General features: G+C 42.8%; 1 long non-coding RNA gene across 2 annotated transcripts; it reads left to right on the forward strand.

Moving 5' to 3' along the window:
* The first annotated feature begins 19,366 nt into the window (after positions 1 to 19,366).
* On the forward strand, positions 19,367 to 56,608 carry LOC138923799 (uncharacterized). Of its 2 annotated transcripts, none has more exons than XR_011437928.1 (3): positions 19,367 to 19,778; positions 53,245 to 53,434; positions 54,817 to 56,608. It is a non-coding gene; the product is annotated as an uncharacterized lncRNA (long non-coding RNA). The 2 variants fall into 2 exon arrangements; XR_011437927.1 differs by lacking the exon at positions 19,367 to 19,778 and adding an exon at positions 51,596 to 52,389.
* Positions 56,609 to 72,089: the final 15,481 nt, after the last annotated feature.

Genomic DNA, 72,089 nt, shown 5'->3' on the forward strand with positions numbered 1-72,089 from the left:
GTCGGGGGATAGAGAAGGAATAAACAAATATTTATGGAGCACCCATTGTGTGCCGTGATCTGGGCTAGGAACTTTCACTATGTTCTCTCACTTAATACTTGCGACTGGTTGAGATAAATATTATCTCTGTTTGTGTCAGATGGAAAATGAAGGCTCAAAGAGATGGTATAAGGGGCCAGTCCAGTGGCATAGTGGTTAAGTTCACGTGCACTGCTTTGGCAGCCCGAGGTTCAGATCCCAGGTGCAGACTTACACACCGCTCATCGAGCCATGCTGTGGCAGTGTCCCATATACAAAATAGAGGAAGATTGGCACAGATGTTAGTTCAGGGACAATCTTCCTCAAGCAAAAAGAGGAGGATTGGCAACAGATGTTAGCTCAGGGCCAATCTTCCTCACCAAAAAAAAAACAAAAGAAAGAAAGAGAAAGAGAGATTGTACAAGATGACAAACATGACACAGCTTGTAACTGGCAAAATGGGAATTCAAGCCCAGGTTATTTCTCTCCTACATTCTTGGCAACCCCATAAGCTTTCATTGAGAAAATCCAGACAACACCCTCCCCAGCCCCATGGGGAAGACCCTTCTCCAGACCTGCCCCCTCTTTAGCCTGGGCTCACTTACCAACACCTTAAATCTGGCCTGAGTTTCTAATCGTAGCCATCATCCTTGTACCCACAGCAAGCTGAACCTTCCTGAGAATGTCCCCACGAAACGTCAGCAACTGTGGTCTGGGTACAAAAGTAGACAAAACCCACTTCCACTCTCTGAGAGCTTCATCCCAATGGTGAACTTTGTAGTATTTGTCCTCAAGCTTGTCACCTTAAAATATCAATAGTGATACTTGCCCTTAAGGACTATTGCATGGATTAAAGTAGTGTCAAGTGTCTGACACTGGGCCTGGCTTAAAAGAGGAAATGAAAATATATTAGTTCTCTTCCTACTGCTACCTCCAGTTTTTGGCAAGAGGCGGTTGAGAAAGTTTCTTAGAAACGTTAAAAGGCGAGATGGAATTGGATGGCAGACGCAGTTGGGGTTTCGTTCCACCAGATGCTGCTGAAATCTTGGTGTACTCACATAAGCGTACACACACACACACACAGACCTTTTAAAATTGAAATCTGAATGCAATACAGCTTCTAAGCATCACAGTAATTTAAAGACAGCTTTGTGGTGGGATTTCATGACTGCAGGAAGAGGCCTGAGTGGAAATGGCTTCTTTGCCACACTTTGACTGCGATGCCACTTGGGGTCGCTGTCTCTACCTCTCTGTCAGAAATGGGTCGATCCAAATCAGAGCAGGAAAGGGGAAACACTTTCCTCATTCTAACATTCAACCCTGCTGCTGGTCTAAGGAAACCCGTTTTGAGGAGCCAGCTTTTCAGAATGAAATGGAAGCCTGTATTGTTAGAGGCAGAATAAAGATTCGTCATTGCAGGTGTTGAAGGTCCCCTTTCATAGGCCCAACAAGTGGATAAAAGACAAGCAAACTAGAGAAAGTGTGAGAGAGCGCGGGTGTGTGTGAAGATGAAGAAGCTCAGCATTCTGGGCTCACAGGGCACAGTGATGGCCCAGGGCCGAGCGGTACCCATGGTCTCAAGCCCGAGAGCTCTGATCACTCAGCTGCTCTGCTTTCTAAATTATTCAGAATACTTTAACCCACGTCTTCTCTTGTTGCCTTGTGAGGCAAGTACAAGGAAGGATGAAGGAAAAATACCTTCTTACGTGGAATTTCTAGGCTGTGTTGGGCACTGGGCTCAGTACTTTCACGTGCCCTTATTTCATCTGGTCTCCAGGCTGCTCTAGGAAACACAGGGGATTCTTCTTCCCATTTTGCTGGTCAGGACACTGAGCTTCCAGTGGACATGGGCTTTTTGTCTTTTTAGGCGTTTCTGCTTGTGAATGTTTATGGTATGATGAGGAGAGTTAGACATAAAAGAGATCAGGCAAAATTGTCCGTTTGGAGACCACGCGCAGATATTGGAGAAAAGCAAAGCAAAACCTTAGAATACGTAAAGGAAATATCATTTGGCATTGTGGGTGAGGGATACCTACTGTTTATGCCTAAGCCCCACACCCCGAAGAATGCGTCCCTTAGTCCAGTCCCTAATTCTGAATTACTGCTTGTCGGGTATGTAATGGTCATTTGCCTGTATCATGGGCTCATTACTTTGCAATTTAGAAAATGATAGGCAGCTATAGTAATGATCCAAGTCCATTTAGGTTTGGCAAATCAACAAGCCTTTCAAGCCCATTGAAAACAAATTCAAACAAAATGCACGGTGCTTGAAAATGGTCAGTACGATTTGGAAATGGAGGGAGGGTTTTAAACAGGCTCTTTCCATCACAAGAACTCAGTGTCCTGGATTCCAGTTGTCTTTAGCTTGCTTATCTTAAAGATGATGGAACATCTTCTTGCCACTCTAGGCTTACTGGCAAAGTGATTTGCCAACTGTGTTCCTTGGAGTCCAGAGGTTTCTTGGAGGATCTCCCAGGGGGATCCCCTAGGGGGAAGGCTATGGTCAATGTGGAGGGGCTCTCTGCATCTCCCCATCACACATCTCTTCCTTCCCCTCACTTGGCCTTCACTTTAATCAGAACCACTCAGCTTTTATGTATTGGCCTTCCCCACTTAGTTTCGTTCGGAAAAGCTACATTGCAACTAACAACAATTTCAAAATCAAGGCTTTAGGAATGGTAGCTCTTGGAATGGTATACAAAAAGCCCTCCTCCAAGGAGATTTACCTTAAGGTTAATGACTTGAAGAGTTTCACCTGAGGGAGTAGGGGCCAGAATTTAGGGAAGCACGTTGCATTTTCCAAAATCATGTCAGCTCTCAGGACTGCAAAAGAACAAAACCATTGTGAATATAGAACACATGAGAAAAAGAACAAAGTGTGGCAACACCACCAGTGAGATCAGGCTGCCTTTAGCTCACAGACTTACTGATTGGAGTTTTCTGATGAGGCAGACAGACTCGTGGAGGGCTGCCAGGAAATTCTGGACATCAAATTGCTTTTGCTAAGCCAGCCCAGCGGTGTAGTAAAGAGCTAAGGAGTCCCAGGAGAGGGGTGGGAAAGGATTGGTCTCTGTTTCTCTACCCCTGATGTGGGCCTTTTTCGATTAGGAAGTGAAGTGTGAAGGAAGTTATCGGGGGTGAAATCAACTCAGCAAGAAACCTTTTTAGACCAAAGCCCAAGGAAAGCTAATAAAACCAGTTGGGCTGCTTCATGCTTATCATATGTGTGCGTGTAGATCAGCTCGCTTTACAGCAAAGACCGACACCACCAAAACAAAACACTCAGTTCTACAAAAGGATTTCCAAGCCCCCAAAGGATGGCCTGGTTCTTTCAAGGGGCTTTTGCTACATGAAACTCTAGTACAAGCAAAGATCTGACACTATTTCTAAATTAATGATTGAAATGAAACATCGCCTATTGTATAGATTAGGGATTATATTCGGCTGGGAGAAACAAAGCTCTCAAAAGCAGAGCCTTAAACAAATTACCGATTCTATTTTTCTTAGATAATGAGCAGTCTGGAGGCACTCAGCTGCTGAGCATGGAACTGTGGCTCAAGGATATCAGGATCCGGGTTCTTGGCCATTTCTTGGCCTGATTGACTGCAGACCAATGGTTGCTTCCACTTCTCTGGCATGAAGGGGGAAGACAAAGGGTGAAACAGCAGGAGACAGCTGAATCTGTGCCCCTCCTTCTCCTCCTCCTCCCACACCCACATTTTAAGGAGCTTTTCTGGAAACTTCATTCAACAACTTTAGTTTACATAATTTAACTACAACTATGCCACACGCCATTCTATCTACAAAGGAGGTTTGGAAATATAGTCTTTTAGCTGGGCATGTTGTTGTCCTCACCAAAATTGGGGCTCATTTCTAGAGAGGAAGGGGGGAGGGCATACTTTTCTGACAACTAGTAGTGTCTATGAGACCTATCAGAGGATTCCCTCCTCCTCACGCTTCAGGACACATCGTAACACCTCCTGCCCTGCTCTACTCCACCTTTTTAAGTACTTCAGTCTTGCTGTGGTTTTCTATCTCTTTTTGTAATAGAGTCTCCTTTTCTTCATGACCTTGGGCCCCTAGTAGAATATAACATGATATGGGTTTAGGTAGAAGGCATGTCTCTTCTCTGGCTAAAGATGCTGGGTCACATCCCAGTGCGTGAGGAATGTTGAATTCAATCCTTTGCAAATGAAGCAACTGGTGCCAGGCTTGGGAGAACTGCTTGGTGACTCCAGAGGTTCTTTAAGGTTTTGCCGTCATGAGGTCAAAGGCGCACCAATGCTGAGTTCATATGTTTGTTCAAGTGTAGTATTGTCGCATGGACACAGGTGAGGATTGACATGTCCCTAGCCTCAGTTGTGCTAGAAACCGCTGTTGTTTGATTTCTTATGAGTTCTCTGGCTTAATCCCTACAGCAGATGTTTCAAATTTCCTATATCTTCTCAAAACTCTGACTGTATTTTTGTCCCCTCCTTAGTATTCAGTGACCTCGAATTCTGCTTTGCCAAAAAAAGATGAGGTCATTTGACTTGCGTTGTGTCCTTTGTACCTCAGAAATGACTGTATTTTCACCATTCCTCTTTGTTTTACTTTGATTTTGAGGAATCCAGCCCCTTCTTTGTCCCAACGCTGGACTCCTCCTCGTGGTCTTGCCTTCCTCCCTCTCACCTCCTCCAGTGCCTTGTTTTACTATCTGCTCCCCTTGTATTTTCACTTCTGCATCTCAGTTAGCTCCTTCTTATTTGTGTACAAATGATCATGGCTACTCTGGTCTAGAGAAAGCTTCCCTCTGTTCTGCTGCTCCATTAAGCTTCTACTCTTTCTCCTACTCCCTTTTCCAGCAGGCTGGCTTCCTCCCTCCACCGGAGGTCCCATCTCCTGATCTCTAGTTGGGTGACCCTCTCCTTGCAGCTCTCTCTTTGGGTTCTGGTACCCACTCTCTCTCCTTCACTCTCAGGAGTGGTAAGTGCTCAGGCAAGGAAAAAGAAAAAGGGAAATCTGAAAGTTAACAACTGTTTGCTCTGGACTGGGAAATTATTGGTGATTTCTTTTTTAAGGAATCTGTTTCTTTATTCATGCATATACTTTCTAATTTTTTTACATCAAGTATATTTCTAATCAGCACAATAGCTTAAATTTGGATAAATGTCTGTCTACCTAGAAAAGCACGTAGATAAGAGCAAGAGAGAGAGACTAGAAGTCAAGAGGAGTGGACTCAAACCTTATTCTTTTATAATTCACCAAATATCACTGACTTGCTTTCCTCTTTTGTAAAATCCATAAAATGGCAACCATAATGCCTACTGTCCACACCTTCCAGGGCTCTTGTGAGGATTAAATAAATTAGTGTTTATTAGAGCAATTCTTCTTAAAGCATCTGTGGTAAGGACAAGTTTACTTCTTTTTCTTTTTTTAAAATAAATTAACTAAAGTCCATGGTTATTTGGATTTTCTTAGTTTTTACCTAATGTCCCTTATGTGTTCCAGTATTGCCTCCAGGAGACCACATTACATTTAATTGGCATGTCTCATTGGCTCCTCTTGGCTATGACAGTTTTTCAAACTTGCCTTCTTTTTGATGACCTGGACAGTTTTGAGGAGTATTGGTCAAGTATTTTTTAGAATGTCCCATTATTGGAATTTGTCTCACATTTTTATCATGATAAGGCTGGGTTATAGCAATTAGGGGGAAGACCACAGAGGTAAAATGTCTTTCTCATCATAGGTACCAGCTATCAACATGGTTTATGACTACAGATGCTGACCTGGATCACCTGGCTGGAGTATTCATTTCTTTCTTATTTCCATTCCATTTCATATTTGGTCCTATTGCATATAACTAGGACACAGTTCATGCCATGTGCAACTCATCCTGCAAGCTCAACCAAATGAGGCCACTGGTCACATGCTTGGAGGTTGTGGCCATGTCAAATTGCCAGAAAGTTCCTGATGCTTACTCTCAACTTGCCTACTTATTTCATTACAGACCAGTACCAATTTGCAGACCAGCCTGCGTCCATGACCACACTTAGAGTAGCATTGTGCTAACACATACAACACATGAGGTTTCAATAAATAATTTGAAATCAAACTGAGTTATGATTCAGAAACAAACAAGTAAATTTGAATTGAAATCTTGAAACCATTGTAGTGAGAATGGGAAGGGATCTTGGTGGGAATCTTTTCAATTCCCTTATCCTACAGATGTGGAATGTGAGTCTCAGGCGATATGAGAGTTTGGCTCCATGTGGGGATGGGAATGGCAAGCCGACTCTAAGCCCACATCTCCTGTCCCTAACCAGGGCTCTTCCCACCATCTGAGTTAGATCCAAATCATTTCAGGTCCCCCACGTGGAAAGGCAGGGAAGAAAAGAGAGGTGGAGGGGAGAGGGGCTCAGATCTACAGCAAAGCTAAATTTCTCCCTGACTTTCTGACCTTCTACTACCCCATTAAAACTTAAATGAGCAGCTGAGAAAACCAAAATGTTTAAGGAGAGGCAGAGGTGCTTACTTGGATATAAGTGGTATTTTGATAATTGGAGGTAATTTATGCTTTCAAGATAAATAATGGGACCTTGGCATGGTCCCATCTGTCCTGTCTTACTGCAGGTCAGAGAGAAAGAAATCCAGGGCTGAGGATGGAAAACAAATCAGTAAGTGGGGGAGCCCCCTCCTCCTCTCCCCTGTCCACTTTTACTTCCCCTGCAAAAAAAAAAAAAAAAAAAAAAAGATGGAACGGAGATGTGGATGAAGGGCTAGGGAAACAAGAAATCAGGGATACAGGAGAGGTTTACTCATTTGACTCCTTTTTCTGTGGAAATGTATTTAGGATTAAATTAGACATGACAGTTAGTAGACTCCCAGTGGGAAAATATTTCCTTCTACCTGAAGGCGCTCCGGGAGGAAGGAAGAACCTGGCACAGGCTTGCCCGGCCAGGGTATGGTGGGGAGATTAGTCCCTGCAGGACGGTGTAATACGCTGCACAGGATCTGCAGTGCAATGGATGAGGGGATTCTGGGGCCGTCTGCTTCTTAGCTATCCCTCATTTGCTTTTCTCAAATTTTGAAAGTTTCAAATTTGGAAGGGAAATGCGGTATAAGAAATGGCTGTTATCCGACTGAGGATCCCCCCAGCTTCGCTACTTTCCACTACTGCCCATCACCTGCAACGATGTCCCCACTCCTCAGCATAGCATACAAGGCATTCCACAACCTGGGCCCACCTGCCTCTGTGGCCTCTCCTCCCTCTCCTGCCTCCACAGATCCTCTGTGTCACTTGTCACCTTCACCCTTTCACACATGCTCTTTCTTCATCCTGGAAAGCCCCCCCTCATCATCAGTTATTGAAATTCCATTCAATCTTGAAGCTCTAGTTCAAATATTACCTCCTATGAGAAGCCTAATCCAACTTCCCAGGCTCAATTAATAGTCCCATCCCCACCCCTGCTGTCTGTTGAATGTGTCTACAATCCAGCACTTAGAACATTGTCTTCAACATTCATTTACATGCAAAGTATCTACAGAGTGCTACTGTGTGCCAGGGGCAGTGTTAAGGGCTCTACCTATTTCTTTAAATCTAATCCCAACAGGATCTATCAAAAAGGAACTAGGATCACCCTCCATCTACAGATGGGAGGTAGAGCCTCTGAGAGGCCAGGTAATTTACTCAGAGTGAGGTCTATATAAGAGGGATTTAAACCCAGGACTTTCTCCAACTGAGCCCTCTCCCTTTGCCTGGCTAAACTGCCTTACCCATCGGATTCAACCCTGTGTTGGTTATCCACCAACCTAATTCCATCTGCAGGCTCCACCCTCAGCGGCAGCCCGCTTGGGAGCAGAAATCCCATCAGATGCTCTCTGGGTTCCTCTTGACTCTGGCCCATAGAAGGAGCCAGGGACAATTTGTTGGCTAACGTAAACTTGCTTGCTTGAGCTCTCTCACAAAATCTTATCGCAGTAAAGGCTTTGACTCAAAAGGCTGTAGCCGATGCTACTTGTGTATGAGAGAGCTTGGCAGTCAGGAAAATCCATAGTTGAGTCTTAATGGCTGGCACATGATTTCCTGGATACTCAGGGCTTTCATGGTTAAAAACAGAAGGCTTTTGAATGTCAGTGAAGCCTTTTTCTTAAGGAACAAATTAACTAACCTCAGCTCTGTCCATCTCAGATTTGCTGCAAAACTTGGAACTTTTCACATCACTCTCCCCCGGCCTGGGCAGGGTCTGTTTCGAGTCTAAATCACCATCAAGCAACCGACGGCTTCTGCACCAGCAGGGGCGTATTTAGGAGCCACTGGGTTGCCTCTTTTTGCTTTCTCTTGCCCAGGGACAAATCCCAACTTCCAGACTCTTGAAGTAGCTCAAAGAACGGAAAGGCATGCCTAAAAAAGGAAATTTAAACAAACACCCTCACACACACGAAAAGACTTTTATTTGTGTGTGGGTGGAGATGCATTTATGTCATCAGCTTTTATTGTGTCTCTATACAGAGTTCCTTGGCGTGCCCTTGTGAGGAAGCAGAAGCAGCGGAGGTCTTTGAGGCAACGATTCACGGCATCCTTGGGGCCAGAAGGGCCTTTGCCATCAGGCTCCAAGTGTGCTTCCATTACCTTGGAAAAGTATTTCTTGGCTATTCCCACACGTTTCTTCTCCCTCATGATGTTACCAAGCTTTCCCCACCCAAAAACCCCGCTGGGATTTTAAGTGCGATTGCGTGACATTCATAATTTAATTTGGAGGACTGACCTCTTCACCATGCGGATTCTTCCCACGGAGGAGTCTTTCCATTTATCCATGTCACTCAATCAGATTTTACGTTTGTCTCCATGTAGGACTTGTGCATTTAACTGTATTTCTCAAAGTTTTGTATTGTTGTGGCCGTAGCTGGGATTTAGGGTTGAATATATGCTCTTTCCAACTGTTTTTTAAAAGATGATGTCTTGAAATTAGGGAAGTGGGCTAGATTCCTTTATAGAGTCTCAGTCTGCATCACTTTGTGGGCAACTGCTGGGGCCCGGTACATTGCAGGAATTCGGGATCATGAGAGTGATGGGTAGGGACAGAGGTAAGGAACTCTCATAAAGTAAAGGTAGGTCTGTATCAGTTACTTCCCCAATTCAGGGGCTTCAACGATCATTTTTTGTTGCTCACACATCTGCAGGTTGGCTGTGGTTCAGCTCACCTAGTCAGGGCTTGGCTGGGGTCCTCTGTTTCAGGCTGTGGCTGCTGGGGTTGCATCAAGCTCGCTCTGCCATCTCTTCAGTTCTGCACAAGATGGTACAAATGGTCAGGCAGAACTTATGGTCTCTTAAAGTCCTGGACATTGAACTGGTATGCTGTCACTTCTGCCCACATGTCATTGGCCAAGGCAAGTCACATGGCTGAACTCAAAGTCAGGGGCAGTGTGTTGGCTTAAGTAAGCTGGAGCTGTGTTTCTCAAAACGCCCCTCCCTGCACAGTTCTGGAGGTAGGGTTGGCTACAAGGGAAATTTGCACATGATTTGGAAGGTGGAAGTGAAGCCGTAGTCATGTCTATGACAGTTCCAGATCAGTGATGGGGACCTGCTGACTCACCTTGTTGGTGTGGGGCAGCAGCCAGCCTGCTGCTCCTTTAGCTCCCACCAGATCTCCTTCAGCTACTCCGAATCATGGGCCAGGTGGATAGCTCCATGGAAGAAGAGATATACCAGCTCTTCTGCAGATCTGCATGAATGTTGGGGGCTTGGAGGCAATGAGACTCCCATGTGGGAACTAGCTCATCCTTATGGGCTCCAGTCTTTCATTGATCTTCCCCGCTTTGCATGTAGCTTGCCTTCCCATGTGCTGGCCTCTGGCCTAGCCCCAGATGCAAGGACCACACCCTTAAACGGACTGCTTCTCCCGTTCCCAGGATCGCGCTAGGTCTAATGCTGATAATAAATCCAGTATATCTCACATCGAGATTCTGCTTCTCTGATCAAACCCTTACTGATGCAGGTAGAGAAGTGTTCTTTGCCCGTTACGAGGCTGGGGCAAGGGAGAGTGAAGAACTGAGGCCAGTAATTCATTTTCCCACGGTCATGCTATAGTCCTTACAAAGACAGGAGCGTGCATGCAAACCCTTTCTGAATATTTTTGTCTAAGGGTTAAGGCAAGTGGCATTCCAGTTAACTTTCAGAATACGACAACTTTAATAATCAGTGTCTCCCATATTGCTTAACTACAGATTTAGCTCTGCTGCACTGGCCATTTTAAATGATCTGAGAGATTTCCAGACAGTGACTCCTCAAGAGAAGCTACCAATGCTTCATTTCAAAGGGATTTTTAAAAAGTAGGCTCTCTTTTCAATCAAAGCTGAGGGTCAAATCGCATTCTAACACATGCTCCTCCAAAAAAATGATGTATAATAATTAAATTTCTAAGGTCTAAATCCTGACCCACTTCCTTGAAGGAATATTTGATAAGGTAATAGGGTGGAAGAATTAAACAACCCTGGTCTCTTTAGAGTTCTTTTTAACAGGATTTCATCTTTAGTATAAATAATTTCTTCTTTTATTTGCCTGCTGCTATCCTGGATTCCCCATTTCTTACTGGTCGAAGCTGTGGGCTTAAGTATCACTTAAAATGTGAATTTCCTAAGAAGCCTTTTGTGCCTTTATTTTTTCTTAAAACAATTTTGGCTTGCCTGGCCTGGGACAGTGGCTTTGGGGCTTTTGGGGAGATAAGACACTTCAATGTTTTCCTGACAGCTGAACTAAAGAAAACCTCTCACACACACGTCATCTGATTGGCTTCATGTCATTTTGATCGCCCCTTCTGACAGTTCCGATCTAATTTTTCTTTCAAAAAAGGGTATCAATTTCAAGGTTTAGAGTTCTTAGGATTTAGAATCTTTGATTAAAAAAGTGAAATTTAATCTTGATTCAAGGGTAGGGAATGTGAGCAAGGTTAACAGGCTTCCCTTCCATAGAAGACTCTTGTGACCACTATTTATTATGGTAATGCTTTGCTATTATAAACCTCCTATGAATAATATTTTGGGGAACTACCACACAACAAGGCGTACATTATAAGACGCGAGTCGGCAGGGGGGGGTGACATCAACGAACTGAGAAGCACAATTATCTCATGGTTATGCATCCCTATGAAGTGTGTTATTACTTTTGTTTTTTACAACTTGTAGAATATTTTCATTGTAGGTGAAGCATCAGACACATTTTTATTCAAAGGAAGAGAAACAAAATGAAGGTTGTGTCTGCTGTGTGTTCTGAACAGAACCCTGGTGGCTCCAATCCTCTCGTTGAGGCTAATTTATAACTGAGTGTCTCGCGGGTGCCAGGACCTTCTGCTTTATTGTCTGTGTCTTGGTCTTCTGATATCCATGACACAAAAGGAGTCATTATGTGGAAACAGTGATTAGTCAGTTTGAACAGGAGGGTATGCTGGTGGCCCTGCAGGAGGTATCGCTTTAGGAAAAAAATTCTGTAAAGCTCGGTGTTTGTTTGTTTGGTGTCCTAGAAAACAAATAACCATGCAGCTGGCATTTACTTTTTTGCCAGAGGTTTTAATGCCATATAGACAGGGCTCTAGGGTAAAAATAAGGCAATACTGTGGAAAGAAAGTGAATTAGCTAATTCGTTAACGAACTGCTGAATTAAGTACCATGTGGTTTGCTTAAGGTATCACTTTTAGTCCTCTCAACAACCTACAAGGTAGGTGTTACTGTCCATTTTTGCAGAGGTGGGGAAACAGGTTCGGAGAATTCAAATGAGTTGCCTACATTTCTGGAACATGGTGGAGCTGATATTCTAACCAGGATCTGCTTGATTCTGCAAATTAAAGACTCTTCCATTAAACTAGCATTTCCTGAAGTGTACTTAGAATGGGAGTACTGTGGATGAGTCACGGAAAAGAGACATAGGGAGGGATGGGCCATGATCAAATGCATTTTGGGAATGTTCGATCAAAGACACTTATATGCTTTTTTTAAACTGCAGGACTTCTCAGAGCTTTTAATATACTACTATGCACCATTTCTCAAATTACGTGACTTGCAAATGCCTTTTTTTCCAAAACGAGATAATAATATTAGGGACCTCACAATGCCATTTGTCCCTCAGATGCTTTTCAACGGAGCATTGGGTGGCATTAATGTTCTAAGGAACACGCGTGCTCTGCTGCTGCTAGCCTGATGTTCTCCTGCATCTGCCTGAAACTCCCTCAGCAGATGTGCTTGATTGGAATCCAGAAAGAGGGTTTCTTTTCATTTTTTGCCATTTAGGTATGATTGCATGAACGTTTTTCTCTGAGAAGTGAGCAAAGGAGCCAGAATCTGTATCCAAGGCAGGTGAGCGTGTGAACCCACTCCTTTGCTTGTCTTTTCATTTTGAGTGTGAGCACTCTGGCCACCCACGTGTGAATAGCATGCCTCTCTCTCAGCCTTCTGTCACTTGTGCATGCTTCGTTCTCAGGCTTTCGTCCCCAGCTGGCATGGGAGACGGATGAAAACATGGATAACGATGCTCTGATATGACGTTGGGTGATGGTGGAGAGATGCCCAGAGGACAAGGGGAGCACAGAGGAACAGTGAGTATACTGGAGAGGGGATGGAGGAGCAGGATGGGATGCCTGGGTCTTAAAGATGGAGCAGATTTAGTCAAGTGTATAAGAGAAAAAGGGCAGTTCACATCGAGGGAACAGTACCAGCAAAGGTCTGGAGCATGAGACAGCATGATCTATGTAAGGAAACAGAAGCAGTTCCAGCAGGGGCTGGAACATAAACTAGTGGGTGGGGAAGGGTAAGACATGGGGATGCCGAGAGGAATGGCGGCCAGGCTATCCATGGAAGACTTTGTATGCCATTTAAGAAACGAGATTCATCATGGAATATATGAGGAGACATTGTGGGGTCTGAAAGAAGCAAGTGATGGGGTCAGGTCTAGTGCACTCTGTGAACAGGCACAAACCCAGAGATGAGGAGGCTGGTTATGAAGCAGTCAAGGTGAGAGCAGGTGTCACCTGCACTATGGCAGTGTGAACGGTGATGGAAGGAAGAAACGGATTTGCTCCATATTTAGGCAAGCAAATGACGACTGGGGGTTGATTGGAATTAAGGACTGAGAAAAGGGAGAACAACTGCTTTAGCTAGAGCATGGGTTGGGAATGAGGGGCATGCCCACTTACTTTGATCTTTTACATCAAAGGGTGTGAACTAATTTCAAATGCCGAAGCCCTGTTGCTAATACTGGCATGTTCTTCTTGTTCATTTGTTTCCTGCAGAGGCCTGGAGAAAACTGCTAGGGCAGCCTGGGAGGAGGTCTTTACCTGGATTTGCATGCTAAGTAGTCGTCAGCTCAACTTGGAATGTGGAAAAGTCACAGGGTATGAGGTAGGACCTGGTCCCAATTTCCATATGTACCATGTCCTGGCTCTGCTTCCTTGGACTAGCTCTGCAAATTCTAATATCCTCATCTGCAGAATTGGAGACAGCCTCAGCTCTGGGGCATAGGTGTGAGCGTGATCTACCTGCAGTGTTTCTCTCTCTGTGTTGGCCAGGATTGATGCAATCCAGCTGGCTGGTTAGTTAGGCAGCCCCTTCCTTCCTTACCCGAAGCTCTGCTTGGTCAAACAGATTAGTCTCCTTCTCAAATAGAAAAAGCCCATCCTTTTGACTTGGGTGTGTGGGAAAGTGTGCTCCTCTATCCGTCCTTCCAAAGGAGCCCTCAAGGTCCAAAAAGAAACTTGCAGGGTGTTTGTGAGGGTTAGATGACATCACAGATATGAAACACTTTGTAAACCCTAACGGTTCCTTCCATTTGGTTGTTATTATCTTAGACGTAGAGTCTGTTCTGCTCAGTCATAAAACTTATCTGGAGAGAATGCCCTGGTAGTTTTTCCTTTCTGTTCTCTTTGCCTTATACTGATGTTCCATAATTGCTGTGGCTATTGTAGTTTGCTGCGTTGCCTGATGATGGTGAGTTACACCAGGACTCTGGCTCATTTGATTCCGTATCAAACGAAGGAAGCACTGGGCCTCTGAAGCAGTCCCCTCAATTCCCCAGAGGCACTCAGGATCAAGTCCTAGGGCCCAAGAGTACCTTCAATGACACCCTTCCTATCTGGGACCACAGATGCCCTGTATTAGTTTTCTTTTACTTTGTAAGAAATGACCACCCAAAATTCAGCAGCTTAACATAATGAACAATTATTATCTCACAGTTTCTGTAGGGCAGGTGTGGCTTAGCTGGGTGCCTCTGCCTCAAGGTCTTTCACAAGGTTGCAACATGGTGTCAGCTGGGGCTGTGGTCTCATCTGAAGGCTGAGGGAGGACCCACTCCCAAGCTCACTCATGTGGTTGTTGACAGAATTCAGTTTCTCCAAGACTATTGAACTGTTCTTTGCTTTCTGTCAGTTGCAGACCTCCCTCATTCCTTGCCATGTGGGCCCCCGCCATGGGCTCATGACATGGCAGCTGAATTCCATCAGAGTGAGCAAATGAGAGAGCAAGCAGGGAATGCAAGACAGAAGCCACATCTTGTGATGGCAAAGACTCTCCTAGAGTCCTGCTGAGTCAGTTTAGCCAGAACCCCCTGCCCTTGGTATCTGACCACCCTCGATATCTGACCAAATTCCTCATACCCAACCCTCCATATCTTATCACACTGATCTTCAGCAAGAATCCTGCTGGGTCAGGTTAGCCAGATCCTCCTTATCCCTCATGTTTCTTTAGTCATTTTCTCCACTGACCCCCATGCTGATCCTTGGCTATCAATCCCCACTTGTCTTCTTTGTATTCAGAATCGAGCTCAGCTCTAACCTGAGGTCTCTCTTCCCTTATTGCAATAGTTTCTGAATAAAATTTTCCTTCACCACTCTAACTTCTCTCTGGTTCTGGTTTTCTTTAACAGTAACCTCATGTGGGAAATAGCATACCATCATTTTTGCCACATTCTATTGGTTAGAATGGAAGACAGTCACTAGATCCAGTCATTCTCATGGGGATGGGATTGCACAAGGCTGTAATACCAAGAGGCAGGGATTATTGGGGGCCATTTTAGAGGCTGCGTATGATGCGGGGTTGGTGAGCCGAGGAGTCGAAAGAAAGATTTCTTAGACTCTCAAGATCTGGCAGTAGTGCTCTTTTATTTAGAGAATAGTGTGGAATAGCATGGGGACAGGACCCATGGGCAGGCAGAGCTCCTGCTGCTGCCCCCGTTGGCATGGGGACAGGACCCATGGGCAGGCAGAGCTCCTGCTGCTGCCCTGAGTTGAGGGTTAGGGCTAATTTTATAAGGCATGGGTACGTGACTTATTTTGACTGGGAAAAAAAAAAAAGAAAAAGAAAAAGATGATGTAAAAAGTCATTAAATGATTTCAGTGCAGATGGGGTCTGGTTATTGTGTGGTCATATAACTTTAGATACGAATCTGGCCATATAGATCGGCATGCAGGTGAGGATGCCCCGGGCTTCTCTCCCTGGGGCAGTCCTAATTCATACCATAAAAAAAGTCCACTGGGTCATATAGTTTGGCATGTAGGCCAGGTCACCTTGGGCTTCTCTAGCTGGGGCAGCCTTAATCCACATCACGTACACATCTCATAAATAGTGGTCACAGGACTTCTTCTCAAGGGCCATCTCACAGTCTCCAAGCCACTGTGGTGCCTCCAGTGGTCCCTCTCTGCCTGGACCCAGTTGGGTTGATGGTCCAGGCTTTGATTTTGGTGATATTCCTACAAAGTTCTCCCAGGACCTCTGGCTTCCACCATGCAGCACACACTTGGCCCCAGGCTCCTGCCAGGTTACTCGTCTCTGTGGACCAGAGCTCCTGGCTCTTGCTTATTGGGGAGAGGGATCAAAGAGGAGCCAAACTCAGGGCAGCACCCTGAAGAGTCACATTTGGGTTTCCCGAGCTTGGAAGACTATTGGTTCACAATCAATCCAGACTTTCTTGAAAACAAAGGCCTCTTTGCCCCCAAACAGAAATCATTAACAGGTTGTGGCAGGTGTTCTCTCTCACGGCGTGATAGTTCTATTATGCCGAATTTGTATCCACCATCTCCTAGGAGAGGTTGTGGGCTGAACGACTGGGGCCTGTGATCTCAGTAAATTCCTAAATGAATCTTCAATGCCTTGAGAACCTGGAGTGACCTGTTGTTTCCACAATGTGTAAGCAATCCTCTCTAACGAAGTTAAACGTTTCCCTTTTGGGCTTGCTAAATTGTGGAAAATAAATATGAAAGAGCTTTTAAGATGCCTCCTAATCCCAGGGTGAGCACAATTGCCCTTTGGTTTACCTTAATGTAATAGGATCATTATCTAGGTGCCCCATTTGGATGAAGCCTTGAAAACATATTAACCTGTTGACTCTGTTAATAGTAATTTAGGAAAACCTCTCAGGCTCCAAGCCCAGCTTTTTAGAGCCAAGTGTAAAGTGGTCTTTCCTTGTTTTCCATGTTGACTTTCATTAAAGATTTGCGTAAACATAGCTCAACAGTGACTATGTTGCTTTTTGGTGCCAGCCAATTATGTAAATTGGCTTTAGCTGGCGGAGGGTGTTTTTGATCTGCAGAGTCTGTAAAAGGTGGAGTCTTTGGGTGTTGGTTGACCTTGACCTGAAAAAGGAGAGGTCTATATCTCATGGTCCAGTAACAGAGACTGCAGTGCTAAATGCGAGGGAGTCAGTGGCTTTCCATCTCAACTGTGACAGAGAGTCTGTTTCCCCAGAACTAGCCCAACCGCCAAAAGGGGGTTTTGTGGCCCTCTTCTCACTGATCCACTGCCTGTCTCCATCTGCCCAATTAAAGCAACTGAGGCCGTGACCCACCTACTGCTTTCCTGGTTTCACTCAGCCGACCCACCCTCTTTGCCTCTGGAAGGCATGATGGATTGGTTTGAAACGAAACCATCTCGTTCCCAAACTGAAAGGTTCCTTTTTACGTTTGGGAACAACTTGAAACCACTGGAGAAAATCATGTGCCAATTATGTATAAACTCCTTTACCACAAGGTATAAAGGAAGCCATGATTTGGGGGCGGGGCTTATGTTTGATTGAATTCATCTGTTTCCATTTTGTAAATAGAGAGAAGGCAGAATCCATAGTGGTGGACAGTGATATAATGCAGCTTCTATTCCTGGGCGAAAGAAGGGGTGGCCCTGTCGCTTCACTCCCTCAGAGCCAGGCTTCTTAGGTGTAAAGAATCAAGAAACTCCTACGCTGGAAGGGAGGTCAGCTTTATTCAAGGCAGCACCAGACTCTCCTAGAACCATACACCGAGAAGGGAAGGCACCGTGTTTTGTCAATCACCCAGCCAAGAACAACAATCTTTAACTGGGGAAATACCCCCGCCCCCCATCTGGAATGAGATTTACACTGATGGGTCTGTGTTTGCCAGCAGCTGACAAGTCAGACTTCACCCTTAACATCCCTAAGTATGTTGGTACTAATTAGGTGAAAAATGAGATGCATTGTTAAAACTGGCTTTCCTTTCCTGCTTGGCAGCTTGACATTATGGGACATTGAAACCTCAGATTGCCTTGCAGAAACACGCCCAAGGGTAACTGCGTTCCGAGGGTAGAGAGGACCCAGTAAGGGAAAGAATAAAGCTCCCTTCACCATCAGTCTTGTCTGTCATTAAGGAAAGACTGGCTTGTTAATGGGCATAGTAGATTAATTGATATCTCTTTCCAGGTGTGTGGCTGGTGACCTCTGATGCTTGGATGCACTGTTTGGCAGTCAGACAAATTTGGCTTTTCCACTTAACTGGTGGCATGACTTTTGGCCCCTCCCTGAGCCTCAGTCTCCTCATCTGTAAAATGGAGACACTTACTTCATTGGCCTGTTATGATTTAAACAATATTTGAGAATCACGTAACATCATAAAAATGAATCCTTGGCCCTTCCCTTTCCATTCTAAGCCTCTTATTTTCTGGGAAGGCGGCTCTTGTATCCTCTATTTTAAATTCCCTATGATGGACCAAGAGGATTCCTTGCCATATAGCAGAGAATGGCCACACTCAGAGGCTGCAAATAAGCCTTTTCTAGATCTTTCTGCATTCTCCCCAGACCACTTTGGGTCATTTGCCTTTACGGATTGCTACCCACCTTAAACCGTCTTCTCTTGTTAATTTTTAAAATATAAAAATATTTTTCCCCAAATGAAAATGGATTGCTGTCAGATTGTTGTTGCTGCTTTTATTAGGTCAACTCTCGATTATCCAAGGACTAGGGGTTTCAGGCTTATGTTTCAAGATTATACAGACCCTTGTTCTTTCTTTGCCTTCTTCTCATCTCCAGTCCCTTCTTCACTCAATTCTGCAAATATTTGACCATAACTAAGTGGTTTACATGGATGACCTCATTTAAGCTTCTTGACCGCTTTATTTTTGTTCCTGTTTTATTGAGAAGAGAAGGGGAGACAGAGTCATTAAGCAGCTTCCCTGAGATTATCCGACTAGTAAGTGGTGGTGGGGGGGATTTGAACCCAGGCAGTCTGACCCCAGAATCTGATCATTAAGTACCCTGCCTTCACCCACCAGGCGCTCCTTCACTCCATTAGGAGAGATTGCACAAACGAGGGCCCAAACTGTGAGCACAATCAGGTAAATCAAAAGACTCACTTGTGAACAGCGAGGGCAGAAGAAGAAATGGAACATGAGGTTCAGACACAGCTGGGGGACTTATACCAACAGGTGGTCCTCCACGCTGGTTCCCTCCTTATTCTCATGGTCAACAGAAGTCTGGAGTGTGCTCTGCTCTCAGAAGGAATCGCCTCCCAATTTCTCTAAGACAAATTCTACTTTATTTTATTTTTAAAGATTGTCACCTGAGCTAACAACTATTGCCAATCTTTTTTTTCCCCTGCTTTTTCTCTCCACATCCCCCCAGTACATAGTTGTATATTTTAGTTGTGGGTCCTTCTAGTTGTGGCATGTGGGACGCCGCCTCAGCGTGGCCTGATGAGCAGTGCCAGGTCTGCGCCCAGGATCTGAACCGGTGAAACCCTGGGCCACCGAAGCGGAGTGCGTGAACTTAACCACTCAGCCATAGGGCCGGCCCCTCTAATTTATTTTAAATGGAAGAAAAAAAAAAAAGGAACACACCATAGCTTCCCAGGGCAAGTCACTCCTGACATCCTAAAATAAACTTGGTTACACACTGCCTCCCTCTCGGCAGTGAAAATTGTATCCAATAGTTATCAAGATTTGTACTCCAGTGCCTGTTCCTCCCGCTCCTCTGGAGTCTTATAATTGTGTTTTTGTTCATGATTTATGCCACAACCACACATCTGACATATTTTTCCTGTTATTTGTTTCAGGCAACAGAATTCCTCAGCCTGCCCTAGGCCTGAGACATAATGGCCCTATTTTGCTTTTAGGATTTTCCTCCCTTGAGGCATTCAGACCTTCCAGGATTTGCTTGGGGATTCGAATGTAACTTTTCTCATGAGGCAACATCTATGACTTTCTGGGTAGCCCTTTCTCTTCCACCCATTTTATGAGCAGAGGTAGCTTGTGCTTGGTGGGACGGACCTAGACTTTTCGGAAGATCAATCGTATCAACATTTCCTGAGTCATTTGTCTTTGTGGGATGGGTAATGAAGGGGTCTTGGAGACTGAGCGGCCCAGTAATTTGTTCCTTCCCAGATAAGGATGGTCTGATCAGGGGTTGACTATCCACGCTGCTGAGACCCAGACTGTGGAGCTCCGACAATATTTGCTTTTGAAAGGCTTGAAGTCCGCGGACCCCGGCACTCTGGCAGCTGACCTAATCTTACCCTGATGTAAGCAATTTTAATTTATCAAGATTCTGTCTAATGATTCTGGTGATTTACATTGTTGTCATTCTTGAGTGTTATTATGTTTTCAAAGAAAAGGATCAGGCCTGTGGAGACAGTTTCCTCTAAATGCCTCCTTTGAAGGATGCTGCTCACCATGTAAGGGAGAGAAATGAAACAAAAGAGGGTCTTCTGTAAGACAGCCAGGGTCTCTCCTAAGAGCTCTAGGAAGAATAGCATCTATTGTATTCAAGTGGCGTTTTAGATATCTGTCATCCCGTATCTCTTGTGCTGAATCCTCAGAGAAATGCTTGGGTCTGTGGGAGTTTTTAGGGTTCTCCTGTGCTCAGGTTTGCATTGATCCAGTGTTATTCTCCAAAGCAGGGTCCCCTTGATTCTATGGAGCGGGGGGTTCCTTCCATCCCAGAGATGGAGCAGGCACTCTGCAAAGCACTTAGAGAGGATCTTATGAAGGGAAACTCAATAATCCTAGTGGTTATTTGAAGACTTGGGGTAAAATTAGAGCAAGGAATAGGAAGACAGAGACTGTAACTATTACTTGAGAACAGTCTTCAAAACACTGGCAGCTGCTGACCGAGGGAGATTTGTCTGGCTGATGGTTAAAAACTATGATGAGTGGATCGTATAAGGTCTTTTTGTGTCCTTTCTTCAGCTCTGATTGTATGCCTACTCTACCAGCCACTGTTAGGGGCTTGGGTTAACAAGCCCCCATCATCTGCCACTTAAATTATTGTAAGCACCGCCCCCCGCCCCCAACTGGTCGTCTTGCTTCCACCCTTTCTCCACACTCAATAATCTGTTACCAACAGAACAGCCTGTGTGATCCCATGAAAATGTATGTCCAGATCATATCACCCCTCTCCCCAAAGCCCTCCAAAGGCTTTCCACGTCTTTCACAGTGAAAGCCTGTATAGCGGTCGACAAGGCTGCACAAAGACTTCTCCCAACAACCCTGTCCCCCACCTCAGCACTTCTAAAGTCTCATGTAGCCACTGAGACCCAGCTTACATGCCACCTCCTCCTGGAGAGGCCCTCGGACCTCTGTGCACCCCTTAGCCCTTTGCTGGCACCTCACTTTTAGCACTTACTATACTGTCACCTAATTTCTCTTTTATCTTTCCACTCCCCCACTGGTCTCTAAGGTTCTTGCAAGAAGAACTGGGTTTTGCTTCTTTCAAAGTCATCCTCAGACCAAGTGCTCAGGAAGTTATTGTTGAATGAATGAATGAACAAATGAGTGACTGAGTGACTCTTCTTCATGGGTGTGCATAGGGCTCCAGTTGTTGTGTTATGTGGAACCAGCAGATAGAATCCACAAATGGGCTGTGGATTCTCTCTGCTAATGGTTCATGCCACACCTGTGTGCTGTGATGCTCAATGGCTGCACCCAGTAGCAGAAGCACTTCATTTTCCTGCCCCAAGAGACACCTGGGGTCTGACCATGGTTCCGTTGCTGGCTCCTGGAGAAATGAAGCATGGCCGGAAGATTCTTCCTTGCTTCGTCAGTCCCTGGCTGGGCCCCAGGAGATGGAGGGCGGGATGAGGGAAACACCTGTGGAGTCAGCCCTGTGCCCTGCCTGCCCTGCTGGGGGCAGCCCCCTGCCCCCGACACTCTTGTTGAGCGGGGCTTTGTAGCCTGGCCCCCCATGCTCTGCGGCTCCGTCGGTGTAAATATTGTTCTTTGAGGCACTCCACTGTGGTGGGACAGGGAAGGAAAAGCCATCACCGAGGGACACATGTGTCTGCTGTGCCTTTTCCAGAAGATAAAACTCAGTCTGGACAGAGCCAACTCTGTAGGCAGGCTGCTGTACCCTGCTCCAGGGGAGAAAACCCTGCAGGAGGCTCTGAGGGTCGCCCACCCCACCCCCCACCGCCCTCATGCACTGGTGGCACCTACTGTGGGCCAGGCCTTCCTTGGGGTAGGCACATGGTGGCTTCCTGGCACCAAAAAGTTTTGGAAAAATTATAGGGGGAAAAGCCATTTGCTCATGGCACACTGCCCAGGCGGGTTAATCCGATCCCTCTGAGAGAGCTCTTCCTGAACAACTTGTAATTAATCTGGAGAGCTCACTGCCACAGGAGGTTATAAGGCCAAGTTACTCTGTAGGTTTCAAAAAGGGAGTTCTGGTCCATGTGTAAGAGTTGCATCTTTCCTTAGACAAGCTGGCAGTGACTTTGCAAGGGCTGTCAATGGGTCTGTCTGAGTCAGAGAGGAAATGCAAAGGCCTGTGATGGAGTAAAGGTAGTGATAATGTTAATCATCACAGTGGTTAACTTTTAGTGAGCAATTGTCATGTGCTTGACTTCCTGAGCTAGCACTTTATTTGCATCTGCTCCTGTAATTCTCATGAACAGTGAACACTGTTGTCATTCCCATTTGACAAATGAGGGCAAAGGAGCCCAGAGACATTGAGTAACTTGTCCATGGCCACACAGTGAGGGTGTGCCAAGCTAAAATCTAAGCTAAGGTGCAGAGTCTCTAGATCAGCTCTTAATGACTGGGTGTTAGTTCCTGCACTGCCATGGGTTGGAGTGGCCCTGGCCAGGCCACACAGATCTTCTCCCTGTGACTTAGTGCTGTGTGTTAGAGACAGCATCGGATCTGGAAAATACATTTGGTCCTTAACAGCATGACCCTCCAGCAAGTCATTTAATCTTTGAGTTAGTGTCATCATCTGATAAAGCAGACATAATAATACCTCTCTGTCCTGTTTCTGGTGGTTAAATGTAATGGTGTATTGAAATACAAGATAAACACAAAAGTGCTATTCAACTGTCAGGCTTTGTTGTGAAATCATCTACAGTCAGGATAAAATGAGAGCATTAGACCCGGGCTGTCTGATAGGTCTTCCTGAAATGATGGAAATGCTCTTTATCTGTGCTGTCCAATATGGTAGCCACTGGCCGCATGTGGCTATCAAAGCCCTTGAAATGTGACTAGCGAGATGGAGGAACTACATTTTAAATTTCAATTAATTAATTTAAATTTAAACAGCCACGTGTGACTAGTTGCTCCTACAGTAGGCAGCCCAGGAGATGGTTTCAGCTGGAAAGACCCTTGGAGGCCACTTAGTCCAACCCCTTTGTTTCACGGATGAGGAGCCTGAGAGTCATAGTGGGGCAGGAACTTGCCCAAAGTCATATAGTAAGTTAGCAGCGAGCATGTCCAGAACCAGGTCTTCTAACGCCCTGATATTCTCCACTTTAAAAATTCTGAATATCCCTGATGTAAAGCAAGAGATTAGAAAAGAGGATAGAGCTCTATCAACCTAAAGCCCATATGAAAAAGGCAGCTAAGTGAAATACCTGGAAGACTCCTGTTTTGAGGGTTCCCTGAGGCTAGAGGGGGCGCTAAGGCAAGGGTGCCCACACTTGCGCCTCTCTCCGCTGGAAGCCTCAGTTGGTGCTACTGAGGAGGTAGGGTTCTTCTTCCTTAGAGTCAACAGATAGGAAACGCTCTTTTCACTTGAAAGTCATCCTGACGGTGACGAAGATACCTCTGGCAAGGTCCATCTCTCCGAGGAACGGCCTTGCTGGCGATGGAGGGCTTGGGCTGCGTGGGCTGTAACGGTATACCTGTGGAAAGAAAGAAAAGGCCTGTGGTGAGGCTGTAACGTTGGTGCCGAATCTCCACGTGTAATTGGGCCTGATTTCTTCCATATGTATCAACAAAAACAGCCTGGCTTTCATGGGAGATGAAAGCGGCCCCTTTCTTTGGTCATATTTCCGTTTCGTGTATAGTTCCCAGGTCTCCACTGGGTTCATCATTCTCTGTTTAAAACAAACCTAAAAGGGGGAAAAAAAATCAGAAATTGGGGATATGGAAGGACTTATGGAGAAAACATCTTTCTTTATGTTTTCCATGGCAGAGAGACATGCTGTTTTGCTGTTTTCTAACCAAAATAAAATTAAATTAATTTCAGAGTTTGGATCAAATCATTCTCTTGGAGTAGTGAAAGCAAATCAGTGCTTAAAAGCAGTAGATTAATGTATATGTGTGACCCGTCTTTCCTAAAGGACACTCACTCATTCATTCATTCAACACTCCTCTTGTATTTGTCTGCTCGGGTTATCATAACAAAATACCACAGACTGCAAAGCTTAAGCAACCAAAATTTATTTTCTCGCAGTTCTGGAGGCTGGCAGTCCAAGATCAAGGTGCCAGCAAGTTTGGTTTCTCCTGATGGCTCTCTCCTTGGCTTGCAGATGGCTAGCTTCTGGCTGTGTCCTCATGTAGCCTTTCCTCCTGGGTATTGTCCATAGTGTCTATTCCTCCTCTTATAAGGACCGCAGTCCTATTGAGTTAGGCCTCACCCTTATGACCTCATTTAACCTTAGTTACCCCTTTAAAGGCCCTATCTCCAAGTACAGAAGCATTGGGGGTTAGGGCTGCAACATATGAACTTTGAGGGGACACCGTTCAGTCCTGAACACATTTATTGAGCACTTTAAATGTGCTGGGCACTGGAGATACAGGAAAAATGATATAATAACCTGGCCTGCGGGAAGCTGGGAGTTTTACAGATGTGTAAGAAAATGCAGCAGGATGTGCAGTTTATATACACAGAGGGCATCCAGGGAGAGAATCTGCTTTGTTTTGGGCAATGGGAGAGGAAGAATTCAGAGAAGACTTCAAAGGCAAGGAGCTGAGTGACTTGAATTTTGAAAGAAAGCCTGGCATGGGCAGGAGGGCAGGAAAAAGAATAAAGAATATAGGGGCTGGCCCTGTGGCCTAGTGGTTAAGTTCAGCATGCTCTGCTTTGGTTGCCTGGGTTCAGTTCCCGGGCGTGGACCTGTACCTCTTATTGGTGGTCATGCTGTGGTGGTGACTCACATACAAAATAGAGGAAATTGGCACAGTTGTGAGCTTAGGGCAAATCTTCTTCAAGCAAAAAGAGGAAGATTGGCACAGATGTTAGCTCAGGATGAATCTTTCTCAGCAAAAAAACAAAAAAGAAAAAAGAATATAGATGAAATAAGCCAAGTCTCTCTCCTGGCTTCTGAAAAGTTCTAAAAATACTCTCCCCAACTTCAAAGGCCCAAACTTCTACAACTAGAGATGATTTCTTTCATTAAGCCATTGTTTCCTAAGAAACAGAAACAAAACCAAAAAACTATATTGATTGGAATGGTGTTGGTTACAAACATTATAAAACCATGATACAAGCTGGTTTGAACAATAGGGGGGCATGAGTGATTTTGCCATGACCCCAAGATCAGTGGTGGAGTGGATTCCAGGCACAGTTTGATCATTAACTGCGTGATGGCATCAAAGACTCAGGATTTTACTGTCTCTCCATTTTGCCTTCCTTACCTTTGGATCTTCTCCTGGTTATAATGGCTGCCAGTGGAAATCAGGCCTGTGTGCTTCCTAATTCACACCCTGCAAAAGAGAAAGAGAAGGCCTCTCTTCCAGTCATTCGTGCTTTGGGGATCAGACTGTCAAACTGTCAAGAATTTTACAAGTTGGGAAACAGCTGTTATTAAAAATTAAATTATATAAACTTAAAAAATGCATTACATTAAAAACAAAGATAATAAATACTCAAAACTCATCACTCTCTAATTATGTTACTAGTTTTACTGTGATCTCTACCCTTGGCATGATTTCCATCTCCTGCATCTGCGTGGTGGTGACGCTATACAATGGTGTGCCGTGCACCTCCGTCTCCACCTCCACAATGATGGCTTGAAATCAGCCGCAACTGGAGTACTTACAGCACAGAAACGGGCAAATGCTGTAAATCAAGTCGTGATTATTGTTTTTTGATTTTCTAGACTTAAGAAAGTGATGAGGAAATGTAAATAACGCAGATCAAGCTTTAAAAAGTGTTGTTCCAAAACTGTTACACAGTGGCCTAGTGGTTGAGTTCACTGTGCTCCACCGCTTCCGCGGCCCAGGTTTGGTTCCCAGGCGTGGACCTACGCTGCTCTGTTTGCGGCCATGCTGTGCTGGCAGCCCACGTACTGAACACCAGAGGAAGACTGGCATGAATGTTAGCTCAGGGAGAATCTTTCTCAAAAAAAAAAATAAATAAAAATAAATAAATAAAACTGTTACATTGTGAATAGTACAAAAACTTGAGGAGATATTCTTCCAGTATTATCTGCTTCATCAAAGAAGTCACTGACATCATTGACAAAAGAGTGAGGTTCTGACCATATGTCTTCACTGTTTTACTCATTAACTTAGGCAAAGCAGCCAACATTCCTGTCAGTATTACACTCACCTGTCAACTGCAACCATAGGTTGGCTATAGATGCAAGAATGGCAAAAGCCAATAAAAGTATTCTGTGAAAATCAATTGGCTGTGTGAAAGTTACAATAAAGAACATTACATGTTTTATTTTATTTGTATATTGGGTTCTACACATCCATTAGATCAGTAAAAATGTATAATAAATGTATGTATGTATACATACATAAATATAAATATATACATAGATATAGGTAACTATATGTATATATGAATATATTTTTCCCTGGATAGCTCGTTGTTAAACATTTAATTAGCACCACTCTCCCAATCCTTTAGCTTGATTGGGCCAATCCAGTTTACATGTCCACCCTTAAGCCTGCAATGCCATGCATTAATTACCCTTTGTGGCTGGAGATGGGTGGTTTCTTGAACTAAATAGAGGGTTTGTTAGGAAAAAGGAAGTGGGGGAGGGATTTTGGATAGACAACCAAAAGCACCTAGGACCATAAAGGTCACCCACACCCACCAGCAAAAATGACATATTAATACAATATCAGTCTTTATATTTTAGTTTGAATTAATGTATGACACATTTTCCCAGAGAGCAGGTGGCTCAGAGCACGTTGGATAGAACTATTGACAATTTGGGATGGATAATTCTTTGCTGTAAGGGGCTGTTCTTTATATTGTAGGATGTTTAGCAGCATCCCTGACCTCTACCCACCAGATGCCAGTAGCAACCTCCAGGTGTGACAACCAAAAATGTCTCCAGATATTCTCAAATGTCCCCTGGGGAGCAGAATAGACCCCCAGGTCTATTATATAGTATCTATATAGAGAGATAGTATAGGTCGATATACAGTATCTGGAGTCTTTGGCCTCCCCAGTGGAACATCCCTCTCTCCTAAACCCAGAAGGTTTGCGCCCAGGCTCACCATTATAGGGCCCAGGGTGCCAGCCCTCAGGAATGTGCCTCTTCCTCTGGTGTTGCCTTTGAACCATCAATTTAGCATTCAACTGCAGGCAGCTTTACCTTAGAGGGAGTGGATAGAAACTAAAAACTTCCAGGTCCAGAATCATAAGTCTTGGGTTTAAACTAACAGTTCTCAATGATCTTGCAGATTTTACCATGGTTTTTTCCAGTTTTGGAACTCAAAGGATATGAAGCTCTGACATGAAGCTCTCTATATGAAGATCTTAAAAAGGCTTTGGGTCCTTTTAGAAAACTTAAGAAGATTTTTAGGCTAAGTTGGAAGGAGCATTTCATTTAGCTTGTGCTTGGGTTCCAGAAGCATCAACCTTTCAGACCATAGCAGTGATGTATGTTCCAAAGGAAGCAAACAAAGGCATCTGAGCAATTTGTAAACTGCCCAAACTCTGGGAAATGTCCTCATGCCAGAGTCTATTGACGTTTGTGTAACATAAGCTTACCCAAGTTCTCCTTTCCTCGGGAAAGCTGTCCTTAGACCTGCTCCCCCTTCCAGCTTCCAGCTGGTCTTCATCTTTTCTCAATAGCTGAAGATCTCAAAGGATTAGTCTTCATTTGCTGTCACAATTTGTTCTCCTTCTGTTCATTTCTTGGATTCGGTCCCCAAATACCAACGATGATGTTCTGATGTGTGCAGTCACCTCCTCCAAAACATCCTCATTCTGTTTGACCCTAAGGACAGCTTTTGACTCTGCTGGCCATCCTCTTTCCCTTATTTTGTTTGCCTCCTGTTAGTTCTGTAATGCCGTGGCATTCCTTGTAACTTTCTGTTGAATTCTTCACTGGTTCTCTTTTCTCTGTGTGCTGCTGAAACAGACACGTCCTCTGGGGTTTCAGCCTATTCCTGTTCTCTCCTTTCCTCTCTCTCTGGGCCATCTTCTTCTCATCACCTGTCAACTCTAGGCACATAGCTCCCAAGTCTACATCTCCAGTCCCGACCTCTCTCCTTGGCTCCAGAGACAAGTACATGCATCTTCACGTGGGTGTGCCGAAGGTCCCTCAAACACAACACCTCTGACATGTAACTCCTTCTCTTTTTGCCTAGCCTATCTTCTTTTCAAATTTATCCCAGTTTCAGTTAATGAAATTACTTTCCTTTATGTTTCCCAGGCTATAGATCCTAAAGACGTCTTGAATTAAACCTCCCGTGTAAATCAACACTTTTGTGCCATCTGTCTCTGAATCCTGTGGATTTCACTGCCATCATTTCCCTAGTGTGCATCCCACCCTTTCCACTCCCGTCAGTCTAGTTTAGACACAAGTAGGCAAACTTTTTCTTGAAAGGATCAGATACTAAATATTTTAGGCTTTGCGAGTCATGCTGTCTTTGTTGCAACAATTCAACTCTACCCCTGTAGCATGAAAGTAGCCATAGACAATATGTGAGGGAGTAGACATGACTGTGTTCCAATAAAACTTCATTTACAGAAACAGACTTCTGGTCTGATGTAGCCCATGGGACATAGTTTGCCACTTTCTTGTTTGGAGGATTGTTATCTTTCATTTGGATTATCTCATCATTCCAGGAGCTGATCTCCCCACTCTAGTCTTAACTTTACTCTAACCAATTGTTTTTATCTTACTGTCCAAAGTAAATATTTGTTGATGAATGCATCTTCCTAAAATGCAGGCCTAATTAGACACAACAGACAGTGAGGTTGTAGATAACTTAGGTTTCTTTGAACGTGCCATCACTCAAGCTCTATAATTTTCCCTTAACTACGTTTTCCAGCCTGGAATGCTCTTCCCTGTTTCCAAATCCTTATATGTGCCAATCTGTAAGACCCATCTTACACCCCGTCTCTTCTAGAGGCCCTCTATACCTCCATTCCCAGCTGAGAACTCTTCTTTCTCTAATACTTTCTTAAATAAGATTATACCTTTCTCATAATGTCATCTCATAATGAGTCTGCTGCATAATGAAGTTACTTCTACTTATGTTTATCTACCTCCCTCAATTAAAAGCTCCCCAGAGGGCAGAAAGTGTCTTAAAAATTTTTTTTTTGTTCCCAAACATACTACTCTGTTCAAGTAGAGGAGTTTTTCTATTTACAGTATCTCCAACGTCAGAAATAATGCATTTCTAATGTATAGATGCAAAAAAGTTACAGTCCAGAGTTCAAACAAGTCTGCTCCACCAAAGGGCAGTGGGATTGGTCACTTCAGTCTCAACCACTTCTTGTTCACCAGTCTATAACGTGCTTACTGAGTCTGTGGTTAGTTTTAGGTTTTTTTAAGTAAAAAGAAAAGCATCGAATTGTCTTGCAAAAATGGATAGGATGTTGAAAGGTCTAGGGAGATGAGACTATGATAGAAATAAAAGAAAAATTCATTTTAAAAAATGAAAATGGCAGGAAAATGGAGTATGCATGAGTTGAATCATTTGTCTATAAACATGACTTTAAAGGACCAAGAATGAAGCAGACAATGTGTGAAGAGTGCAATGTCAATGTGATACGAATTCAATCAACCATAAGCAGTAAGAGGGGAAGGTATATACTGAAGCAATGGAAACGTATTTAGAGAGTTTATCTAGAGCCGGCACTATTCAATATGGCGATTACTAACTACATGTGGCTATTTAAGTTTAAATAATTGAAATTAAATAAAATTTAACATTCGGTTCCTCAGTTTGACTAGCCACACATTAGTGGCTGGTGACCACGATCTTGGACAGTGACAACAGAGCTTTTCTGTCCCCACAAAAAGTTCCATTGTAGAGTGTTGATCTCGGATCAGCAAAGACAAGTGCCTCTTAGCAGAAAGTTAAGTCAAAAAAGGGTGAGGATTTGTTTGACAAGGTAAAGGCCAAACACGGCAAACATGCTGGTGATGAAGGTTTGGTCAAAAGCAGCAGATGGTTCCACAGAGCTGAGGCCCACTGGAGTCTATTCCACATCCATGTGGAATAGGAGCTAGTTGGCCCTGAAGAGATTACCTCAGAGACTCAGTAGCTCCATGTACTTGTCAAGGGTGTCAAGAATTACCAACGGTATTGCTTTTTTCAAAGTAGATTTAAACGTGTGTTTTAAGGAAGGGCTGCTCTACACTAGTGCTTGTCAAACTGTGGGTCAAAGTCAATCAGTGGGTCATGAATCATTTAGAAGGACAAAAGCAGAACTTTGACAAAAGCAGAACTTTGGCAAAGAAATAGAACAGACTGGGAAATATCGGGCTGTGTGGCACGTTGTAAGGGCAAATCACTGTTTTGTGAAACTTTTGTTTCAGTGATATTTGTGTGTATTTCTTACTGTGAGTCAGGTCCTGGAAGTTTGAAAGCAACTGCTTTTTGGAACATAGATGAGCAAGGAAAGAAAAAGTATGTTTAGTTTTTAAAATACAAAAAGACAGACCCCCACGTCTCTGTGTTGGAGCTGCATGTGGAGAATACAAGCTTGAATCCCTCTCAGTCACTTGGGCTTAGGAAAAAATCAAACTTACAAATAACCACGCAGAATCTAACCTGTCTGTTCCTTACTCTCACTTCCTGTAAATGTGTGGATTGTTACCAAGTCCTGGATGGTCTGTATCCTAGAAGAATTTTTTCCCCTGCCATAGGAGGCACCAGAAAGTGCCTCAGCTTGCCTGCCAGAGGGGACTGACTTCACGCATGAGTTGGGGTTAGCCACTTAGAGAGTGGGTGTGGCCCCAGTTTGCATGAGTGAGGCAAGACCAGAAAATCTGTGATGTGTTCCCCAGCCCACAGCCTAACAGTCACCTTCCTACTTGGCAAAAACAAAAGCTCTATTAAATTTTGAAAGAAGAGAATAATGCTTGTCTTATTCACATATTAATATGATTTATTTAAAAACCCTGATCCCGTTGCCTCAGAACGACGTATAATGCTCTGTTTATCTCTTGGAACGTTGACAATGAGAGTTCGGATTTCTCCCTCTAGCCTTCTAAATGATGTTTTTTGGAGCTGGTGGGAGCCCAGCGTATTTGCTACCCTATACATTACATAGTAACGTGGAAACTTTGATTGCTGACTTAGGCCAATTTAATTAAAAATTAAAAGAAAAAAGCCCTGGTTTAATGAAAATTCCTCTGGCTGGCCACCCAAATTTGCAGAAACCCTGAAAACTTGATTAGTCACTTAAAAAATAGCATTGATTACTTATAATTGTCGCTAAAAATTCAGTTTCAAAATTCTTTCCTCAGGTTAAGTATCAATCAGTTCTGACTGAAATATGTACATCTGCTTGTCCTAAATTATCAACATTTCCATAGGCAAGAACTTTCACTTTGATGGGGTAGATATTAACGGAAATTTTGGAAGTAATGTTCTCAGTGCATTTGGTTGGATGAGATATTCCCAAATTCTTTACCTCTGAGCTTTTATTATATGGATATATATTATAAAATGTGGTGACTAACAATGTTTACTTCAGAATGTTTCTATATATTTGCATTTATCCCTTCGGTTTTCTCTATTAGACACTGTATCAACAGAGCTCAGCTGCATGAATTATATGCATTACTTGCAAACTATATTGATCCCAAATTTATAACAGCTAATGAATTTAGACTCCTGGGCCCTATATTCCCGGGACGTCGCCACCTGAATCTCCATGGGCATCTCAAATGCAACATGTTCAAATCTGAGCTCATCTTCCTGCCTTGACTGTCTTCATCCTCCAGCTACCATCCTTGCTTTAGGAATGGTGTAAGCCTTTACTCATTTCTTAAACTAGCAGCCTTAAAGTGGTCTTGAAGGGTTCTCCTGTCAGCAGCCCTCCTTTAATTAAAAATATTAATGTTTTAAATGATAAAACATTGGGGTTTTATCTGTTCTTCCTCAGAAATGACTCTTCAGTCTCAGACTCAGCAGCGCCTGAGGCGAGGCTCCCTATCTCTCACCTGGATTTCAGCACATCTCCCTAACTAGCGCCCTCTTCATCCCTGTTCTTCATCCCTGCTTCCTGTGTCTTATCATCCTTCAAGGCAAACAAACACTCTCCTGACATTCCACTGTACGACTCTCCCCTGTAGGACAATCCCTGTTATCTCCTGTTGTCTGTAGGGTGAAACCAAACTCCCGGGAAACGCAGAAGCCCTTTACAATTGGCCCCTTGCCCTCTGCCGCCTCTCGTCTCTACCCCTCCCAGATCGTCGCTTTAGCCACCTGAATTTCCCTCCACTCCCTTTGAATGAAAGGTGTTTTCCTGTTCTCTGCCTTTGCAAAGCTCTTTCTCCTAGAATGCTCATGTCCTTGCTCTACAGAAAAACTCCTTTTCATTCTTCCCTAATTCTCTTACAATAAACTCAAATGCCACTTCCCATGGGAAGCTTTTGTAATTACTTCATGATGTTTGTTGGTTTATTACTACCTCTTTTTTTCATTTCTCTATTATAACACTTTTCACACTGTATCACAATTATCTACTAACATGTGCGTGTTATTCATCAGGGCTATTCTTCAAATGTTTCTAGGTCTTCCCCCATCTCATTGTAAGGTAGAATTGCCCTTCTTGGTTTCCTTCTGGTTAGGTGGGACCAGTGACTTTCTGGACAATGGATTGAGAGCAGAAGAGATGAACATTTAATCACTGGTGCAAGACTCTTCAGACATCTTTTTTCTTTTAGCATGGTAACTGGCAATGTTAAAGATGGTGACTGCTCCATCAACCTAGGCTCCTACTGATCCACAATGGACATGTAGCATGAGCAACGACCTGTGCTAATTTTGACCAATGAGATGTTGGGGTTGTTTGTTACTGCGGCATAACTTAGCTAATCCTTCCCAAAACAATATGTCATCCCCATGGGGCAGTGAACTTCTCAACAGGCCTCAGTGTACTATCTTGGCATCCCTATTATCTTGCAAGAGCATGGTGAGTGTTCAATGAAATGTTTGTTGAATGAAGGCATACATAAATAAGGTATTTAAATCCCAGAGGGATAAATAGAATCCATTAATAAAAATATAGTTTCCATGCCTGTTAAAAAATAATGGCCACTTGAGAAACGTACTTAAATACAATTCAAAACTGCTCTCTTTGATAACAGTTTTCATTAGGTTTTCAGGGCAGTTTGTATTCTGACTCTGGAACTTGCATTGCAATGAGGGGAATGTTTGTTAAAGAAATGGTACAGGAATAATGGCCCTGTGTGTTGGGATGATTGGTCCTAACGGACTGTCAGTGCTTTTTAGAAAACAGCACTCAACAGTGTACACATTGCCTTGATTAGGCGAGTTCCGAGATTGACCCAAATGCTATGGAGACCCAGTAACTGGCTTCAGATGTCTGCCTACTTATCCCCAGAGAAGTTAAGGGACTAGCTGTTTTGAAGCAACTAGTTACTGAGACTTCCATTTTTTCAGCGATGGAAAATGACAAGGAGCTGCTCTTGAACCAGCTGTATGTTTGCCTTTGTAAGTGACCAAAAATCTGTGTCAAAGCCCCACACACAAGCTAATCACTTGCATTTGGAGCTGCTTCCACTGTCTTCCTGGAAGAGACTCAACATTAGGAAATTGTGACTAATGGCAAGGAGAAAGAACCTTGGGAAGCTTATCCAACTGGGGAAGCCTTCAAGGGGATCTTTGTAGGAGCCAGAGAAAAGTAAAATATAGCTCAATTAACCAAGATAAGATAGGAATAAGCAAAGTGGACAATCTTTTGAAAGGGGACAAGCACAAACACAAGGGACTCCCAAAAGGAGTCATGGTTATTATTAGTGTCATGGCTATTGTTTTATTGCATTGGAGCATGCACAGCTTGTGCTTCTCAAAACCTGTAATCCAGGCAAGGGTTCCAAAGCCTTTGCAAGCTCTGAAAGTTCTCTCAGTACAACCTCTTTCCATAGAGTAAGAAGGGGTGAGGGAGGAGTGCACTGAGTAGAAGGGGATTCTGCCTTGGAAGCAGACCCGTCTAGCTGGCAGTCAAATCCCAGAGCAACTGCCTACTAGCTGTGTGACCTTAGGCAAGGTGCCTCACCTCACTGTGCCTCAATTCTTCATCTATCAAACGTTGTGCTTATTACACTGGCGTATTGTGAAGATTGAATGAGGTGATGTATGCGAAACTCTTACTCTTCTTATTAAGCACATACTCAATGTTCCAATAAGTGTTAGTGGTTATCCAGTTCTGAAATATGCATTAGGAAGTCCATTACTTACAAATCATGGTCTGCTCCTTAAAATGAATCAGAATGGTGAGGTTTATGTGGTGGGGACAAAGGACACAGAGGTGGGGCATAGGAGGTGAAAAACCATTTTTGTGGCAACTTGTGTTTCTAGTTCCCTACATGGAAACTGTGTTATAAGATACACTTTTGGGTCCTGTTGTCTCTGCAGCAGCAGCAGCAGCAGCAGCAGCAGCAGCAGCAGCTTGGAATTGCAAGCCTCCTGCTGATGGTAATAGCCTGGTAATCGAACAAAGCCCACAGTCTTTGCCTTCACTAAGCAGAGGCCCAGGAGTCGCTGTTTTCTCAAAGGCTGTGTTTGAACTTTGTCAGCTGGCTGGGCTGAAGTTTATCCTGTGTCCACTTCCCTTATCAGCCGCCCATGGCAGGCACACGTTTCTTTGCTCAGTGAATGGCAAGACTTTAGGACTCCCTGTTGACAGAGCTAATCCATCTTTCTGCTGTTGCCATCTTGAAATAACTTTGGAGCAGCTTGTTGGGGGGAAATGGAAGCACCCATGACGACTGGGAAGTTTTCTCAGGGAGGGAGGAGCACGTACTTCTAACAGCTTTTTTCCTTATGGAGACTCTGATGAAGATATATTAAGGAGGTGGTCCCAAAACTTCTGGGCTCATTTCTTGGGGGAGTGAGAGGCCTTCTCACAAGACAGCCCAAAGTACCCCACTCATAAACCCTCTTAACACAGTGTCTTTAAAGGAGATTTAATGAACAAGAGAGCCCCTGACAAAATCAAGACCTCCTGATTGTCGCTGAGCCTCTTGGAGCTACCTATTACCCAGATCACCCACTGTCACTACAGCAGAGTTGGGGTTACTTCCTGAACCTAGAATGGGCTTCTGGCATTGCCTCACCTCAGAGCTCCTGTGGCTCCAACTGCTAGGCGGTTTGCAAGTGCTCTGCTATCGGGTCATTCCCAGGCGATTGGTCCTAGGTTTTGGGAACTGTTTTCCTTTGACATCAGAAAGCAAGGGGATGGAGACACGCCTTCTCACCTTCAGTTATCCCTCCCCTCGAGACGGACTATCCTCTATATTCATGAGAAACCAAGTTGTCCTAAAGGCTGATTAGAATGAAAACCACATTCCTGCTTTCCCCCACAAAGTCAGAAGTCAGGTTAGGGGACTCCCTTGTAGAAAACAGTACATCTAGTTTGACCAGAGGAAAGGTTGGGAGGTGGAAGCTTAACCTGGTCAAAGTGGGTGTGCAGGAAGTTCCAAGCTGGTTCTAAAGTCCAATCTGGGCAGGCTCATTTCATTACACAACTCCAGGGGGCAGCATTCACATCATAGACTACGTGACTGGCGCCCTCTGGAGTCGTGTAGTTCACAACCTGCACAGCAAGATGCAGCAGCCTGCACTTGAACCTCAGTTCCCACAAGACCATGACTCTCAAACTCATGTTATGTTCAGTGTACTGCTGTGTCAATACACTAGTCGGTGGTTGCTAGTCTCTCGTATCTCATAATAAAGTACAAACATTTTCAAATATGTTTCTTCTTTATTATGAGTTAAAGAATGCCAAGATCATCATCGCTAGGTCATCCTTACTGTGAGTGAGATATGCTGGCTTTGCCTTTCTTATTTAAACATCAGATAACTATGAGAAAGAGAGAAAGAGGGATGGAGGTATAGCTTCAGAATTCAAAATTCGAATTAGGTATAACTGAGAATTGTGATCATTTATCTTAGTGTGCCAAGGATATGAAAGTCATTAGTCATGTGTATGATGATAGAAATAGAATCAAAGATCTTTGGACAAGACCAGAGCTCTTAGGGCAAGGACTATATCTTGGCTATCTTTCTTCCTAAAGTTTAGCATGCTGCCTGGCACAGATTAAATGGTCCATCAACACTGAATTTAAATTTTTACCACCAATACTCCTGGCATCACCCTGCCTTTGGGGGCTAGTGAGACTTTAACTCCCACACTTCAGGGGAGGAAAGAAGACAGAGATTGTGAGGCATCTGATCCATTCCTTAGCCCTTGCCTTGTATTCAATGTCTCTTCTTGGTACACAGAGACCAGGATTTTTAAAAGAATACTTTCGAAGAGGAATGATAACCTTGTTAAATTTGGCAAAACCGTTTATTCCCTGCTTTTTCTTGTGGCATGATCACCAATCTTCATTTTTTGTTTAGTTATAAATGTGTCTCTCAGGAATGTGGGATGCAATTGGAGAACAGCAAGTGGTGGGCTTGGTACAGGTCCATTTCTGAAACTGGAATATCAAGGCATGAACTTTCTCCTCCTAAGCTGTTTTGTGAAACCAGCCTCATCTTGGCTTAAAAGTTACGTAAGCCTCTGGCAGTGCTTGAGTTCACAGGGTCCTCAGAGATCACCTAATATACAGCGAAGGTCCTCAGAGGGCAGGCGAATTTGAGGCTTGAGGAAAAGTGATTTAGGCAATCATTATCTGCCTTCTGCTACATGGAGTAGAAGAAATGTGGCTGGACCTGGGGTTGGACAACTTGGCATTCACCTATTGGCTCTTCTACTTGCTGTTTGATTTCTGGCAAGTTGCTGAACTCCATTCTCCTTGTATATTAAGTAGAGGTACAGCCTTTCCCTGCCTGGGGGTTGTAAGGAGAATTAGAGGAAAGAATGTCTTTCACTGTGCCAGCCACATGGTAAAGTCACTTTATCATCATTAAAAAGTGCTTCCTCCTCAGTATCTCCAAGGCTATTCCTTGCCCCCGATTAAATCAAAAACTCTAAATTCTCTGTAAAAACTATCTTTCCTAAACAGTCAAAAATTGGCAAAGCTTTTTCCCACCACTGCTACTATGTGCTTCTAGAAAAATTTTCTGGCCTCATTTAGGGACTGACTGCGTAAAAGTATGGGGTACCTCAGTGGTTCTTCAGGCATGCCCTAGGGAGTTTTAAGGCCATTTGTAAATGAAGGGACGACTCCTTTCTCCCGTGTAACATCCAGGTTCAGCATGACCCTCTACATTGCCATTTGGGGTTGTTGAAATCTTGCAGAGTGGCATGGCATAGTCTCGTTTTTCTTTATGCTCCTCCAAAAAGGCAGACAACTGTAGATTCCCATTTAAGTGAGCTTCCATAGCTTACCCAAGGCCACTCATCAAGTTTGCAGCAGAGCTAGAAACCTAGGATACAAAACACTAGACCATGTTCCTTCCCTTCCTACCACACAGACTAAGAAAGGTTTGTGGAGCAGATTGCTAATGACAATTGACTCTCATGCGATTTGAGGCTGTAGCAGGCAAACAAGATGCTCAAGTGTGGGAGGTCGTCTTTCCCTGGGCCTCCCTGGAGCTCTCCCTGTGTTCTTTCTTCTACTATAACTTGAGTCTGGACTTGAGGTTGGGATTCCAATTTTAAGGTTTATGATGCAGCATTTGGGTGGTTGCTTAATTGGCCAATAAGGATATAGAAAACTAAAAGACTTAGGAGAGCCTTCAAATTCTACTCCTCAGCCACCTCTCATGTTCTATCTTGTATTATAGCTCCTTTGGGTGTGACTGTTGGCTGTACTGGAGCTGTGAGACCAAGAATGATGTCTTATTCTTCGCAACTTTGTGTCTCTGACTTACTTCTGAAATCAGCATACCTGGTACCATTAACTAATTGCATAGCCTTGGAACTCTGATTTCCTCCCTCAAATCACTTTTCCTGCAATCTTTCCTGTCTCAGGAAATGGCATCACCACCCAATTGCCCAAGCCAACACCTTTGGTTCATATTCTCCTTCCTTTTTCTGCCCACCACCTCGCCACATCTAATCCGTCAGCAAATCGTGTTAGGTCTTCTCAGAGTTGGCATTGGCTGATTTGGCTACACAGATTAACATGTTGAAATCCTTCCAGACTGATTGGTAATTCATCTCTTTCAGGAGCCCCATGAGGGCCTCCATCCCACAATCTCAGCACCCTAGTCCCATCCATTGCAACCCCCTACCTCTCACCCTCCTCCATGGTCTAACAAGCAAATAGTTAATGCCTAGCCCAGGAAGAACCTAACATTTTTGAGCTTCACCATCCTTGTCCACTGTAGATGAGGACAATAATGCCACTTTTAGCCTTATTGTGAGGATTAAATGGGAGAATGTGTTTAAGATTGTGAGCACATAAGACCTGGTCTGCCCCAGATGGACACTCCATAAATATGAGTTCCCTTTTCCTTCTTCTTTGATTAGTATGATATAATAGTGGGAAGAGCATGGACTTTAGACAAAGATAGACATGGGTACAAAGCCAGGCCTCACCTCTTGACCTGTGTGACCTGGAAAATTAACCAACATCTCTGAACTTCTGTTTTCGTGGCTGTAAGATAGGAATAAGGAGTGTCTAGTGCTGTTCCTGGGCATGCAGTGTATCCATCTTCATTAAATATCAACTTCCCTTAGTTAACTGAGTTTGCATTAGTGGGTGGCTTGAAATGAAAATGTAATGCATACTAAAAAAAAAAGCAAATCTAAAAACAACAATGAGATAATACCACATGCCTGTTAGAATGGCCTAAATACAAAACACTGGCAATGCCAAATGCTGGTGAGTATGTGGAGCAACAGGAGCTCTCATTCGTTGCCGGTGGGAATGTGAAATGGTACAGCCACTATGGTAGAGAGTTGGCAGTTTATTACAAAGTTAATCATATTCTTAGCCATACAATCCAGCAATTTTGCACCTTGACATTTACCCAAATGAACTGATAATTTATGTCCACACAGAAACTTGCACACAGATGTTTATAAGAGCTTTATTCATAATTGCTAAAACTTGAGAGCAACCAAGATGTCCTTCAGTAGGTGAATGAATAAATAAACTGTGATCAGATAATGGAGACAGCCAGACAATGGAGTATTATTCAGCGCTAAAAAGAAATGAGCTATCAAGCCATGGAAAGACGTGGAGGAAACTTAAATGCATATTACTTAGTGAAAGAAGCCGATCTGAAAAAGCTGCATGCTGGATGATTTGACCATATGACATTCTGGAAAAGGCAAAACTATGGAGACAGTAAAAAGATCAGTGGTTGCCAGGGGTTATGGGGAGGGAGGGATGAATAGTTGGAGCACAGAGGAGTTTTAGGGCAGTGAAATTATGATGTATGACACTGTAATGGTGGATATATGTCATTATGCATTTGTCAAAACCCGTAGAATGTACAACACCAAGAGTGAACCATAATGGTAAACTATAGACTTTGGGTGATTATGACGTGTCAATGTAGGTTCATTAATTGAACAAATATATAACTTTGGAGGAGGATATTGATAATGGAGGAGGCTGTGTGGGGGACGGGGGACAGGAGGTACATGGAAATCCTGTACTTTCTGCTCAATTTTACTGTGAACTTCAAATTGCTCTAAAAAATAAAGTCTATTTTTTAAAGTTTGAAATTCAGACTTTTCTCTAATTCAGATTGGCCTCTCTGCTAAGAATTGCCTTAGAGATTTGTTGCTTTTTGATAAGAAATGGGTGGGTGCCATATGTCCCTTGTTAGTAATTCCCTCCTCTCATGCCCATGGTACCATAGCTCATTCCCCTTTGGTGAGTCCTGAATGAACTTGCAGATATCTTGTAGATAATAAGGCAGATATCACAGCAAATGAAAACAAGCACCAGTCTATATTAGATACCGTTGTTTGTACTAGGGCAGAAATGCCAAAAAAGAATATTCTTAACCACTAGAGCATTTTCTACTGGGAGACTTGCACCTAGATGGCGCCTGTTGACATGGTGGTGGTGATTGCTTCCCTAATTTTGTCCCATGTTTTCTAAATCCTCTATTTGAGTCAAGACAATAACCATTATGAAGAGCTTCATCCGGGCCTTTGAGAATGAAGTCATTGCACCTCAACTCCTTTGTGGAATGAGGCAGGCTATGTGAATAAGTTAGTAAGCAGCACACATTTCTGTTGATAGCTCTTGCTGCACATTTTATTAGGTTAATCTCATTGCTAGATAGAAAAGTTGAGTTGCTGCAAGTTCACTCAAGGCCGGAGGGAGCTATATGGATGGGGTACCAGGAATTTGCATGTGAACCTATAAGACTTGCTCATTTGTTCCTTACACCTGGTTCTTTCTACACCAAGAGCTCTCCCCTGAGAACAAGGATGGTTGAGAAAGGGCAAGATTAGGTAGTGAGGGTGTGCCTCTGCCCCCTTCCATTCTGTCCTGTATAATAACCACTCAGTTCCTGGAGGGTTCCTTAGCAAGTGATGAAACCATAGGCAATCAGGAAAGAAGGAGTATTGACACCACCATGATTTCAGTTTGGTTCTTACGAGCACTCCAGGTGTTCTTGTGGAGGATTTTTCATGGACTTGGTAAGTCCAGGAAAAGTATTCTTATATCTACATCGTTAGTCAGTGGACTGGACATCCTTGTGCTCTCAGGGTCTTCCCACTAGAATTTGGATTCTCAGTCAGAGAAGTATCAGTGCATCCAGTCTAAGAATCCTTTTTTCTATCTTCTTTACATTCACTGAGTACCCTAATAATTGTGGGAACTTTAGGAGCCTAAATGCCTCCCTAACACTTGGAGTTTTAGAAGCTTTACAAATACCCTCTCTCCCGAATGTCTAATGCCCAGTTGGCTTGGCATCATGGGGCTGTAAGGGAACTAGGTTTTCCAAAGGGATTTATCCAGGCTTCATTTTGAATGCACAAAGAAAACGGGACGTATACGAAAATGAAAGCAGCCTCTTTTTCCACAGGAAATCAGGTCTTTTGAAATCTGAGTGTCTTCGTTTGTGTTGGCGTTGAGTTTTGGGTGAAGGTTCAGCTAGATTCTTGTTTTCCTTAAAATGTTCCTATCCATTGATATACTGGCTAATGAAGAGGAGTCATGTGATGCAAGTTGGCAGATGTTTTGCTTAAGTCACTCGAGTTTGGGGTGAGTAAAGATCGAACAAGGATTCAAGATTCACTTCCTTGGTCCCAAAAGGTGAACTAAGTTTTCAAGATCCTTGTTTGAGGGATTTGCATCCAAATTGCCATCTGTCATCTGGGTATTTGACAAAAAAAAAATTTGGATCTTTTTAGGTCTCCCTTTAGTCCACTTTGAAATCCACATAAAAGCGGTTTGGGACTGGTCAGAGCCCCACAGAAAGAAATAGGAGACTGAGATTTTTGGATAAAGATTTTTCCTTTTTATGAAGATAATTTGCAATAATGCTGACTTTCAGGATAGACTCCATAGCCTTTATCTTGATCAGAAAACATTTCGGATAGGGTGGTGGGGTGGGGGTGAGCTCATTGCCTGCCATGACTCCTGCACTGGGACCCTGAATAAGACATTTATTGGCAGGAAAGCAGTGGTAACTGAAAATGGCTGGGGGAAGGGTGGAGAGGAGGGGCAGTTGAGTGGGGCTTGGGTTCCTTCCTCCTCAGGGGAGCTATTTTTTGCTTTTCATGCAAAGAATTGCTTTGTACAGCCAAGTTGGTCTCGATCTTGTTTACATAAAAGAAATCGAACATTCATTTTGTGCCGGGTTATTTTTTTCTTCCTTTGCCAGTCAGAGGGTCCTCGGCAAATCAATAAACAAAGACCCTGCTCTGTTTTCACTCTGTGCCTGGGGATGTGGACTGGGTAACCCTTCAATGGCTGGATTAGCTACTTCTGTGGACACTGAGACTTTCTGCCTTGGCCAGGTGGGTTGTCAGTGACACACTGGCCATGCTGGGAGCCTGGAGCTCCAGAAGACAGTGGGAGGACCCCTAGATTCTTGGGTTCTGCTGCAAGTGGTGAAAGTAGGAGAGAGAAGAAAATTTCCTCTTTGGCCTCTGTAGAAATCAGCGGAAGCCCTGAAGTGGGTGATTCAGTTACTCCAACATTCACCCAGTCAACAGCCAGCATTGTTGTTGGGCATTAAATCAAACCAAATGCCTTTAAAAACTACAGCTCTGAAATTTGACTCAGCAAATATGGAATTCCATGGAGGGGCTCCATGCTGGGGGGCAAAAACTGTTTTCTTTATTTTTTTTCTAAATTTACCTGCCATGAACTTGGACTGACATTTTGTTCTCTTGTTTTGGGACAATATGAAAAATAAGGGGAAAAAGGTATTCATTGTAAAAGCATTCCCTTAACCAATGTTCACCTGGCTCGCTTTCCCCCTTTTAAAGTTCACACAGTGGTGTTTATAGAGGCTGATCATCTATAAATCCCAACTCTTTTCTTTCTTCTTTAATTCCTGTTGGCTTTGGTCGGAGCTGCACGGACGAGGTAGGGGAGAATAGGGCTTTGGTGTGAGACCTAGACTTGGAATCTTGTTTCATCCCATACTGCTAGGTTGACCTTAGATACGTTATATAACATCCCTGAGCCCCAGTTTTCCTCTCTACAAAATAGGAATGATGAGGCTTATTTTAGAGAGAATACCTATAAAGAGCTTAGCATAGTACAGCATCCACACGCTCTCAATCAATGGTACTCATTCTTGGTTTCATCCTTCAAACTTGGAAGCTGTGGTGACAGAGTCCCTCAGTGCAAGAGGGCCTGTGTCACTGACTGGTGGCAGTGGTTCTTCACTCTTCCTAGGGACTCTAGAACAATCTTTAGTTGTGTGATCAGTAACATGCCAGTGATACACAGTATATGCATTTGTGTGTTTGTGTGTAAATATATCTAACATGCCCCACAAAAAGCCCACACAAAATGAAAACACACACATCCAATGACTAGTCTTTCCCTCCCTATGACAACACTATTTAAATGGAAATTTTTTTGTTCTTGCTGACTGTGTAGAATTGAAGTCATGTCCTTAAACACAAGTGATACGGTCCAATTGGACTGTGCAAATTTCAGCTCAATTAGAGCCACTTCTTGCTGGTGGGAGCCTTCTGGCATTTCCTGACATCAGCATTGTCGCAAGGATCAAATAAGAAGGTGATTTAAAACTATTTTTTTAAGTGCCATGTCAATATACCACTGCATCATGTTGAGGGTGTGCCTTATGTTGGGATTGTGTTCACCATGAATCATCATTAGAGATCTGTAATACTCAGAATTTTTGCTCACAATCACAACCATTCTGCCCACTGGTTTGTTTATTTTTGTCTGCTTACTTTTCTGACTCTAGTTTGCTTTCTATCCTATAAATATAGTATTCAACAAGGTTTGGGGACACTTCTTGAATCTTTGCTCTTTTACACGTAATTTTTAGCACTCGCATCCTGTCAAACCTACCACTTATTCAGTTGAATGCCACATACTTATCAAGGGTCCCCTGTGCACCAGGTTCTGTGTTGTCTGCCATCCTCACCCTCAGGAAGCTCCAGATCTACAAACTGCTTCAGAACATTTCCACCAGAAGTTATGCCATCTCTTCATCTCAGCCTGTTGAAAACTGAGCTGAGCATCTCTCTGGCCTTTTGGGAGCTACTTCCTGCTTTCTGTCGCCATCTCCCTCTCTGATGAGCCTGACACCTCAGCAGTATCACAAGAGGCTCCTCTCTCTTGTCCTTCGCCTTGAAGAGGCACCAGGTCCTGACATCTGTAATCTTTCTATTCCTTTTGCCTCCAAACATTGCAGGAGTGCCCAGTTAGTCTCTGATGTCCTCTATCTCTCCAGTTTCATTAGAGCATGCAAGTTTGTGAGATTAATTTTCCTTAAAAGTGCTTCGTATTGCTTCCAAGAGAAATCTAAATGCACTCTGGCCACAGCCTAATGATCCAGTGTTATCTGTCTGTGCTTCTACAGGATTCTGCAGGAATAGAGGAGGTCTTCAATCACACAGTTGTGTCTCTTACTGTTTCCTCACATACCCAGTGTTTCTGTCCCTGAGCACTCTGTCCTTATTGAGAAGATGGCAGTTCTCTCCAAAATTAATCTACACATTTAATAGAGTTGCAATTGAAACGCAAATAGATTTGTTTTTGTAACTTCTAAAGTTTATCTGAATGAATAGCAAAAATATATTAAAAAGAAGGAATTGGAGGGGAACCTTACAGTGACAGATATTAAATTGTAACTTAAGTTGCATTCAAATAAATATGCAGAACCTGTAACAAATAGATAGAACAATGAAATAGAATAGACAACCCCAAATGTAAGGATATGTCTATTTTTAGTATGTGAAAAAAGAATCCAGCATTTTAAAATACTGTGAAATGATGGATTATCCAATAAATGATGCTAGAATAATTTTTATTTAAAAACATTGTTAATCCTTTACCTCTCACCATACACTAAAACAAATTCTAGGAAGATAAAAAATCTGAAAGATGAAACATACCATAAAGCCCCCAGAAGAAACCTTAGTTAACTCTTCATATAATCTGGGTATGTGGGAGGTCCTTTCAGGCATAACCCCAAGGCAGAAACCATAAAAAAATTTAGATATGTAACTAAACAAATGTGAAATTATGCATAAAAAGTTATCATAAACAAAATGAAAAGCAAATGGCAAAACTGAGAAAAATATTTGTGACATATAAGACAAACAGGAGATTAATGTCTTCAATACGTAAAGAATATTACAAGTCTACACAACAAAAATAAGCACTGTAATAGAAACAAATGGGCAAAGGTCAGTGAAGAAATAGAAATGGTCAATACAAATAGGAAAATATATTTAGTCTGGCTTGTAATCAAAGAAACGCAAGTTTAAGTAAGTTACTCCCAAGGAATAGGACTTTTTCTCTTTCCTTTATAAACTTCTATATTCATTAACAATTTTTTTAAAAGACGTTCAAATAAAATTTAAAAATAAAATATACTACTATGAAATTTATGTAAACCTGTAAAGCACTTACCATTTTCCTAAGCCTTGAGAATGATCTTATAGGGGTATATTTATTGGAAAGTTATCCGCCAATAAATACATTGTTAAGAGAAAAAGTAGCCAGTAGATCAGAAGGTGTGATAATATCCCATTTTGGCAAAAATATATGTAGAAATATAAAAATATGTAGAAGAAAATCTAGGTGCATATAAAATAAAACGTTGACATGGGCTGTCTCTAGGTATTGGAAATATCGATAATGTTTTTACCTTTTTATTTTTGTTAATGTATTTTCTAATTTTTCAACCATGAGCTTGTATGGCTCTTGAAAAAGAAAAACATTTCAGTATAACCTACAAACATAAAGTTATATAACTTTTAAGTACCAGCTTGATGTATTATCACTAAGTGAGCACACTTGTTGCATTAGTTTCCTAATTTTAGCGTCCTTTGCAATCTGGATAGGCCAAGAACCTCTCAAATCATCAAGTGCTGGCTCACTGGGCTTAGCAGTTTCTTCCTCCATTTATCTCTTTCCTGTCGCATTTTACTATAAACAGTAAAGAAGGATCAGGCTGCATCTTCCACACTTTGCTTGGAAATTTCCTCAGTAAAATATCCAAGTTCACAGCTTACAAGTTCTGCCTTCCACCCAATAGTATAACTCAATTCAGCCAAGTTTTTTCACACTTTATAAAACAGATTACTTTTCCTCCAGTTTCCAAAAACACATTCCTCACCAGAAGACCTTAATGTTCACATATCTTTCAAGATTCTGTTTATGATGACACGCATATTCTCTAAGATGATAGAAGCTTTCTCTCCCTTGCCCTTCATTTCTTTCTGAGCTCTCACCAGAATCACCATTAAAGTCCATTATTCTACCATCTCTTCAAGGCAACCTAGGCAATTTCTATCATGCACCTCAAAATTCTTCTAGCTACTTCCTATTACCCATTTCCACAGCCACTTCCACACTTTTAGTTATTTGTTACAGTATCACTCCACTTCCCAGTACCAAAATCTGTATTAGTTTCCTAGAGCTGTCATAACAAATTACCACAAATGTGATGGCCTGAAGCAACATAAATTTATTCTCTCACAGATCAGGAGGACAGAAGTCCAAAATCTAGGTCTCGACAGGGCTACACTCCCTCTGAAGGCACCAGGAGAGAATCTTTCCTTGTTTCTTTCAGCTTCTGGTGGCTCCAGACATTCCTTGGCTTGTGGCTGCATCATTCAATCTCTGCTTCCATCTTCACAGGAGTTTCGCATGTCTCTCTGTCTTCTCCTTTTCTGTCTCTTACAAGGACATCCATCATGGGATTTAGGGCCCACCAGAATCCGGGATGATCTCATCTCAAGATCCTTACTGTAACTACATTGGCAAAGGCCCTTATTCCAAATAGGATTACATTCTGAGGTTCTGGGTGGATGTATCATTTGGGAGATACAATTCAGAACACATTACCAGTTTAGCTACCACTCAGGTCAAGAAATAGAATGTCCTCATGTCCCTTTCAGTCTCTACCCCTTCCTCATCTCCATAGATAATTACTATCCCTCCTAACAGAAGAGGTTAGTTTTACTTGTTTTTAAACTTTATATCAATAGAATTGTACACTATATAGTCTTTTACATCTGATTTCTTTCATTCAACAGTGTATCTATGAAATTCATCCATGTTGTTGCATGTAGTAGTGGTTTGTTCATTTTCATTGATATTTAGTATATTTCATAGTGTATCACATACTTTATTCATCCATTTTACTGTTGATGGACACTTGGTTGCTTCCAATTTGGCGTTATTATGAATAATGCTATTTTGAAATTCTTGCACATCTTATTTGGTGCCCATATGTAAGCATTTTTGTGAGGTATATACTTGGGAGTAAAATTGTTGGATCATAGGGTGTATGTTCAGATTTGAGAGTTACTGCTAAACAGTTTTCTAAAGTGATTGTGTAAATTTGCACTCCCACTGGGGTGTGTTTGAAAATTCCAGCTGCTTCACATCCTCGCCTTCCCCTGGTATGTCAGTCTTTTTCGTTTTCGCCAATCTGATGGGTATGTAGCAGTATCTTATTGTGATTTTAATTTATATTTCCCTGAGGGCTAACGACAGTGAGCACTTTTTCATATGTTTATGTATTACTTTTTATACATAAATATAAGAGTGAAGGTTGTATTGAAAAATTCCCTTCCTGTCTTAAACATTTTGATTCAACCATCCAAGAGTGCTCACATTCTGACGATACCTCAGAAACAAGCTGGTGAGAGAAGGCTCACTTTAGTCTAAGAGATAAGTCGCTTGTTCTTCCTTCCCTGTTTGCCAGTCTTCTCGTTTTTTCCAGTTCAGAAAAAAATCATCTAGGTGATGCATGAGAAGCTTTTTTAAAAAAACCTATTATTGGCAAAATTCCTGAAATATTCTTGAAGTTGCAAAGGTCCACTGTTTCTCCCACACACATACCCTGCTCCTTTTTTTTGAGGGGGGCGGGTACCATCAGGGGCCTTCTGGTGGAACAGACCTGAATGCAACTGGAAGCCTGAGTTCACCTAGATCACCAGAATCACAGCCTATCTGTAGACCCGTGAGTATAAAAGTAAATGTGTGTTGCTGTAAACCACTGAAATTTTGAGAATGTTTGTTATTATTCTACAGAAACTGACTAATAGAGGAGTACTCTTTTTACACCCAATGCGTGCACTTAGGCTTACAGAACTTAAACGATACCTCCAAACTGCACTCCTAATAAGAGAAGGAGCCAGGACTTGAGCCAGAACTGTCTGCTTTCCGATCCCCTGCTCTTAACCACTACACTATATCTCCTTTCAAACTTGCAACAGGCTGGGGCAATGGGCCAAAAGCAATAAGATGGAATCTAATTGGAATGAATACATGGCCCAACATGTCAGTTAAAACAACAACAATAAAAATAGTAGTAAGTAGGATACAAGCAGAGAATGAGCAAGGTGTTCTTGACTGCAGGACTAGTGGTGGGGCTCAAAGACTTGAAGCTCACCTGGGAAGGAAAAGGTGGTTTCAGACTAGGCCACGTTAATGGAAGTACACTGTCTGGAAGAAGGAAAATGGCAATTCTTTCTACTCTTGCTGTTCACAGGACCCCCAGACTCTTCCATTTAGTTCTAGGCAACACATTTTAAGAGGAATATTGACAAGCTAAACTGTCCGGATGAGAGCGAAGAAAATGCTGAGAAAACTCATAGTGGTTGTAAAGGGAAGGAGCTTAAGTATTTAACCCGAAGAAGAGAAGCCTCCAAGGGAGACGACTGCTGTCTTAGGACATCTAAAGAGCTCAAAGGGTCAACAAGGTGGCCAAACTACCATCACCTCTCACCTGGACTGCTACCATCGCCTTCAGCACTCCGTTCCATTCACCATATGCAGCCACATGTGATCTTTTCAAAACATGAATGTTTGACTTCGTGTGACTTTGTCATGGTCCCACTTCCTTTTCTCCTCACCAAATACAGCCAAAGCACACACATGTGCATACACACAGTCACAGACACACACACACACACACACACACACACACACATGCGCAGATGCCCCCCTGCATAATACTGTCTTCCACATACAATTTCTCCAGATTGCAGAGCCCAAGGCAAAGCTCAAGTGCTAATGCCTTGTTTGAGGTTTGGGACAAAGATCCAGGTAGAAAAGAAGTAAGGTGTAGAAAAGGGAAGAAGTGAGGTGATGGTGTGATTATGAGGCTAGCTACAGCTCTGCAAAGAGACACAGGTAGTGGCACAATCAATCGGGCATCTCTAGACAGGCCATATGGAACCAATGGGGCTCCAAAATTCCATAGGAGGAAGGAAGAGTGGGGTGAGAGAATTAGTGCATTGATTCCTTCCCATCTCCTATGGATGCATTTCCTGTGGAAGTCAGATCTTAGTCCCTAAGATGATTCCAGATGATTCCAGAAGCAGTAGGAGGAGGCAGAGCCTCCATGGAGCCAAATGGCAGGGCTGAGCCTGGGCACCCAGGGACGTGCTGGAGCCTATGCTGGAGCCTGACATGCATATGGTGGCAAGGTCTAGGCAGTGGATGGTGCTAGGGGTAAGGTGGCAGCTCCCATAGCTATGTCATCCAAGGCTCTCCATGAGTAAGCAGCCAGGGGTCTGCAAGACAGTTGAGGTAGGAATCTGAGGAGGCACATATATTGGGTCCGACAGACACACACACACACACACACACACACACACACAGATTCCTTCAGTTGTTACCACCACTCGGAGAATAAAAACAATATCCTTTGCAGGACCTGCTAGCTTCTTCCCACTTGCCTTATGTTGGAGTCATATGGGCTTTCTTTTGGTTCCTTGAGTGTATCATGATCCCTCTTGCCATTTGCTTGTTCTCTCTGGAATGTGCTTGGCCCATACTCCCACTCAAGAGTTAACTGCTATTCATCCTTCAGCTCTCAGCTTGTCATTACTTCTTCTGAGCAGCATTTCCAGCTACTCTCGTCCCTGCTCCCTTCCCTGGAGCCTAGGTGGTACCAGGTCATAGAACTATCCTTTCTCTTTCCTTCAGAGTACTTAGCCCACACTCTCAGTCATGTTTGATTAATGTCATCTCCACAATTACACTATAAGCTCCTTAAGGGCAGGGAACATGTCTCCTGTTCCCCGGTTCCCCATTGCACTCCCTTTGCCCGGTGCCTGACACCACAGCAGGTACTCAGGAAATACATAAATGGCTTCAATATTAAAGAGAAATTACAGAGACTGTGACAAATGAGACGAGTTTATATGTTATAGTCATTCCAAAGGGGGTGTGGGCTTCCTTGGACGGCATTTCTCTGTTAGTGAAAACTGTCTAAGATTGATTCATGCATCAGATAGAGGTTGGCCCCGACCACCTGTAAGCGTCAGCTCTGAGAATTTACACTTTGAATACTCTACATATTCAAATCATGCCCTGGAATAGAATTTATTGGGAGGTGCTCTGCCGTGCTCACTGGCACTGTCCCTTTCCTCTTTAAATCTCCAGCTCACGGAGTATTTCGAAAGCATTTGATGCTGCCAGCTGGAGATTTCAGAGTCTTGTTTCTTGTTCGTCTTTCTGTTTCTGGTGATTGGAATCTGTGATCCAAAGAATGGGGTGAAATTTGTAGTCTGTTTTATTTATTCTGCCCATTTCACTGTTTGAATTTAGAGAGGGTGGTGTGGGAAGCTCACAGAATATCGAGTTCAGTCAGGGTAGGGGGCTGAATGGAGACAGGGAGGAAGTGAGCAGGAGGCGAGAAGGACAGAACAAGGTAATGTGCCCTTAGCTAACAAAATCTGAGAGGCGTCTGCAACTTCTCAGAGGCTGGATCTCAGGTATCCTAAGGATGAACATGTACAGTGTTGCACAGCACACTTCTGCTTTAATGTGTTGGCTCTACTCAGCTCAGTATGCACAAAAGCAGGAATCTCAAAAGGCTGGCCTGTGGAGCACTGTATCTCTTTAAGAGTTTATGATTTTTTGCAAAGTTCTAATGTTCCTTGCCTGTGGTTTGCCCCTGTGACTGCTTGTTAATTCAGTTTCATTGTTGCCTAGGGACAAAGAACCCCAGTGACCCACTATAATAACTGCTTTAATGTAGGCCTCTGCTTTGGGTCTGTGTAGGATCCTTTAACAAATGAGCAAAAGTGGCCAAAGTTATATTAGGCAACGCTGCCAGAGGTTTATGATAAAATCTCCAGTCCCTGCCAGGGACAGTGTGAGCCCTGTCAGTCTGAGGATTAACTTTTCTGTAGTCACAGCTAAGACCTTTTCTTTTAGGTCTCTCACTACCTGCCAGGCACTGTGCTGGGTGGCGGGAGTGGGGGTGGGGGAGGTGCTTACACAAGCATGATTTCAATTAGTCTTCATAACAATCCTCTAAGGTGGATATTATTATTTCTACTTTACTGATGAGGAAATGGAGAGTCTAATTGTTTAGGTGACATACCCAAGGTCACACTGGTGACAAATACTGGGGCTGAGATTCTGCTCCAAACCCATTACCTGCCTTACACCAGGCTACCCCTAAGATAACATGAGAATATAAAGCCAGATGGCCCAAGGCTGGTTATTTGTCACCCATTGGTCAATAGGAATTGAGGCTGTTTCCCAATTCACTTGAGATCATGCAGAGAGAGTGAATTAGTGACAGGAGCTATGAAACTTTCGGCTGAGTGTTCTCCATCTTCCTAGGTAGCATAGAGAAGGTGTTGACAAATGTTGGAATAAATCAGAAAATTTTGAACCAATCATTACTATATTTGTTCAGCTGCCTCTTATCTTAAATTCCCAATCCAGTGTTGAACCAAAGTTTTCCTTTGTCTGACCGATTCCAACCTGTACTTTAAATCCCCCAGATAATACCCACTTCACTGGGTTGTTGTGAGGAGAAATTGAAAATTATAATAAAATAATAAAATATAAGAAAAATAAATAAAATATAATAAAATGCGCAAATGATCATATTCTCATCTATCACCTTGTTGCATTACATAAAAAATTAAGATCTGGAAAATGCACAAGGTTAAAATGTGAATAAACAGACAAAAAAGTCCCACGCATTTTTAACATTGAGCAGCAGATTCAGCTCTGAATGTCCTACTGGTCAAAGTAAAAAGAGAAACGAGATCAAGTATGTGATACTAATTTGCATAAAGAAAAAGCTATAGAAAATGTGGTTTCTCAAGGGACACAGAGATTTCCTTGGCACTTAGATCTGAAGTAAATTTCTCTAGTAGATTGAGGATGACATTGGATCATATAGTGGTCATTGTCCTCATCACTCTCCTTCCCCCATTAAATTTAAGAGAATTCTTGTGGTGTCATCAATATTACATAAAAGCAAAATATCAAAGCACCATCCTCTGAAAGGAAGTCTGTAAAAGGACTAAAAGAATGTGGTCTGTTGGCACATATTTCTGGAGCTCCAACAAATCCAAGATTAAAATCTAAAATTAAAAAAAAGAGAAAAATGCTTATCTTTTAATCCATCTTCTATAATCGACATTTTAATCAATGAAGCTTCAATCAAAAGTTGGGCAAGAGAGTTTGAGGACAATAGGGGCCTCAGAACTTCTTCACGGGATGGGGGCTTAAGGAGGACAGTCTGGTTGGATGTGGGGGTGCTGGGTAGAATGACCAACTTTTTCCATCTTGCCCAGAACTTTCTTGGTTTGGGGTCTGGAAATCCCCCAAATTCCCCAGAAGCTCCCCAGTCCCAGGCAAACCGGAACAGTTGGTCACCTTAGTGCTAGGCTGTGAGTTTCAAAGCCGCATTCACATCGGGAGCACACTGTTTTTACTTGGATTGCAGGTTTATTTAGAGGTGGCTTTGGGGGATACTGGTGGACTCCAGCCCCCGCACTTCGCCTCCCCAAAGCCATGCGTGGGTTCTGTGTTGTCAAATCTGAAGGCTATAGCAGTCTTATGATTGGGTGGTAGAATCAGATTCTTCAGTGGAAACTGAGGGACCTAAGGAAGACACTCTGGTGACTAAGCATCTGTCCACCTTGCCTCTGGGTGGGCATAGAAAAGCTAGGTGAGTCTGTTTTCTTTTGTTTTATTTGTTCATTCACTTTGTTTTTTAGATTTCACATATAAGTGGAGTCATATGGTAATTGTCTTTCTTTCTCTGATGTATTTCACTTAGCATCATACTCTCTAGGTCCATTCATGTTGCAAATGGCAAGATTTTCTTCTTTTTTTATGGCTGAATAATCTTCCATTGTATATGTATACCACATCTTCTATATTCATCCATCTTTGATGAACACTTAGAAACAGACTCACGGATACAGAAAACAAACTGGTGGTTACCAGAGGGGAGGAGGGTTGAGCGGCAGGCAAAATAGGTGAAGGGGATGAAGAGGTACAAACTTCCAGTTATAAAATAATTAAGTCATGAGGATGTAATGTAAAGAGTAGGGAATGTTAGTCAATAATACTGCAAGAAATTTCTATAGTGACAGATGGTTACTAGACTTATTGTGGTGATCATTTAGAAACGTCTACAAATATCAAATCCCTATGATATGCACCTGAAACTGATATGATATTATATGTCAATTATACTTTGAATTAAAAAATTTTTTTTAAAAATACTAGGTAAGAATGTGCCTGGGGAAGTTTTCTTCTCTGAAGTTCTTTACAATGAGAGAGGACAGCCAAATGGAGTGACTTGAACATGAGCTTTGCAGTTAGACTGAGCCAACTTGGTGCCCTGATGTTGCCACTGATCAGCTATGGGCTTTTGAGCCTTTCACTTCGTCCTCTGAGACTTACTTTTCTCATCTGTAAAGTGGCTGCAGAGATGTTATGAAAATTAACCGAGATACTTGAAAGCCCTTGACAAAATGCCCGGTTCAACAAATATCTGTTTCCTCCCTCTTTCTAGGATGAGTAGAGTTCTGCCTGGAGGTGAAGATTCGAACCAAAGCAATAATTGTTCTTTAGGTAAACCTCAGCGGTTAGCAACTCTCCAGTGCCCCACAATGATGAATGGAGAGTTGGACCTCTCCGGCGCCATTCCTAAGTTCGGTTTGCCTGCTTGTAAAAGATGTGCTTTGCAAAGTGCTTTATACATAGTAAGTATTAGTTCAGCTGGATCTAAAACAAGTTTGGACACCAGAGTTTCTTCTGCGGCCAGTAAAATGTGTTAATATCCTCCCTCCTTCCATCTCTGCCTCCCTTCCTTCCTTCTCTCTCTCTCTTTCTCTTTTTCTTTTCGTCCAGAACCACTTTTTCACCAAACCACAGATGTTTGCCTTTTCATGTTGATCACCCATCTTGCCTCCTACGTTGTTAGATTTACTAGCTGTGGGCTCTCAGGTAAGTTATTTCCCTTCAGCAGACTCAATCTCCTTACCTATGAAACAAAAAGATGAAACCAAATGGTTTACAAGGCCCCTCATGGCTCTAGCATTCCGTAATATGAAAAATTCTATTCTTTTATTTATTCAGCACATATTTATTGAGCATCTATTAAGTACCAAGCACAAATATAGTACCTGGGGATACAGCAATAAACAAAACAAACAAAGCCTCTGCTCTCATGGAACTTACACAGCAGTGAGGGAGACAGACAATAAACAAAACACAAATGAAGATATGACATATCAGGGGTAGTAAATGCTGGGGAAAAAACAAAGCAGGGTAAAAGAACAAGGGGTGACAGTGATGGTGGTAGTGGCAGCTAGGGAGGGAGTCTGATGGTGCTGTCTGAGATGCAGTGGTCAAGAAAGTTCTCTCCAGCAAGTTGTCATTCTAGCAGAGGATGAATGAAGTGAAGAACAAGCCATGTAGATATCTAGGGGAGAGTGTTTTGAGCAGAGGAAACAGTAAATGCAAAGGCCCTGAGGTTGGAGCATGCATGCATTTTCAGGGAATATCAAGGAGGCAAGTGTGGCTCTGGATTGTGTGAAGCCAGGGGAGAGTAGTAAGAGATGAAGTCAGGGAGGTGGTTTGTTGGTTGTTGGATTATATAGAAAAACAAGAACAACTCACCATTGGCTCAGAATCTGTGGCCAGACAGATTCTCATGCTAACCCCAGCAGAGGATCAAAGGCTGTCTGAGACTCTTCTCTAATTTCTAGGTGCTGGCTTCTCACAATCCCTCTTTACATGATACTGTGTTCTTTAACCTCAGTGGGGGCATATGGAGGATAGTCTGCAGAGACCATCAGCAAACTAGGGCATCACTAAAGTCCGAATGTCTCGCTTGCTAGTCCCAGTACTTACAGGGACTAGGGCTTGCCCTGGCTCCCTCTTTTTACTACCTCTCTGCCTGGAATGGTCCTCAGAGGTTTGGAACACACGCAATGTGTTCAGTAAGAAACTTAACACATAGTATTTTCCATTACATTGGAAATGGAACAGTGTGATGGAAAGCAAACTTTGGGGAAATGTAAGCCTCAATTTCGTTAATGCTTCACTGAAATTTTCCCAATCTATCTGTCTCTTCCCTAAGCTGGATTTGCACTGAGGCCATCCCTCCCAAGCACCTGTTTTTCTGCTATACAAAGGAAAAAAGTGTCTGGAAAATCTGACTGAGCACTTGCTGTGGTAGACTGAGAACCCCCATGGTTTAAACTTTGTGTGTTTTCAATTATCTGTTGAGGCACAAAGGACTATGGCTAAGGCCTCCTACATCCTGCTAAAGCTGTACTACGTCCTGGAGGGGAGTGGGGAAGATGAAGACCCTATTTGTCAGAGCCAACTATGAAGATATTGGTAAAATAGTTCTTCCCACGGGACTGACTGCCACCTTCTTATACTCCATGGATCTAGGAGAGTCCAGGATCAGCCACTCCGGTCTAGCGGCATTGGAAACTGTCCCTAACCATTTCATGTTCCAGGAATTCTCTGTGTTCAGGAAGAGGATGCTAATAAGTTATTCTTGAGTGGCTGCAAAGTTCTAGAAACAATGCCAGGTACTTTTTACACAAACCGTCTGCTTCACTCATGGCTCTAGACTGCAATGGTGGACATGATGATCCCCACTTTCAGGTGAGGCGAGGGAGGCTCAGGTGAACCCTCAAAAGTCATAGTGCTGTAGGTGGAGGGGTTTTTCCTTTCACTGACTCCCTGTTATTCTAGACATCATCAGCCTTCACTCTAACAAAGACTGGCTACTTGCCCCTGTCCATTGTTTCTTTGATTGCCAGCTGGATTAGAATGGAGGTTTTCGGAAAGGTGTGGCAGAGCAGAACTGGCATTTCAGATGACAGTCTTTAAAGCAAGATGAGTCGAGCTTGGCACCACTCCTAAGCTGGACATCCCCAGCCAAAGCAGAAATAGGGTTGGGCAACTGTTCCTTCAGTTCAGGGCTGTTGAACAGCGGGTTCTGCTTCCTCACCTCGCGAACCACCTCCAGGAGCTGCAGGAACCATACCACGGGCATTTGATTTTTTGCTCCCCTTAGTCTCATCACCTCCCTGAGAGGTTATTCTTCCTATTGTTCTTCCTGCAGAGCTGTGGGAGGCCTAGACAGTGATGGCTCAAACAGTGATGAAGGTGGTCTTTGATTTTTGGTTTCCAAGCACCCAGGTGTTTTAAAAGCCAACGCTGTCTCCTGTTGGATTTCAGCTGTGTTGGAACTGCTCTGGTGAAGTATGAGTTAAGAGAGCCCTGCTGTTTTGGAGATTGGGCGGCTGAGTTGTTCTTTCTGGGCTCTTATGCCTATTACTCTGTGTTGGAACAGAAATTCGCCTGCATCTGCCTGCGGAGAGCTCAGCCGGTGTCATCACCGTCCTCCTGGATCCATCAGCACTCACTGACAAACGGGGAAACTGGATCCATGTTGGACACAAACTTTACTCAGTTATGTATTTGTCTCTCTGTAATCCCTCTGGTATTGACAAATCGAACTCAGGGACTCGGGCGGCAGTGACAGCTCCTGCAGACAGCGTGTATTAGCGTCGGCATTATCGTCCTTGGCCCTGACAGCCTGGGCACTAGAGGGAGGATTAAGTGATTAGTACTGTGTATGTTACAACCATCTTTTTATTCCTTGTGACTTTTCAGTTTTGCTTACTTCATAAAGATGTAAAAGGAGGCTCTGAGTAAAAACAGATGCATTTATACATGTTTTCGGATCTGATGGCTAGCATATGTCTCAGACATTCGGGCAATGTTGAGACATTATCAAGTTTCTCCATGAACACAGTAAATTATCTTGCCTTTGTGACAAATATTGTTTTAAAGGGGGCTTCGAGGTATATTGTATATATTTAGAAAATAAAGATCCATTTGAATCTCTATCTTATATTTGATGGGTTGTTGTATGTAGGTTAATCATTTATTGGACTTGGTTCCCTGGAATTTTAGTAAAGGGGAGATTTAACTGAGGGAATTTTGAGAGACGGGTTTAATAAGATAGTTAAATATGTTTTTTTTGCCTTTATTCCTAATTTGACCAAATTCTCTGGAATATTCATCTACAAGAATTGGCCCAAAGGAATGTCAGTTATATCTCTCAACATCATTTTATGAGGGATAGCATTTTATACATTTCTAGGGTAGAAAACCCTATTACAGTTATTATAAATTAAGGCCTCTGGTCTTTATCAAAAAGTGTGATTTTGGGCTTGCAAATGCTGACCTCTTATACCATATTTTGACTTCTCTTAATTTATCCATTCATTCCAAAAACATTTTATTGAGCATCTTCTATGCGGAAGTGGCAGAAATCAGAAGAATCTAAAATGTATTCTTTGCTCTTGAAAAGTCCACATTATAATTGGGAAAAGATATTAACACTACATTGATCATAGAGCTGTTGCAAGATAGTTTATAACTAAGTGCCAAATGAGCTACAGCGAGAGTAAGGGGGGTGGATTCACTGTCGGGGTGAGCCAGTGATGATGGAGAAGGTAGATGAGGCTTTACAGAGGAGGGGAAGTTAACATGGCCCTTGAAGAAGGAAAAGTGTGCAGGTGTGAAAGGAGTGGCTCTGGGTGCGATTAATAATTCACACTTGGAGTTCAAGGTAAGGTTGGAAAGGCAGATCAGGACAGATTGTGTCAGACCTTGAATTGTCACATTTTGGGAGTTTGGATTTTATCTCATAGGAATAGGGGGCCTCTAAAGGTGTTTGTGAAGAGATATGAATGACAGCGCTAGTTTAGAAAGACGTTTGATAGGCATTCAGGATAGATTGGCAGGTAGGTGACATGGAGACCAGACAGGAGACCACAGCAGCGGCCCAGGGGTGCAGCAAACTTCTGGTTAACATGAAAGGAGGGAAGGGAGACATTTTACAGAGGAGCAAGTAACTTTGTGAGTTGTTCGGAGGAGGCGTAAGAGCCAACATTTTTGTACCCCTTCCCATGTGTCTGCCAAACTGTTATGCACTTTCCATGTAATTAATTCTTACAGAAACTCTGTGAAGTAGGAACCATCATTAGTCCCATTTACAGATGAAGAAAACAAGGCTTGGAGGGGCCAAGCAACTTGATCAATGTCACATTGTAGGAAGTAGACGAGCCAGGATTTGAACCTACACTCCGAACCCCCAACCACTGTCTGTGCCTTACTGGCTGATGGTGGAGGGGACCGGAGGGGTGGGGGGGGAAGGGGAAGAAACTTTCTAAAAATATTGAAAATGTAACATTTCAAAAGAATTTTTAAATTATTATTAATATTTTCTTGGCCTGGGTAAAATAGCTAGCTTGAAATAGAAATGAAGAAATTACATTTTCATATAGAAAAAAACATACTCTATGAAGTGAAAGTAAAGTTCATCCAAAATGTCCTGTCTTAAAATAGATGCAAAATTCAGAAATGCGATGTGTGATATTGATCTTAATCCTCTTTATTTACATGTTCTCACACACTGAGTAGTGTATAACATGTCTGCTTATGTGTCCATGTATGTAAATGTCACACAGGGACTTGAACGAATTTAACCTTGGTTCAAGCTTGAAGAGAAAAATGGCTGTAGTTTCGAGTTTTAAAAAATTATCTGTTTATTTCCCTTTCTCTGTCGATAACTCCTGGTTCTAATGCTGAAGTCTTATAAATACAGCACAGTTAACTTATAAAATGAGCTTAGTGTTCTCGGGGCAGTGCAAGTTGAACAACACATAATTTGGCACAATTTGGTGGGCCTGAGTTTAAGACAAATACAAGACTGCGAGAGCATAGAGGCTTTATTATTTCTAAGTGAGTTCATGTAGTGTACGTGGGTTGAACTGATGAGAAACCCCCACGCAGCCCTCCGCCCCATCCAAGGCGTTCAGGCCTTATGCTTTCATAAGCGTCGTATTCACAGCACAACATTTCTCCTTCCCAAATAGGAATGTTGTTGTTTCAAATTACCATCTGTGCTTTTGGCAGAATAGTGAATGCCATCTCCTTTTGCCCCCTGAGGCCCTGCTGGTGTCACAGAGAGGTTGGAAGGGCAGAGTGAGCGAGGTGGGGTGTGTGGAATCACACAGCTCTGGTTTTCTGCAGGATTAGGAAAAGGATGGTGGAGGGGGAGTGCTAAACAGAGCTGAGAAATGCAGGCTTCACTGTCCAGTCATAGTGCTTGAAATTACATTTACAAATAGTACAGAAGGATATTAATGTAGAATTGCTTGCATTCTTGAGAAAAAGGAAGAGGAAGACAACCAAGATTTGTCAAGTATCTACGAGCCACATACCAGGCTGTACAAGTTGAGTGGGGATATACTCAGTCCTGTATTTTGCCTATTGGTCTCACACAATTAATAACAGAACTCCTTTCCCCTTTCAGAAGTGTCCTGATTTAGACAATAAATTACATGGTCACCCTATGTATAATCTAAACAACGGCTCTTTAGGGAAAATCTCACTATTTCCACTGCTCACGTCTGGAAACTGAGTCTCTGAGAGGTTAACCAGTTCAACACACACAACTCAACACAATAAGGATCTGACAACATAGATTATTTCTGCTTCATCATAGTACCTCCCAAAGAGTGTTTTACCTATGCCAAAACAATGGTGCTCATCCAATAACAGGGCAAATTAATTTATTTTAGAGCTATTTGAAAGGGGAGCATGTTCTTTCCGTTGTTTTCCAGTGGTGGGGAGTTGGATGTGTCATGATGCCACATGCTCTCTCTCACTTTGCCTTCTTATGACCAGGGGTAAAATTTGGAGAAATATATGAGGAACTGATGATCACAGTTGAGGTTGTAATATAGGCTCACAAACTACAAGAAAGGTAACAGATCTGTACAGTAATTAGACCCAGACCTGCTTCTGTCTACCATGAAGTCAGTGGCTGAACCAACCCATTGGCCAGAATCAAGAAAACTAGTCTTTATAGCATCATGTTTCTGCACATATTTATGTCAATAAGTTAAAAAGTGCTTTTATCTAGTGGGTATGACAGATCTTAGCCAGTCACAGACAGCTAAGAGATTTGTTCAGGTCTTTTGGGTAAATTTTCACTACAGGAAATAACTCAGAGAATGAAGAACTCTATAAAGGGGGTCTGGAAACCTGGATTCCTCTTCTACCTCTCAATTACTAGCTAGGTGACCTTGGATGAGTAGGTAGACCTTTCTGAGATTCTGTTTCCTTATCTAAAAAAGAAAAGAGAAAATGAAGACGTTAGATTATAAGGGGTCCCTGCTTTCGGGCAAGTCCTGCCACTAGTGGTTTTTGTAAATAAAATTTTACCAGAACACAGGCACACCCATTTGCTTACATATTGTCTGTGCTGGTTTTCCAGCTACAATGACAGAGTTGAGTAGCTGCAACAGAGACTGTATAACCCGCCCAGCATAAAATATTTACTGTCTGGCCCTTTACAGAAAAAATTTGCTGATCCCTGAATTCAACGATGTCTAAGAATGCTTTCACTTTTCATAAGTGTCTAACTCCAAGAAAGAAGAGAAGGAGAATAAGAAAGGGAAGAAGATGAAGTTAGAGTTATAAATCTGAATCAAAAAACCAGAAAGCAATTTGCAAATAATCCACAAGCCAATTGTTCTAACAGTGACAGAGTGCAGCTCCCCCTACTGGCCAGGAGGACCTATTGACTGCAATATGTGCTCAAGGACTAGAAGAAAGGTAAAAATCTGTACAGGAATCAGACCCTCAGACTCATTTTCAATATGATGGTCACTGCAGGTCACTAGGGAAGTTTCTCCTGATGCCTTTGAATTTATAAGCGCATACGTAAGTAGGAAACCTAGGGAAATTGGGGTCCTCAAGCTAGAGTGTAAAGCTCCTTCAGAGAGAAGTAAAACCAGAAGAGGACAAGGACAGCATGCTAAAAGGAACTTAATCATGGCTGAATGAAACCAAAGCTAATAAACTGTGGTAGATGGGCTCTCATGGTCTCAGACAATAGGTGAGGATGGTTATTGTTGAGATTGCATTCAATCATACCAATCCCAATGCCAAAAGCCACTTTGAATGATGAAGTGAAGCGGCTTGCAATGGCAACCAGGAGGCTCTCCGTTGCTGACCCGGCTGGGCAAGGCTGCTGTCAGCCCTCTCAGGCAAGCTCTGCATCCTGTCTTAGGGGCCCAACTCTGCCTTCAGAGGAGACTTGCAGAACTGGCAGATTTCAGTTTGGTTTGGAGTTTTGTTGTGTATTTCTTGGCAGGAGGGGACCAACTTCCATCCATAGAGCGCCCCGGATTAATGGCTAAAGTAACACCTACTGGCAGGACCAACCCAGGCTTGGGGCAGCCTTTCTGCTGTTGACTCATGACTCCTCTTGACTCACAGCCTCACTCCCAGTTTTGACGGCTGTTTGAGGCTCCTGCCCTGAAGTCCAAAGTGCCTGTTTCATGATGTGAAAAACATGCTAGAGAGTATATGCGCTTTCCTCCCCAGAGTGGAGCACATGCTGCTTCATGGGGAAAACTTGGGGGAGAACAAGAGGAAGTTGCTTTGCGCTATATAGTGAATCCCAAGGCAAAAAATAAAATTAGCTTTAACCCACAAAATCTTGACTTGATTGCTTTCTTTCTTAAGTTTCCTTAAACTTCTGCTCACAATCTTAGGGGATGGTTAAGATAAAGTCCTAAGAACCCGAATCCAAATTGAAGCTTGGGATTTTCCTTTTGGCTCCATGAGTTGAGGTGAAAGTTGCCACAGTCTTGGTGTGTTTGCTTCTCCTCTGTGATAAATCCTTTTGGGAACGAGGTGGGATATGAAAATAAATGGCTATATGTTCATTTACTTACGCTTTTTTTTTTGCCCTTTCTCTGAACTCAAATTGTGCCAAATGCGCTAATTTTTTCTACTTGGTAGAAGGGTGGAGATATTTATTTCCCCAATCTCTCTCTTTTGGGAATCTAAAGTAAAGCAAAATGTTTCCTGTAAAGTTTTAAAATGGGTTAATTTAACTTGGAGCATGACGATTACACTCTGTGATATATAAAACATTTATTTATATCATGCGTAGACATTGAATAATGTGAATTTTCTTCGTTTTTGAAAGATATAATACACAAACCAAAGGAATGGTGAAGCATCTGTTGAATTGCCTTAGTCTCCCCCATCACAATCATGCTAAAAAATACGAGGAATAGGAATGAAAAAAGAATTGAATTTCAGGAAAACTAGACAATAAGTTCCCACTGTGCAAAAGGGTATGCAAAAAGGAACTGCTGGGCACTTACTCTGTGTGTGTGTGTGTGCACAAACATGCACGAACTTATGCAGTGGTGAGAAGTGGAGGGAGTCTGACTGAGGGAACCAATACCTGGAGTGTAAGTGCAAGGAGAGAGGATTCTGGGGTTCAGGGTGTTGGAGTGAGAATGGATTCCATGTGTGCCAGAGTTCTTTTGTAGGCCCATGCACTAGCCTGTGTGAGAGCAATAGCCATTGCTTCTGAGTTTCCAGGCAGGAAACCTGACCTGGTCCCTATCTGTCGTCCTTAGAGCAGAGAACAAAGTTTGCAGCATGTAAGAGGAGTAAGATGGACTCGCATAATGGGTCTTTGAAAAGAGGAAGGCAAGGAAATCCAGCCCGAATTTCAACCCCTCCCCACCTCCTCTTACTCCTCTTGGCCAAGTACAACTGGCACTGGAATGGCTCTGAATTCCAAAATGAAGGCTTGTCTGATAAGTGGTTTGATTGCCTTATAGTCTGGGAGAAAATTCTAATTTCTGCAGAAACTTAATTCAACTGAAATTTCTGTTTTATAGATTAACTTAAAGCCAGAATCTCAAAGATGTCAAAACCACCCACTGAAGTAAATTATTTTCCAAGTGACATAGACCTCAAAGAAGGAGATTTGTTTTCATCTCACCTTCTCACCCTCCATGAGCGGCAGCTGTATTATAGACCACGGGACTTCCCATGGAGTCACTGTTCTAGGAGGAGAACCTAGCTGCAGTGGTGACCTCGTCGTTGGAATTCATTTCAAAATTGACACTCCAGGGGAACTTTCCACATGTCCCACCTCCCAGGCACAGTACACACTTCTAAAACTCTCAAAGACATTATTTATAACAGTGTCTGACAAATGGTGGCATTGCACCAAAACGTGTAGCTGTGGATTTTCCTCTCGTTGGCTGTATTTGCAATTCAGAGCCTCCCAGGCACATGGCAAAGCCCTACTTCTTACGTGAGCCAAGAAATTTCATCAAGCCAATGCTGCTTAAAGGAACTGAGAATCGAGGACCGTGTTTACACAAGTAGATGGTCAATACATGTTTATTCAATCAAATATTTTTCTTTTAAGTAGAAATTAAAGAGTTTATAGGAAAGTGTTTCGAGAGAAGTCAAGTGATTTTCAGATGGGTCTACTCTATTTAGTTGGCTCTTTAATCTTGAGCAGTACATTATCAAGTTGACATTTCTTAAAAAGATAGTTCCCGATATTGGTGAAAGATTGGAAAATGGGCATACTCTTACATTGCCAATAAGAATATGAATTGTTACGGGTTTTTGGATAAAAGTATTTGTACACTGTAATTCAGGAGTGCCTTTTTTAATAACTCATCCTAAGGATGTAATCAGTAATATATCTAGAGGTATATATACAAAGATTTTTCGTCACATCATTCTAAGAATGGAAAGTTTGAAAATAGCAAAATTCTCAGTATAAGAGGATGGTTCAATAAATTATGACGTACACATTCTGCAGACATAAAAATCATTTTTGAAGACTTTTTAGACATAGAAAGGAATATTTTCTCAATATAATGTTAATCAGAGAATGAGACAAGGTAAATAATTTTGGTAAATAGTATATATAAAGAAAAAAGATTGGAAGTACACAATCACCAATACATTTTGGTTTATATCTGGCTGGTAGGATTATGGAAATGATTTTCTCTACTTTTTTATCTTCACCATATTTTCAATAACAAACATGCATTGCATGCATAAAAAATTTATAATTGTGATTTTTTTTAAGAACTAAGCAGTTCATTAAAGGGTATGATGAAAGTAACATTATTTTAGTTAACCACACCCTATTTTAATCCATAAAAGATTTGAGGCTAATTGTAAGAAATACATATGATAAAATGATTAAACACAATTAAAAAATCATGATTGAAGAAAAACTAAATTTGAATACAATGTCAAGACTGAAAGATAAAAATAGAACCCAGCTCTATAGGCCATAAAGTCCTTCTTAATTGCATTAGTCAAGCTATAGATTGGATGATGTTTCCTAGTGGCTGAAGCAAAGAGGGAAAGCCCCTCAGTAGTACAGAAGCAAAGTTTTGGAGCCCTCAACTTTAGAGACATTAATGTAGGACTTTATCTGGTAGACATAAGGAGGTGAGGTCAACATATTTCTTGGCAATATCTCCACTGCAGAAGCTGCTATAAGACTGTTTTTGTTGCATTTCTCAATGAATGTCAGTGGATCTAAAATGTGGCTCAATGAGCAATTATATGGGGCCTGTCCTAGTTTAAGTTCTTCCAAAAATAGAACCCAACAAGGACTTGGGTGCAGGTAGTTACTGGGGAGGTGATCCCAGGAAGCAAGGGTATGAGGCAGGGAAAGCCCAGAAGAAGTGGGGTTTTTTTTTTTTTTTGGTAATAGTTTTATTGAGATATAATTGGAGCATATAAAGGGGAGCTTATTCTTCTTCTTATATTCTTAAGTGAATACCATAAAATCCACTCACTTAAAGCATGCAGTGTAATGGTTTTTAGTACATTAAAGAGCATATTACTGAGCTGGTTACTGGGCATCACAGGGATTCCATCATGCTGGAGACCCTCTGAGGAACTAGGTAGAAGAATTGTCCTGAAAAAGATGGGAGGCTGGGACATCGCCTTCCCCCAGTGGAGGGAAGCCTGTGTGGTGTGAACTCCTCTGTGTCCTGGGCTTGCTGGAGATTCAGGCCCTGAGGAGAAGGTTGAGAAGTGCACTGCTGCTCCAGGTAGGAAGCTGTGAGAGTGCCTGGAAACTATGTCTTCAGCCACAGCTCAAGTCACAGGTAGGCTGAGGGAGGTGGCCTGGGCACCAAAGCCATCTGCTACAGGAACAGAGGTAATGCCATTCCAGGCCTCAGGTGGATGGAGATCCAGTTTGGTCCAAGGCTAAAACCATGATTGCCTGCAATCGTTTCCAAAATATACTCCTCAGAGCTGATGTGGGTGGGTTTTCTTTCTAATGACTCCTATTCTTCCATCCTAACCTCTCCTTCAGTTTGCCTGATCCCATCTCCAGTGTGCTCCCATCCCCTTCCTCACCCGCTCTTACAATAACTCCTTTTGACTTCCTTTTAGAAGTCACCTGAAACCTCTTGTTCTTCACAAATCCTTTCCCAAATGGAAGCAGGACAGTGTTTATGCCTGGGCTCCTCCTCCTTCCATCTCTCATTACATTCCTATTTACAGACAACAATTGTGTTTCTGCCCAATTTCTCCATTGAAACATTTTCATCCAGTGATTTATTTATATATATATTTGCACTCATGTGTGTTTTTATAAAGTGCCACAGCAAGAGATGTATCTGCTTAACATGCTGACTTACCTTGAAAAATAATCTAATATGCATAAGGGTAATACTTTTCAAATGATACTTTTAAATAAATACTTTTTAAGTGATGCAAGTTTCAGCTGCCTGTCATTTCTAACGATCAAGTAATATCTTCAGTTTATCACAGGCTGGCCCCACCTCCCTCTCCTCTGCCATGCTCACTTCCTATACAACCTACCCTCCAGCGTATGAACTTCTCTCCCTTCTTTGAATATACCAAGCGCCAACCTGATCCTGTGCCTTCATTCATGCTTTTCCTTCTGCCAGGAATATTCTTGCCCCCATTTCTGGATGAAAAGCTCTTACACATTCATAATAAAGGTAACATTTATTAGACACCCTGGGCCAAGCACTTTATATGCATCATTTCACATAATCCCCACAACAGTTTTGTGAAGTTTGTACTATTCTTAATTCTCACACTATAGGCTGAGGCTTAGAGAGCTTAAGTCACTGCGGTGGGCTGATTCTAAAATGGCCTACAATGATCTCCACTTCCTGGTATTCACAGCCTTGTGCAATGGCTTCCTCCTGAACGTGGGCTGGCCTAGTGACTTGCTTCTGATCAATAGAACATGGCACAAGTGACGGGATGTCAATTTTGTCAATACATTACAAGAAATTGTTAACTTCTCTTTGGCTAGCAGATTCTCTTCCTTACTTGTTTTCATGAAGTAAGTTGCCATGTTGGGAATGCCCATGTGGCAAGGAACTAATGGAATTTCCAGTCAAAAGCCAGCTAGGAACTGTGGCCCTCAGTCCAACAGCTCAAAAGGGACTGAATTCTGCTAGAAATTATGTAAGTGAGCTTGGAAGCAGATGCTTCCCCAGATGAGCTTTCAGATGAGACCCCAGCCCTACCTGATAACCCAGTTGCAGCTTCAGGAGAGACCATGAAATAGCAGACTCAGCTATACCATGTCCAGAATCGTGACCCACAGAAACCACGAGATAATAAATGTTTGTTGTTTTAAGGCACCATGTGTGTGGTAATTTGTTATGCAACAATAGATAACCAAATACAATCACATTCTCAAGATCCTGGGACTTAGAAACCCTTGCCTGACTGAGTCCAGAACCCACACTAGCAGTCACTTTTCTGCTAGCTCTGAATTTATGTGCTTTAGGAAATTTTCCCATTCTATATATAAGTAGCTCTGTTTGTGACTTTTATCGGTGTTAATACCTTTAGCCAAGCACTTTCCATAATGGATTATAATTTTCTGTTTACTTATCTGTCTTTCTGCTATTAGGTGGTAAGTACTTCAGTGACAGGGACTGACTCATCTCTGTAACTCTGGCACTTAGCCTGACATTTAGGTTCTTTGGAAATATTTATTGTATTAATGAATACTTAATTGCTTTGCAAGACAATGTAAGCAAATCAACAATTTAGTTCAGATGTTTATTGATGTCTGCCATGTGGCAGCCGCTGGGCCAGATGTCAGGGATTCAAGCATGAACAAATCATTATTTCTTATCCTAAAGTTGCCAGAGTCTAAAAGAGGAGATTGGCACATGAAAAAGCATGACAACACAGAGCAGTAAGCAATATCAGAGAGGTGTTAAGTTGAACCATATGAAATGGACGTCTTTGCAGCTCAGAAAAAATTGAATATGGGCAATGTCATATGATTCAACCTATTAAAGATTATGCTGCTAAAGCAGAAAGTAGAATAATTTAGTGAATCTGACATGGTCTTGATCTGCAAGGGCTTTCCTTCTAAGGCTGGAAAAATGACAAAGGCATTTGAATCCTTAGCAGAGAGTAGAGGATCGCTTGAGGAGGTAAATGTGAGAAGCGATTACATCATAGACAAGCAGGATGGTTGGTACATTCACGGAGGTGGGAAATAAACAAGGATGAAGTTTTAGACTGCCACCTTCAGAGGGAAAGTGTCTTATTTTTCAACATCTCCCTTTCTTAAGCTAGTTGTTATCAAAATAAGTTGTGAAAAAAATTATCCTGTGAAATTCCACCTCCAGTAGTTTGTAGTGTTACCTAATGAGCAAAACAGATATTGCCAAGTACATTAGTTATCTCTTGCTGTGGAACGAATTACCCATAATGACGTTTACTATCTCGCAATTTCTGTGAGTCAGGTATCCAGGCACAGCTTAGCTGGGTCCTACAGTTCAGGATCTCTCACAAGGTGCAATCAAGGTATCAGCCATGGCTGCAGTCTTCTTGAGGTTTGATGAGAGCAAGATCCATTTCCAGGCTCACTCATATGGCTGTTGGTGGGATTTGGTTTCTCACAGGCTGTTAGACTGAGGGCCTTAATGGCTTTGGACAAAGACTGCCCCTAGTCCTGGCAATGTGGGTGCCTTCATAGGGCAGCTCATGTTGTGGCAATTGAATTCCGCTAGAGCAGCAATTGAGAAAACAAAAGAGGGCAAACAGGATGGCAGTCACTGTCTTATAACCCAATCTTGGAAGTAATTTTTGTGGTATTTCATTTGTTAGATTTTGAAGCAAGTCACTAGTCCAGCCATGTTCAAGGGGAGAGAATTACCCAGGGGCGTGAACACCACAAAGTGGGGATCATTGGAAGCCATTTCAAAAGCTGCCTACCACATCAAGCAATTTCCGGATTCTGCCGGGGACTTTTCTTCCCTGGTCAGAATCTTCTGCTTTTTGTTAATCTCCTGCCAAACTTTAAGGAAATGTTCTGGCTAGTACAGAAAGGGACAAAAGGCTTGCAATGAGATGGACAATAATTGGTTTACATCCAATCACGTACTTAGAATCATATCAAGACAGGAGTGAAAAAAATTCCAAGGAGAGTTAAGTCAATACTCCCTCCTCCTTCCCAACTCATCTACAGATGAGGAAATCAAAAGACTTGGCTGTTCTAACTGAGTCAAGACATTAAATCAGCATGAGAGAACAGTGTATTATGATGAAGCTTAGATTGTGAGAAATGAGTGACGGTGCCCATCATTGCCTTATGGTGCTCAAGGGGGTTCAGAGTCTGACCACTCCTGAGAGCATGTGCTCACTTCTAGGCACCAGGTTTTAAAAGGGATATTGATACTCTGGAGATTACATGAAGAGGACCAGCCAGAATTTAGATTATCTGAAGAGATAACCTTTACCTTACCTATGGAAGAGAAGACCACAAAAAAACATGCAAGCCACCCTTAATAAGTGAAAGAGTGAGTGGACTTTCTCTGCATAGCTTCAAGGGACAGAACTAGGAATAGAGAGCAGAAGCTGTCAGGTGGCTGATTTCAAGGCCTCTCTCTCACTGAAGGTGGTTAAGCTGAGGCTGGGCTATGTAGAGTGATGGTGGTGCTCTTTTGGTTGAGTGACCAAAACCAACTCAAGCAAGCTTGTGCTAAAGCTGGCTCCTGCAGTCTAACATGGGGAGAGCAGAGACAGAAGAAATGGCCTCAGAATCCTTCATTCTTTTCTCTTTTCTGCCTCTGTGTGCACACCAACTTTGTCATGAGGCCGGAACCAGGGGTGTCAACAGACGTGGACTCAAATCTTAACAGCTTCATGGTTATGTAGGAAAGGTCTCTCCCAGCTCCTGTTCAAAACCCAAAAATCGATGGAATCCTTAGCACTGGTCAAGACATCAAGGATGCAGCAGTGAGCAAACAAACACCCATGTCGATATGGAAGTGACATTCTAGAGGATTGGCCTGAAGCAATCTAGGTGTCCACCCCCTGACCAAGTACCCTGCACTCCATCCTACACACTGCTGCCAAGGGAACCTCTGACCGTATGTCTGCCTTCCCTCACTCCAAAACTGAAGTGACTTCCCTTTCTTTCAGCATTCTGTTCAAAAATCTCCCATATGGCCATCAGGGCCCTCTACAATGAGCTCCTTCTACTTTCTCCATCATGTACTCTACGAAAAAAGAAAAGGAAAAAGGGCCTTTGTGGTTCCCCAAGCATGATCTGCCCTTCTACACTTCCATCCTCTGTCAAATTTTTCCTTTAGCCTGGACTGTCCCACCTCTCTCTCTCTGAAAACTCAACTTTCTGTTAAGATCTATCTCAAATACCTACCTCCTCTGTTAAGCCTTCTCCATTTTCTCCCTATCTTCTGTCATCCTATTCTCTCTCTCTTTCTCTCTCGATAGTCCATTTCCCTACTAAGCTCTAACTCATCTTTATACCCTCCATAATACCTAGCAAGGCCAGGCTCATCTTGTTCCTACATTTGGTCATGCTGTTCCCTTAGAAGCATCATCAGTTCTCTTTTATTGCTACTTGTGGAAAGATGACTCACCTTTCACCTTCCATTGATTCCCTGATCCTCCTCACCTCCTCACTCAACATTCCAGTTGCACCCCTAGTCTGTATTTGAGCACATCCTCCTTTGTTCCTGAATGTTCTGAGAAGACAGCTTATCCTCCCATGCAGCTATAAGCTATTTGAGGGCAGGAGCTTTGTCTTTTCATTTTTACAGATCTTCAAATTGTAAAGCTCTATTCTCTGTCCATGGCATTCATTCAATAAAATTTTTACTGATTTGAATTTAATTGATCTGAATGTAAACCCCTAGAGAGCTGTGCTTCTTGTGGGTCATGTTTCCAAGTTTGTTAGTGACATGTATTTTCCCATGTAAAGAATTGACATATAGCAAGGACTGTTTGCCTTGTTATCATCTTGCGGAAAGTCTCACTCGCTAATGCAACAGGAAAGCTAAATATGGCAGAGCGCTCATGCTGTCTTTTTGAGAGATAACCAAGGAGCTGAGGAAAGGATGAAACTGAGACTGTGCCTAGATGGGCTTGATCCTGGGGCCAGATTCTGTCTTTTTTCTCAAACTCTCTCCGTCAAGCAAGATGACCTACAAAAGGTTTTTAGATTGGTCAAGCTCTCTGGATAGACCTGAACTAAAGTGGTGAGCATTTCATTTATTTGTTGGCAAACGTTTATTGAGCTTCTGTTCAGTGCCAACCACTGTGCTAGAAGCTGGGGCTGCAGTGATGTTACGGGTTGAATTGTGTACCCCCCAAAATATGTGTAGGAGTCCTAACCCTCAGTACCTCAGATGGTAACCGTATTTAAAGACAGGGTTCTCATAGAGGTAATCAACTTAAAGTGAGGTCATTATGGCAGGCTCTAATCCAGTATGACTGGCCTCTTTTAAAAAAGGAGCAATTTGGACACAGAGATACATACAGAAGGAAGATGCCATGAAGAGACTGGGAGATCACCATGTGAACATAAAGACGGCCATTTACAAGTCAAGGGGAGAAGCCTGGAACAGATTCTCCCTCACAACTCTCGGAAAGAGCCAACCTTGCCAACATCTTAATTTTGCACTTCAAGCTTCCAGAAATGTGAGACAATAAATTTCTATTGTTTAAGCCCCCAAGTTTATGGTATTTTGGTTCAGCAATCTTGGCAAACTAATACAAGTAGTGAACAAAATGGATAGGTTTCCTAAGTCACAGAGCTTACAGCCCAGGGGAGAGACAGATACTAACCAAATAACAAATATGATGAATAACAAATATGTAATGAATGCATAACGAATGTGTAATTGAAAATTGAAAGAAATGCTCTAAAAAATAGGAACAAGGCCCTTTGAACACATATAATAAAAGAACCCCACCTAGCCCTGTACACTCAGGTCTCAAGGACAAGCAGGTATGAAAGAGGTAAAGAATTGTATTTATCTAGCCCAGATTCCTAGATGATTCTGGATAAAAGTTCGGTCAGGAAAATTCCAGCCTGGAAAAATTTAAACACTAGATCCATGGGGCTGCTAAGCATTTGGAAGGAAGGGATGGAAATAACATTTCTTGAGCCCTTTCTGATGACATGGGAGAAAGCACCCCCACGTCTATTCTAGGGAGACCTTCCCGGCAGACAGGTGGCTAGCTGATTTCATCTAGATCTTTTTCATGTCTTTCTCTTGCAGTTTCCTAGCTGCTCCTCAAGTTATGACCTGACAGTCGAAGGGGCTATCATGCCTCCTTTTTGCAGTCTTGACATTTCTTTCTTTATGAAACTAATCATGCTGGGCTAATAAGTTAAAACTCCTAAAAATAAAGTAAGGTGACATTTAAAACAAAACCAAAATAGGAATTTTCACATTCTGAAGGAGGAATAATCGTGTTGAGAAATTGAACCCTGAGGTGAATTTGGCGTTCGGCAACCTGAGAGGCTCTTTTCAAGTGTAACATTACTTCGCAGCCCAGAGGTTTTAAAGCAGGAGCCATTCCTTTAGAAGGTTCCAGAAACCGCTTTGATTATCTAGCTGAAAATCACAGTGTTGATAGTTGATTTGGCTGGCATATGAGTCACCTGATATCCAGCCTTTTTTAACTCAACATCCCAGATCTTGGATGCTCAGATTTCAGCTGAATTGACCTTCAAAATCTGGGAAATGTGTCAAATGGTTTTAGCAAGCCCAAAGGCTCACTTTTGTTTTCCTATACACCATCTCAGAATGGATAAAGTTTAGAGGACTCATGGTCTCGTTGCCCTGTGGGCCTGTGTCACTGAGATCCGATTTGTTGGTGGCATTAGATTGTCTAGACATAGGTATCCGTCTAGATTGCTCCAAGGTCATGCTGGACAAGGGCAGCCAACCAGGAGCAAACCCAACCCTCCCTCATTCTGAAACGTGGAGATCTCAGCTTGAGCGGGGAGGCAGGGAAGAAAGCCCTGATTCCAAATCTTCTCCTTTTCCACACCCAGCACGGCTCTGCTCTGCCATGTTTGCCTGAATTTGCTGGCTTCTCTCTGTGCACTGTAGTGGCAGCCATTCTGTCCCGTCTACAACTCTCTGTTTGTGGGCTATCATCGACCTTGAAGGCCTGGAACCTGGT

This window comes from Equus caballus, chromosome 4, assembly GCF_041296265.1.
Source record: "Equus caballus isolate H_3958 breed thoroughbred chromosome 4, TB-T2T, whole genome shotgun sequence".
NCBI classification, from domain to species: Eukaryota; Metazoa; Chordata; class Mammalia; order Perissodactyla; family Equidae; genus Equus; species Equus caballus.